Below are 72,089 nucleotides of genomic sequence, written 5' to 3'. Positions count from 1 at the left end.
CAAAGTATGCAATGATGGAAATTTTTTTGAGTTTGGAAATTTTTAAAACCTATTTTATTTATGTTTGTTATTACACAAAGGTTTTATACGCGATATCAAATCCGCTGTTTACACATACATATGTAGGACTTAAACTTTTTTCTCCCAAATAACGTGTTAATTCGCGAGGACAGTGGAAAATAAACGTGCTTATGACAAAAAAAAACCCTGAAAATAGAAGTTATGCAAGAAAACAACTGAGCTAAAGCAATACGTGTAACAAAACCTTAGTGTACTTTCTATTCAAATAAGTTTGACTGAACAATAAACCTTTTCAAAGAATTTTTCGAATGTCCCGCTTTTTTCGGCTGTGTCCCGCTTTTTATCGTGAAATGTCCCGCTTTTTTCTGAAAGTATCTGGCAAGCCTAATATAACATGAAGTCAGTTAAGCTGCAACAATCTACCGCCCCTTCTTTCATAACAGTCCCATATACAAAAATAAGCAAGCGAGACAATCAGCTTTTTCTGTTTTGGAATATATTTTTAAATTATGACCACCACTTTCAGCATAAACGAAAATCGTTTCTAGGTTGTCATAATAAATCGTTAGGCCTGAAATTTTCAAATTGGGTTATTGGTAAGGTCGAGAGCACCATTTTTATTCATTATGGGACTGTTAATCGACCATATTTGAAACCTTTTTCGAATCTACTAGCGTAACAGTCCCATACAAAATATATTTTTCTCACCAAGCTACTTTCTAAGACTTAAATTTGATCATTTTTGAACTTCTAAATGCAATTGTTAGAAAAAGAAACATACTTTTGCAAAAAAATATCATGAGTTCCACATTGTAAGGTGAATCTTTTTACGATTTTTGATTGCATCCGATAGTTTTTCGCTCAGGAAGTCATTCCTAAGAAAGTCAGACCTGCCTTCGAAAACTAGTGTGCATCATTCGACATCAAGTGAGTTAAAAAAAAAAGTTTAAATGATTCAAAGCAATAAATCAAAGACTATTTCGCCGAAAGAAACATTGAAAAGTAACCAAATCCGTGGTATTTCACATATGGGACTGTTATTCAGGTATATTTCATATAGGACAGCCACGAATTGATATTTTTTTTCGAAATTTCTAGAACAAAACCTCTTTTTTAGTCTTTTATGTTGAAGCCTTATGTTGACCTAAAATGACGAAAATTCATATGGGACTGTTATGCGAGTAGGGGCAGTCTGAAAAGGACGAAAAAATAGTGTTTTTTACCAGCTTTGATAAGTTCTTTTGTTTCCATGTTGTTAGAAGTGCTTGCTATCTGCATATGTGAGTGCAGTTGTTCGACCATTGTTTGTATTCGATGCAAAAAAAGAGATTTATTGTCATTATTTCTTTCATAACTCTTCAAGGTGTTAATGGCCCACTTTGGTGTCTTCAGATGAAAGTTGCATCATGAATCGAGCTACACAATGGTATTTTTTGCAAAATATTCGGTGGTGCAGACGGTACTTTTAGACGCCATTTAAAGTTTATTTACAACTTTTCATGTTGAAGGACATTATTAAATTTTTTTCAACTATTCTATTTGGAAAGCTGATAAAATTTCAATGCATTTTGATGTGCTATTTTATAATTTCCGTTGATAAACAACAGAGTTATGTAGCTTTGAAAAATGGTTATTTTTTATTTACAAAAAAATCTAACCGAAGCTAACTCAAAAAATAAAAGTGTTAGAAATCTGAAAAAATACATGTGTTTTTAAGTCGCAAAAATGAACAAAATTTTCAATTTTGGGGAAAATCTGAAGACCCCCGGCGCAAACCCGTCAGATAATAAAAAAAAATCCCCTTCAGTCAAATTGTTCCGTTGACGTAGAATGACGCTCCATTAGGCTTGACCCATTTTCCAGCGACTGAATTGACTGGGATAGTTAGTGGTAGAAATTTATTTTCCAAGGTCCTTTCACAAGAAGTGAGCACAAATGGTTAGAAGGTGGTCTTGCTTTCCAATTGATTTACTCACCGCGCTATAGATGATTTCGATTTTTGGCAGCTCGTTTTCGCATGGCAGCAAAACAATGAGAGATAACCTTGCTGAAATATGCTGACAAGGTAATTTGCAGGAGCATCTTACAAATTTAAAAATTCTGGTCAAAATATGCTGCAGGATGTTTCTTATCATAGACACATACAAGTAGCATTCATTTGTTACATCTTTGGGTGTTTTTTAAATTGCCTAGAATTTTTTAACATTGGTTGTGGGTGATTTTAATAATTTTGTCTGTTATCTCATAACATACATAAGTTAATCAAAATACCCAATATTGATTTATATTTGGATGGTTTGATTGTCGATTGGTTTTGAAAAGGTGATGAAAACTGTGAGTCAGTTGGACTAAGTAGGCATAGCATGCGATATCGTGAATGCTTGCTCTATATAGTGATCTCCATATAAGTGGTGACGATGATTCATTAATGGTTTCAGACCTAAATCTTCCAATTGGGTGGTAATCTTACCAAATAAGTGAAGCGTCGAAAGGGATTAAAATCCCATCGTTCATGATCAAGCGAATGATTGAAGAAACGAAAACGACAAAAAATTATCACCATTAAGGCTACACCCGTTGATGATCGTCTAGCTATAAATATTCTAAGCTAAGCAGAGTAGATTAATGACCCCATCTGCTATAGTTCATCCATTAGCGTTAGATGTCGATCGCTGTGGATTATGACAACGCAAACAGAATAGAATTGAGGGAGGAAGAAATTCGAGAGAAGAAATGTTCCGCCCACGAAAGTTTACTTTCATGAAGTGATTGTAAAGGTTTTGAACGGGAAAACTTGGATAGAGTTTTTGGCTTAAGCTCTATGATTTTCAAAAATTGTGAATAAGTTTGGTAAAAAATGCATTGAAAGTTCATGTTGATAATTTTATATGCCTACAAACTTTCTAGTAATTTAAGAAGGATTTATTCATCGAAATTTTCGTCAACATTCACCATTCGGCTGTGCAAATTGATTTCCCCGAATACCACATGATAATGAATACTTAGGAGCAGGAAAAGACTTGGCAAAGTCACGTTTATCATCGAAAACAGAACGTGACGCAAAGGTATCAACTTGTGCTAGCTATAAAGCGTACATCGTTTAGGCTCAATATATCATTTTCGGACGACTTCACGTATGATGGAATTATTTTCGTTTGCAAATGGCTTTTCTTGGTGAGCTATTATTATTTTATTTTTATTCATGCGGCGACTTCTAACAAAACAAAAGAGCTTTTTGATAATACTATAGTAATGGTTATTTCAAAGAACCTTATATTGGAAAACCTACCGTAATAATTGTAGCAATCCGGTTGGTATAGCCTAGAAATAATATAAAAATCAAAAGGCCACGAACATCAATATATAATTGTGGGGTACTAGGGTACTAAGTTAAAAAGACCCAGTACCCTGAGAAAATAGTAGGTACCGTAAACTGGGGGAACTTTGATCACATTTTTCATTCATTTTTAAATATTTTGAAAGGGGTTGCTTTTTCGTAATACCTAAAAGCTTTAAAACCCTTACTGAGGTGAGGAGTATTAAACATGATCATTGATTGCAATAAATTGAAACGACATTGGTGGTTATAATTAAATGTTTGTTATAAAACCAGGGGTGAAATTATGAATCCTTTTCGATTCGAGTTACCCGTTTCGAGTTGAACTCGAATCGAATTAGAATCAGTATTACGAATCTCGTTCGAGTTCTAAATTTTAAAGTACTAGATTTCGAGTAAATCGGGTAGTAGATCATCGCGAAACGTTCCATTCGAATCGAGATCGGTAATGCCAAAGTTGGTCGAATCGAACGAAACTCGATTGTTTCGAGTTCCATAATCCCGCCCCAGATTTCGTGTTTCGGGGTAACTTTGATCACAATGGTTTTTTCGTATCTCAACATCTTCAAATTTATTGTTTTGATGCCATTAAGCACAGAAGGCTCAAAACATGAATAACAGTATTTTTTGTTTGGACTCAATTGAATTTTCCAATGTTTTCTTTCAAAAACAAATACACTCGAAAGATGGACAATATTGCTGCATACATTTAGGGGCAAAAATTATAGACATTTCTCAATATTGTTTGGCTTCAAAAACAAATAAAATTTTACCTTCATGCAATTCCCTAAGTCTTCGCACTGCTCCCATGTTCATTTGTTCTTCAAACTTAACCATTTGGTGGGGTTTTAACCATTTTTTCTATACGAGCTTTTTCATGGAAAATGACCGTTTTTTCCAATATCCAAGAATTATCATAGAATGACCATAAAAACAACACCTTAACTTAACCTAAACATAGAAAAAAGTTTAACTTTCACATTAAACAACCCATTTGCTTCTAAATGCTTGAATTTGATCAGGAGAGATGTTTGTTTGTGAGCCTTCAAAAAACCAGATATTTTAAGATTTTAAAATTATATTTTAAATTATATATAAAATTTCCTATTAAAAACCAAATTTAGCTTATTTGTAACTCAATTAACAGGCTTTCAAACGTAGTAAACAGTTTTGAGATATTTCAACTTCATACTTAGTTAATGATGATTGCCTGCAAAAATTTCATGTTGATCAAAGTTACCCCGCTGATCAAAGTTCCCCCAGTTTACGGTACTTATTTGACATATTGATTTGATGACCCCATACTTCGAACTAAGAATGGAAAAGGTGAATATATCCAATATTGTAGATTTCAGAGTCCAAGAGAATATTCTATTCTAAAAAAAAAACGGCACACAAAGTTTAATATTCAATGGGAAAAATAAGGTTACTTATTAAAAATTTAAACAATTTATACAACGCTTCTTTAGGAATGGCAGGAACTATTTATCCTCTGGATTATTATGTTATCATTATTTGATGAATCTCGGTACGACTTGCTCGTCTTACTCCCGTGTATGTCCATCACCGTACAATTTTTTATCTGATACTTTTCCAGATCTTCATCACATCCATATGATCCATTTTAGGATTGGTCATTGCTTCATGGTGACTGTTTAACCCTCATCCGCATTAAATTTCGTTACCCTAATCAGAACTAGGAGTGTCAATTTGACACTACAAGCTCGAATCGTTATAACTTTTGGCGTATTCAACCGATCAAAACAAAACTTATATCAACAGAAACCTTGTTATGTCAGTAAAATATGTTTAGAACATGATATATAGCTCAAGTTACTAGTTTTCTTGTTATTCAGCATGAAAGAAAAAAATCCGAAAAACATGCCTCAGAAAACTTCTGTAGTTCATATATTACACGTCCAAAAAAATATTTGCCTCCTGCATATGAAAGCTGAAGTTAATGTCTACATCAGGCATGTCAAACTAGGAGTTTGCGGGCCGCATGCGGCCCGCGTAGCCCCGTCTTAAATTGTCAAAATAAAACACCACTGATTTTTAAGTAAAATATGTAAGGATGTTTTCGACAAACTACATATTACAGTATAATTTACCTTTGGAAAAGTTAGCTAATCTAGCAACGGATAGTGCACCAACTATGTTTGGGGCTAAAAATGATGTTGGTGCAAAACTGCTTGCGAAAATAAGAGAGACCGATAGCGATTTCAAATTTGTAATTTTCAATGTATTATTCACCAAGAGGCATTATGCGCAAAGCAATTGAAGTTCCAACATGTGCTAAAACCAGTTTCAGATACTATAAGGGTATATACGGACGATAGTATTGGCGAAAAATTGGCCTCAGCCATAACCTCAAACTTTGATTTGCTGGCGGCCTCACCAGTGATGCTAGGTGCGTTACTGAAATCAATATTTGTTTGATTTCAACTAATTATAATATTTCTGAATTGATTAAATTTTTTAAATGTCAACAGCTAAACGTTTGAATTCATTATGAGGCGTCCCAAAATGGATGAAGATAAGCCATATTTTTCTAATGAATTTTCAAGGTAAATTTAAAACATCTGAAATATTTTTTCATATACTGCTTGATAGATTCAAAATTTGTTTCTATCTTCTGAACGAATGCCAAATCATTAACTGTTACAAAAAAAAGTAATTTAATGAAAGCCCGTCTATGTTGACTTTGAAAATAATCTCCTGCATGCTCTGATTATTATAAACAAATCCACATAATTCGCTACATCGTTTAAGTGTGCGATATAGGCAGTTGATATTCCGTTCAGATAAATGTTGCAATCAATTTCTACGCATTTAATTGCATTTCATTTTTTTTCTAGAAATCTACGGGAATATTGCAAATTCTTAGTACTCATGAAAAGGTTTTTCAATAACAATGCAATTAAAAAATATAATCATTTTCCAAATATCAATGCACTTGGCAACCCTGAACGCCCAAAAAAATCAACCGTGTATCGTTTTTCCACAGGGCGGATTTGTCGATATGAGTACCGGAAAAACGCGTTTATCGTGCGCCCTTCTCAAAAATCGATTCTGTTCTCCCATGGTTTGAGGTTAGGGCTGAGGCCTCCTGCTAAGGTGGTGTTCGTGTAAAACTGTCAATATATCCTAATAAATTTTATCCGTTCCCGTGGCTTGAATCATCGCAAATTTTCGACATTTTTGGAAGACATTGGACATGAATTCGATTGTGTTCCCTACTACAAAGAAGTACGCTGGCTTTTCTGCAACAAAATATTAAAAAGATTTTTTTGCTACGAGAGGACATAATATTATTTTTGGAAATGAAAGGTGAACCTGTTGAACATTCTCGAGCAGGCGACTGGCTTCAGGATTTTGCATTTGCCGTTGATCTTACTGGCCACCTGCAAGATTTGAACTTAAAACTCCAAAGAAAAGAAAAAAATATCCTAACTGCTTGTGATGATGTAAAAAACTTTCAAGCGAAATTACGGTTATGATTCAACCAAATTTCCAAGAAAAAACCTTGTGCACTTCTCTACGTGTCAAGAACTGAAAAGATCAAATGAGGCTTCATCATTTGATAAGTAACGGGTGATAAATAAAAAATGAGAATTTTTTCAATCACATATAAAAAAATTGTTATTTTTTTCATCGATTTCAGTATTTTTTATTAATAACATAGTGTACTTTCTTCAAAAAAAATGTCAGTGAATGTTTGAGTAAGGGTTGTGGTCTGATGTTCGACGCAACTTTGTCGCGATGCTCTCACAAGAACGTTGTACGGAACTTACGTCCATTTTCCGGATACAGTTCCGGATTCTTGTAGTCAGTTGCTTCGTGTCCTTGGCCCTCCAATTGTTTTTATACACTGAGTGAGCCAAAGAAATCCTCTATTGGGCGGCACTGTAGCAAGTTTGTTGGGTTACGATCTTTCGGCACGAACGGTATCTTTTTCTCCTCAAGGTACGCCAGCGTCTTCTTGGCGTAATGGGAAGACGCCTTGTCCAGCCAGAAGACGTACTTCTAGGGTGGTCTAACCGGTTCTACTGAAACCGTAAAACCGTCCATATTCTCAATACCGGAATACCGACTTTTCAGACGGTAAAAAACCGATATTTCCGGTAAATTTTTCATTATTATTTGGCATTGTTCTAAAATTGACACAGCTAAATGTGTTTTTTTTACCAAATATTTATAAGTACAAACACTCAAATTTCGTTCAGTCAGCTTCAAAATCTAAGCTCAAGAAACCTTATTGCAAGGTTTTTGTGAAATTTGATTATTGCCAAAACTTGTCGATGGAACTTTTTGAATTAAAGCTTTTTTCTTGAATCTGAACACATTTCAGTTCCGCTATCGTAATAACGATTCACAACATTTATAAACTGTACAAGTGAATAATGACTGAACAAAAGATACAGCTACAAGAAATTTAAGATTGCTTCACAATAATCACTGAATTTTTCATTATTAAAGATGCATTTACAGGTCTTTCGAACGTGAAAATGAAAAAACTTATATTCTTCAAAAACTCGACTATGCTGCATTTCATGGCTGCGAAACTAGGTGGAATAGATGCGGAATGGTTGAACGATTATTTTTTAACTGATTTCCTTGTTCAAAGCCATTTAATATTAATTTTATTTCAATTCCCCCGATTTTCACTGCGTAATATTTTTTTCGCGTTCACTGACATTCCGCTCGAAGTGTAAACGCTCTGAGCGAACGTGAAAACGGAAAACGAACAAGAGTGGTGAATATGAATTCCGCGTTTATTTTCACGTCCGAATGGCAATGTGCATTCTGAAAAAAATTTCACCGATGACGGAAAAATTTTTGCTTCATAAAAAATTAGTTTTTTAATTTGTAAGCACATTTGAAGGCAATTAAAGGCTTAAAATACTACGAGTTTGAAATGAAACGCATACTATATTTATTTTTTTTAACCTGCTTGGGCATCATTTAATGGCACCTGTTGGAAGAGCTTCTCAACTAATAAATAAATGTAAATGAAGATCATCGAATGGCCAGATTCCATTGAAATAAAAAAAATAGATTCCGCTTTGTTCAAATGTGTGTTTCAGAAAAGGTATTGAAATAATTATAAAAATTTATGAAATCATTCAAAAATAATGTGTTTTAGGGAGAACTGAAAAGCAGAAAAATTAACATACCAAAGAGTACTGATGCATTTTAATTAAATAAAAGCATTTTCAATTGCTTCACTAATTAAAAGTAATTTTGAAATTTTTGTTTGTCAATTTTTAATCAAGGACAAAAAATGGCTATCTTGTAGAAGTTATATTCATAACGTCCTTTCAATAAGTTTTTCAAAAGAAACGAATCGCTAAAGCTCGTTACTCCTTGATCGATAAATACTTTTTGGGAGTACTTTAAATTCATAAAATTTAATTTAAAATCATTGTATTCAAAGATAAGAACTTTGGGATTGTTTGATTAAATCAATCGTTTTCAAAGCTGAATATGTTTTGAAGAAGAACAATATGTTTTTTTGAGAAATTTGAATTTTAATTTGAGCATTGGTTCGACAAGTATCGATCAAAACATTGATTGAATGATCTGTCATTTTCCGATCGAAACCAATTTCTACCCGCAGGTGAACAAACCTCTTACTAATTTTGAAGATTTGACCGATTTGACATTTCACTGTGGAATATTTTTTCACTGTGGTGAGTTCACGTTCACGTTCAAGTTCGAGTTCACAAGAACTGTAAACCGGGCTTAAACTGGAATTTGGTAAAATTTGCTAAAATGTTTTATCAATAAACAAACCAAATTTATCAAAATCTTTCTAAGCGGGGGCGGATTTTCACAAACTTGAAATTTAAAACCAAAAATATTGAAAACTGATTTTAACTTTCTAGTTTGTTTCATAACATAGAATGTTTCAACAGAGTCAGCATTCAATCACATGTTAGACTGTTTGTATGATTTTTTTTATCAATATTTTCAAGGTAATTGTTGGAACTCTGTTGTTTTTATTGTTGAACTGTTGAAGCATTTTATTTTTCCAGACAAAGCAGTTAATGTTTTTATAAATTTGCATCAGTATTATAGCAACAAAGAGCGTATGGAACAGATCCAAGCAACTATATTTTTGCTAAATATTGACTGGTTTTTAAAAGATGTTTAATTCTATTTGATCGTTTTATTTTTGGTTGGTAAACTCAAAGCGATAACGACCTGATTTGTGGGGAAAACATCCGTATTTTAGATGACAATAATCTGCAATTCTGTGAGTCAACAAAAAACTTTGTGACAGTGTTTTGAGTTTTGTTTTTCAATTATTTAAGTCATTATTTCAACGAAAAATCTTTTTGTATATCCAATTTCAAGACTACATAAGCTTTTACTAAATCTATAAAATCTGTTCTTAATTATGAATACTGTTTTACAGAGTATAGGACAAAAATTCGTTGAAAATAATATGAAACTTCTAGAATTTCCGCAACCTCACAGCGAAATTGTAATAATAAAATGAAGATGATAAATATTATGATTATCATGAGGATGATGATAAATTTATGACAAAAAGGGATAACCTAAAGGCACAATACCATTGAAAATGTTGCTTAATCCATTACGTTATAAATTTAAGGCATTTTATGCCATTACTACTGCAATTAGTCGAAACCCTTTCATGAATTCGATATACTTTGAAAAATACCGGTTTTATCAGTTTTATATATTACAAATACCGAAATACCGGATTTGAAAAAAACCGGTAAATCCGACCACCCTACGTACTTCCCATCCGCGTGATGCTCGTTCAGGAACGGCAGCAGGATTTTATCGAGGCACTCTTCTTGATAGATTTGTTGGTTGATTGCCAGACCGCTTGGCTTAAACCAAGGCTTTGAAATGTCCCGGTCGGAAATGGCGATGTTCAACATAACCTTTTTTTCAAACTTGTGCTTGAACTTGTATTTCATCACAGGCAGTGTGGATGACTTGTCGCTGGAGTAGTAGGATTATCATTTCCTGGAATATACGTTTTGGACAGCGGAAAATAGCTTTCGTCATCCAGAACGAATGACATCCCGCGGTATTTTTGGTCATCCACCGACACTGTGATTTAACCGTCTCAATCTGCTCCTCCGTGTACTCTGGCGACCTCGTCTTCTTCCTGCAGAAGATTCCTTCCAGGGTATGATGGATCAATACGTGGGAGCAGCCATATTTCCGAACGGCGTCGCGCAGGCGTCCTTGTTGTCAAACAGAACGTGTTTGTTTGCTCTCCGAGTAGGTACGGTGGGTGGCAGCCTTGCCAGATCTACGGATTTCTCCGTAGTTCTACGGATTTTAAGCATTTCCACGGAGCTACGGATCGATTCTCGAAATCTACGGGTTTTGAGCATTCCCTACGGATTTTCTACGGATTATTGAAAAAACTCAAGGGGTTCTGAGGATAAATCCAAATTCTACATGACGACCAAAAAAAAAGGTCATCAAGTTTTATTTTACCGAAATCAGTAGGTACATTTTTCGATTTCCGTCAAATCTACGGACTTGACCGGTTTTCAATCTGACAACGCTGGTGCCGAAAAAATTGAAGCGTGTTTGTAGTTTGTATGCTCTAAGAAAAGCTTTATGACGGCCGAATATTCCTTTGACCGAATAGTTTAAAAGGTCAATATTCGGTATTCGGCCGTTCGCCAAATACCACTATTCGGTACATCCCTAATGTTAACATTCCGTTCTACATTTTGTGAATGAAAATCAAACTGTTGTACGCAATCCTCTGCTCAACTGTCAACCATTGCAGAATATCAAGTATAAGAGTTCTTGGAGTATATCGATAACATCGTATCACTAAGGCTATGATCATTTAGTATCCGGGCACTTCATTTTGGTGATAGCTACGTTACTAGAGCTCGCATATGCAAAACTTTAGCAGCGTTGTGTTGACTATGAAAAGGACTACCTATCTTGCTTATTTTTTCAAGTTTTAAGTTAACGTGTGTTTGAGATATTTACAATGCAAAAAGACACGGTAAAAATAATTTTGCACAATCGCTTCGGAAATTTTTCATTGTAGACTTGAAAACTCTGAGCTGTTGATTCTTCGTGATTTTTTTTTTGGCCCAAATGGTTGAGAAATATAAGGAGCCACTCTAGAATGATCACGAAGCTCAAAACAAGCATTGGAGTGGAACCGTTGATATCAATTATGGTTAAAAGTATATGGTTATTGAGAATAACTGAATACAGACCCCTAAACAATGAATTCAATCCGTTTCCGGCAGGTAAAAAGTGTTGCCTGACTAGTAGACATCAAGTTAATAACTAATAGTGAGCAGTTCTATAGATTTCAATCTGTGCAACCGGTTTTTACGCAATGTGACAGATGTGTGCTGATGCACAAGGGAATTTTTGTTAAAACCGATCCTCCTTTTCCGTTCGAGATACTCGTTTCGAGTTTTAACTCGAATCGAATTAGAATCGGAATTACGTATCTCGTTCGAGTTCTTGATTTCAACATACTAGATTTCGAGTAAATCGGTTAGTAGATCATCTCGAAACCGTCCATTCGAATCGAGCTCGTTCAAGATCGGTAATGCCAAAGTCGGTCGAATCGAACGAAACTCGATTGTTTCTAGTTCCATAATCCTGCCCCAGATTTTAATTGTTTTTTTCCTGATGAATTCGTGTAGAAATTTATAATTTTGTAAAGGTTTTGCTTCTATGGTAAAAATAATAGATCAATACATGACTGAAAAATGTGTGCAAAGATATAAAAAAAAGGATTTTATGATAAAGTAAGAGAACTTTGTAATCAACGATAAATTAATTAATTATATTTTCACATTAAATATCATCGTAACACCTTCATTTCCTCCATAGACAGTTTTTCGATCAAATGTATAGTTATTAAAATAAACACGTTTGTAAATGCCCGGATTCTAAATGATTATAGCCTTACTCGCATTATCTTGTTTTGTATTCTCTGCAGCCTTTTCGATTGTGTATCTGATGCATTAAGCAATATGGTAGCGCAATTGTCAGAGTGTGGCGTTATTATGCGTATGCGTTATGCGTATGATTTTACGTAGATAATTTTTGACCAAAAAGATATATATCTAATTATCCTATAAAGTATTCCATATTTCATGGCAATCTTCTTGACAGTGTTAGTCGATATCAGCTACGAAATTCAGCTTTTCATCTCTTTGTACTTCTAAGTATTTAACTTGGCGTACTCTTTCGATTGCACATCCATCGATAAACAAATTAGAACCAGCTTCAGCTTTACGATTTCCAATAATCATCCAGTTTGTTATAGAGGGATGAATGACCCCATAGATGTTAAAATCCCTATGATCAAATAAATAAAAAAAATCCAGTTTATTTTAGTAAAATTCAAACATAATTTTTTGAATTTTATTAAATTTGTAATATTTTATTATAATTTTTTCATGTGCGAAACATTTTATAGTGGTAAAAAAAGATCTTCAAATCACTTTCGGTAAAAGTTCAATAACTCAAAGAATAAAATTTTTTAAATTTCTTGAGATAATAGCATTGTTGTTTTGTTCTGTATTCAGTGACTGTCGCCATCAAGGTGTATATATAGAAGGTGTTACCTTACATCAAATTCCCGATTCAGCCATTTTGGCTATGCAACAGTGGAACTCATGGAGTTTGTTTACCAACAAACCACAGAAAAGCTGTGCAAATAATCTTCTGTTTGTAAAAAAATTCATTGAGAGCCCCGCTCACTCCTCGCATACTTACTTTAAAAGTCGGAGAACCTCGTGTTTCAAAAAACCTTGGTCGCCATTGCTGATGTTGACGTAAACTCTGGTTTGGCGATTCAGCAACAGTATATAATCAAAAGATGTACAAACTCGAATAAAAAAAAATCTAGAAACCTGTTTAAAATTTCAATTGCTGTTATTTAAACAAGCTGTAAGAGCAAGTTCACTTGTGTTGGGAAAAAGTGGTAGAAATTTTGACATTTTGAAAATTTTACCATGCAAAATTGTTTTCAAGATCTTTGGGCGTTGTAATAGCACTGTTTCTATTTCAGCCGTTTATGATAGAAATAAAGCTTTTTGCATCACAGCATGCGAAAATACAACACTTGTTGTAGAAAAACTTGAAGGCCACAGATCATGAAAATGTTTTTGAATGGCAAAATTTTCAAAATGTGCAAAAAGTGACAAAATTTCTACCACTTTTCCCAACACCAGTGAACTTGCTCTTAAAATTGACGAAAAACAGTGCCATCTGTTGCGCCGTTGAAAAACTACGAATCAACTTTTGAATTTCCTCTTTCTCGAAAGGGCGCAATCGTATATTTTCTCAAAAATTAATAAACAAAAATGTTATTAGAATTTGTTCCTTTATAAAATATACAATAACCTGTTACTTATGAACTGATAAACTTGGTGAATTTATCTGGTTCATTTGCCTTCGTTATTTTTACTAAAAAAAAACGAATTAAAATCATTGGACAAGTCCGGGAAACCAATTTTTTTTATCCAGTTGAGCTTAAAATTAACAGTCCCACACAGCAATACCGATTCTAGGCGTCTCTTAGTGGGCATTTTCACGTATCATATCTGTCTCTTTAGAAAACAGTTTTGTTTTTCATACTAGTTTGAAGCAATTTGAAAACAGCTTCAAACTCAAATTTTTTTTAGGCAGTATCACAAACGCATTACCAGTCTTCAATATAAAAATTTGTCAAATAGTTATACGATCTTCATAACTTACCAGATTTTTTATATTTTGTTGTGTTTACATTTTGACAGTTCTCTCAGTTGTCCTTGGAGACATGTGGTGGCTCAACCAAAAAAACATAACATTGATTCAATGCGTTCGTTGGGATTTTACACTTTTCAAGGCTTAGCTGTTCATCTGTGGTACTGGTTCCTAATGACCGAGCACGCACAATTTCTTTGTTTTTGTCGCATGTTATTGGTCAAATGTGTTAGTTATGAGAATAATTTAGTTCAATCTCGTCAGAAAATGATGTTTTGTCGCTAAAAGTAACCGTAATTCGTAAGTTAAGTTGGTGTATGGCGAGCTCAATTGTTCATAATTTTCGTGAAAATGCTAAGGGGAAATCCTTCTTTCCCCGAAAAAGCGCAAAAATATCCTGCAAAAATGATGTTCAATTCTCAAGATTTCGCTTAGTCAGTTGGCGAAAATGCAAGAAATAAGCATTGGGGTGGTCTAAAATTAGATTCGGAAGCATGGAGACGAAAGCTGCATCGTAGAATTTGGGCGGAATACGAGTCCGGTGGACAAAACTTTGGACCGGAAATTCATGCTTGCTTAAGCCATTAAGAAAACTGCCTCGGTTTAGTGCATTTTAAATATCTCAGAAATAAGTTCGTTAAAATTTTTGAAAAAAATAGATCAGGTGGTCGTTTTTACAGGCATCGCAACGCTGTCCGATTAGTAATCCTAACCCTGCTTAGTGATGGAACCTTAGCAACAACATTAAATGAAAAACATCAAGATTGGCCCGAAATTCCTTCTGTTAGTAGCGAATGTCTCCGACGATGCTCGTTTTTATATGAAAACCAAAAAATCCTGAACATGAAATCAACGTAAGTTTAAGATAAACAACCCAGATGCTAATAAAAATGTATTATTTATATGATGTTTTCATTTTGGATGGACTCACTTTCCACAGTGTGATTCAATTTTCACGTTTGGGAGAAGGAACTATTAGACGTTTATTATTACGTTTTTGACAGTCGCCATGGAATAAAGGGACCACCTTGAAAAGTTTTTTGAATTCATTGCTGGGACTTTACTAATTCGAAGCTATATTGGGTTAAAAACACCAGGTAGCTTATGAAAACACATCATTTTTTTTGCAAAAATAGCTCAGATTTAAACCAGATTGAAAACCAATATTGAACATTTGTTTATAATGATGTTTAGGATTGAAAACTCACCACTCTATTAGAGCTGCTTTTGATTCTGATTAAGCTGTGAAAATTTTTATACCAACTAAAGGTATCGACAGCTGAGGAAAACAATTGCTAGGATAATCGTTTTATTCTCTTATTTGCCTATTTAACACCTTCCACAAGTACGAGGGACCGAAGTTGAACGAAACGGAAAGGATATCGCTAACGATTTACGTGTGTTATCTCGTTATCTGGCCCTGTCGGTAACTGGTCTGAAACTAGGATGCATGTGCCAAATTAATACGATTCAACTTAATGTAATCTCACCTAATCCCCTTTCGGTTTTCGGCTAATTATTTATACGCTTCTAAGCAGCCAATCCTCCCCCACATTCAACACGGACAAATGTTCCGAGACCTAGTGGTTGGGGGCCCAGTTGTGTAGTGAGTGAGTGAGTCCGTTTAAGCCAACTTGGCAATTCCTAGGAAGCTACTGTGTGTCTTTCAGCCGGAGGATTGTGGTGGATTTTTGTAGCCCAACTTTGTAAGTAAGTTGGAAGTTGGAACAGGGGCTAGTTATCCCGTGGACAAAGTTTTTGAGTGGATACTCACTCGCTTTGCTTTTCTTGCAACCGACACCCCGGGATAGCTTCAATTATGAAGAGTTGGAAACTGCCTCCAGGCGATCTTGGTTTCGGTTTGTGCTCCATCCCATCAAATGAACGTTTTTCCGTCGAGATGTTCCAGCAGCTTCCAGGATTGTTGGTTTCACACTTGGCAGAAATGTTGCAGCTTGTCCGGACCATGGAAGCAACAACAAAAAATAACAGAAAATATAAAGAAGTTGACAACTCACGTCCGCAGTTTGTTTTATAGTTGTTAGTCGAGTGGAAGCTTCTTTGCACGGCTCCGGGGATAAGCTGATGAAATTATCTCAGGCGATGTTAAATTGCTGCTAAATTTTAATTAGTTTGTTTTGGCGTTGCAACTCTTCAGTTTGGAACACAGCACAAGCTATTCAAATGGGTACAACTTTGGCCGTTGGAGAAACTTTTTTCTTGTTCATATTTTGGGTGATATGCAAACTTAGGTATCTAAATGATGCTCATAGCACATTTGGGAAGTCATTCCTAGGGGGGATGTTTCCCCAACCAAGATCGTTTCGATAACTCTACATTTTTTAAATTAGAAAGAAGCTTGAGACTTTTACAATACTGATATAATTTCATTTTTCTAAATCTCTGGTAAACACATACAGTCAAATTTACATCATATATAATACTATTTGGCAAAAAAAATTACCCCTTAAAGTTCAACCTGATACATCGGTGTACCTCGAACTCCGAGCCCCGTTACACGGAAGGTGGCCCCGGCTGGTTCCGGCAGTGGGATTCCACTGTCCTGTCTGCTGGCAGTGGTGACGTAAAGCTCATCCAGCTGCGGTCCCCCGAAAGCTACAGATGTCACCTGACTGGCCGGGGTTTGGATCTCCATTTCAACCTGGCCACTGAACAAGAAGAGAATTGAAAAGATAATTAAATAATTTGGATTTCAATGCTTCAAAAAAAAAATCAAAAATTAACAGAAAATCTTTTGAAGAAAAACTGCCGTACCTTGGATTGATTTTTAAAACTTTGGCTGCATGAAAAACTGCAACATAAAGATTTCCCTGGTCATCAATGGTCATACCGTCAGGGAACTCAACCGGCCTCTGTCCATTTTGTTTGAAGTCAAACCAAACCTTTCCGTTGCCTGAAATAAAAACAAAATCAGGGATAAACTTTTTTTGAAGTTATTTTTTAAATTGATAGCAAAGCTCTTAATAAGGTTTGTCATGGTGTGTGGTGTGGTTAACAATATTTTGTAAGTTCAAAAATTAATCAATGATTGGAACCACTTTGAAATATAAATATTTATTATAAACTTGTTTTTTATGCAGCAGCTTGTGAGAAACCACAGGCCTCTTTTGAGGCCTAAACTTCTCTCAGAACTTCATAATGCCATATTTTCAAAGCAATGGAAAACTCTCAACTTTTTTTCAGAAAAAGTTTTATAAATGTTGATTATGGGTACAATTGATCCCCTAGAGTTGGGTACAGCTGATCTCCCTTCCAAACGGCATATTCTTCTTCTGAATTGATCGTTATGATTGCTGATTACGAAATAACTAATATTTATCTTAAAACTAATATTTATCAAACAGTTGTCTGAAGAAAAGAGCAAAAATAATTAATTTTCTCTTAATTATAAAAAATAGCGCCTTTAAGTATGCAATGTCATTAGCGTTGAGACAAAGTTAAAGAATTTTCTTCTTATGTCTGCTATACATTGTGAAATAAGAACAAACATGACCAAAATAGTCAATTAACATTCTTTCTTGGGGTTTTGTTTGATTTTTATTCAAGGATTAGGGCTTCCTGAAGAAAAGATCAAGTCTCCTTCAATAGGGGATCAAGTCTCCCCTAACTTCAGAAAAATCGCAATTTTTTTACTCCCACGAAAATGATTCTAATTCATCAACGGGTTCAAGTATCGTTCTATATTTTGGAGCATAGAAACTTGAAGTTACAAGCTATCAGAAAATGTCAAAGACGGCGAGTTGCTGATTTTTTCCAAAAAGATATGGTGAAAATAAGAAAAGGGGATCAAGTATCCCCACTCTCCCCTATATAAAGTGGCAATATGTTTTAATTTGGATGCTACGATGTGAAATGCTGTGTTGTGTATTGCAAGAAACAAGAAATAGCCACTGTGGGCTGAGCTTTGTTGTTATGATGGTATGTTGTGTATTATAAGAAACAAAAAGGGTCACTATGGGCTGAGCTTTGTTGTTACGGTGTTAAATGCTGTGTTGTGTAATGTAACAGACAATTAATAACCATTGTAGGCTGAGCTTTGTTATTACGATTTGTAATGCTGTGTTGTGTATAGGAACAAACCAAAAATAGCCACTGTGGGCTGAACTTTGTTTTTAAGATGTGTAATGCTGTGTAGAGTAATGTAAAAGACAAATAATAGCCACTGTGGGCTGACCTTTGTTGTTATGGTATGTAATGTTACGTTGTGTCATTAAACTATTAAATTTTTCTTCTTCGTTGTTTTCTAAATTTATTCTTCACTGAAGCTACTAGAGAGAGGAATGTTTAAAGGGTGTCCACAATGAAATTGCCACACTATGAAATTGCTCTAATTTTTTTAACTGTTGGGTAGAATTTAATGAAAATTTGATTTGGATTTAGTTCATAGTGCATTGTTTACATCCTGAAACTTTTAAAGTCCTGTGATCAAAACTCGCGGAAATGAAGTCGGAAAAACAGCTCGTGCGTGATAAAATCTTGCGCATTCATCACGAGAACAGGGATCTCTCGCATCGTTCTATCGCTAAAACGTGAATTCCACGATGCCGCGAGTGAGTAAGCGGTTCGAGGAACGATTGATCACCGATCGGAAGCCCAGAAGTGAAGGAAAAAGTATTCCGACAACACCAAAAATCACAACCGCATAGTTGGGGACTTCAATAGAAACCCGAACGCCTCCGTTAGGGATGTGACTAAGAAGCTGCACCTAAGCCAAAGTTTTGTCCAGAAAGCCAAAACTAAGTCTGGGCTTCGAACGTTCAAGGTACAAAAGGCCCCTCATCGCGACGAGAAGCAGAACAAGTCCGCCAAAATCCCTGCCAGTTGTACCTCAACATGCTGACGAGAGATGAATGTTTTTTCACGGACAAGGATAAGTTCAGCGTTCCGGAGCATGTCCGCACTCTGAAGATGTCCAAATTTGCGAATAGATTCCTGGTATGGCAAGCCATCTGCACGTGTGAGAAGCGGAGTGCACCATTCGTGACCCAGGACACGATGAACGAACAGGTGTACATGAAAGAGTGCCTCAAGAAGCGGCTGCTTACTGTCCTGAACAGGCTTCCGAAAAGTACTGGCGAACAAGTATTCTTGCGAATGTCGCACATGCACCTCGATGAAAGCTTCCCGAATATTTCTTCCCCGACAGTTTTAAAAGGAGCGGTCGGGCGATGTACAGCAATGGCTTGTTTTACCTCATGCGAGAGTTTGTTCGTAGGTATGAAAGTTTTTTAAGCTTCGTGACAGTTTTTGGAAAATCTTCGTGACAGTTTTCAATGCGTTGAATTTCGCATGACAGTACTACTTACTCTGTCCGACTGTAGCCGAGATTCGCTCGGCTACTGCGGATAGTGATCACCCCAATCACCCTCCCCACCCCTTTTCGCCTAACCCGCACCGGCACCACACATCGCGTTACGCCACGGTCGTATGCTGCTGCTCGGTGTGAATATATGGCTCGTTCGATCTATTCGATCCGAGCAGCAGCGCATACGATCGGGCATGGGTACGGTATGGGCACGACAGTCACCCGTGACAGTCCTGCAAAAACTGTCACGCCCTGCAGCCGACAGTTAGGATGAAATTATTTTCGAAACAGGAGGCATGAAGGGATGAAAACCGAACTGTCGGTTGGGTTCGCTACAGCTTAAAGCACAACACTTTCGGCAACGCATCACGGAGAAAAAAGACGACAGTTGTTCCAATTATTTCAGCTTGTTATACCAATAATCGAAATGCAGTTGATTTTTTCGCATTCAACTTCTTATATAATAGATTCAACTACAAACTTCTAATTGTCCTTACGCAATCAACTATCAATATAATGCAATCAATAGTATGATTTATTTTATGCATTCAACTATAAACACAATAGATTCAACTACACGCGGAGAAAAAGCCGACTAGTTGATCCAATTATTTTAGCAAATCATTACCAATATAAAAGTGTATTTGAATGTAAATTTTATCTGTTAGGATCAAATATTCATACAGTTGACTTTTTTCAATTTTCTTTATTTGAACCTAAATTTGAGTTCCCGTACGCAAGAGTGCATCCTTCATTGGTAAAAAAGAAAAAAAATGGCCAAATACGCGCGCGGTAAAATCTGAAAATTGACTGATTTGATTGAATATTACAATTATTCTGTTTTCCCTTAGGTTACCAGTAATCTACAACAAATTTCCGGCATCATCTAGAGGAAATCATCATTGGACGTCAGCCCTCCTTTTCATCATCAGCAGCAGCTCCAAGTTTAAAATTAATAGGACCAGGTGGACTTCCAGCAAGCACCGCTAGCGGAATGACCATCGAGCGAAGCACCGGAAAAGATCTCAGCAGCAGTAGGGACAAAGGCGGGATGTGTTTCCAGGTAATAATATTAATGTGAATGATTTTAAGTGGTTTAGATGGTGTTTTTTTCTCCTTTAGTGTCGACCCAGAAAGTGGCTGCATCATCATGATAGTGTTCGAAGTTCCCGGCGGAAAGAAGGAAATTGCTCGGTAGACGTGTTACAAAGACAGCAACCGGCGAGACTCAACTTTCGTGTAGATAAAGTGCGTGCCAACGGGATGCTAACGGGATCATCCGTATTTTTACGGCAACATCCAAAGAGAAACTTCCAGCAGCAACCGGAAAATTCAAAATGTCAATGGCTCCGGACTTCGACTGGATACATGGCTGAAAGCGAGCAATTTTTTTGTGAAATTTATCTATTTTAATAAATAATAAAATGTATTTGAAAAGAAATATAACTTTTAACATTGTAAAATCTATCACACCAATATTGTTGAAAAGATAATATCTATAGTTAAACGTAAAAAAAACAAAAATACTCTTCTACTTGAATCCATTATAGCTATAGTTGAATGCAATCAATCAACTACACAGTAGTAGTGAAATCTATCATTTTCATAATTAAACGCGTACTTTCAATTACACAACTGTAGTGGATTTCATCATGATTATAGTTGAATGCAAATAATTAACAATACATGAGTAGTTGAATCTATAGCATCTAGAATTGACTGAATCAAAACACCCAAACAGCCAACAATATGTATAGTTTAATTTTTAATAATTATAGTTAGCCGAGAATCAATCAGAAATACGATTGAAAGCAAGTGGATTATTGTTGAAAACACTATACTTTGTTCTCCGTGATGCTTTGAGCAGATTGTTCAGATACAGCCTGGGTTCTCGCACGTGTGCGATGTAGCCGAAGCATTACGATTCGTTACCGACGGTACAGCAGCGAACCGAGTGGTAAGGAAAACCGAGACAGTTTGTTTGGCAAGAAAAAAGCTGTCATAGCAAAGCTGTACTTTTCGGAAGCCTGGTCCTGAATGCCCCCAACGTCCCACCTATCTTCTGGCTGCATTTGGTCCATGCCACTACACCGAGGACGTGCTGAAGTGGTATGCGGACAATAAGGTCAATTTCGTGCCGAAAATGTTCAACACTTGGGAACTCCGCCCCAACGAGAAGTACTGGGCGATTATGAAGCAGATCCCTGCAACGTTACACGATTTGTCTATGTATCCGCGATGCCAGGTAAATGTTTGACGTTTTGTAGTTAGGAAAAAAGGTAAACAAAAGGGTGTTAATTTTCGATGAATTTAAAACTCATTTTACTACGGCTTTTTTCTTCAGAGATCTCTTAAAAAGTAAGAAGAATCAACTTTTAGGTCTTCTTCTAGTGTTTAAAATATTTTTTGAAAAAATATTGATAGCTACTAAGCGATAAATTGAGTTTCAAAAACTGGTGTTTTTCTGGCTATTGAAAACACACCTAAGTATTTTAAAAGTTTTTGAATGAAAAAGTGATATTTTTACAAAAACATTCATCCAAAAAAAATATTGGAGATATTTAAGCTAAATTTACGAAAGTTCTGTTTTGGAAAGCATTCTAACAAGGAAAAAATCTATTTGAAAAAACTAGAATTTTATGCTGATTTCTGTTAACTAAAGTAAAAAATTTGATGGTTTTTTTCTGGAATCAACGGAGTGTTTGAGTTGTTTTTAGTACTGGAAGAAGATTTAAAACTATTTAGGTTTTTTATTATGTTATTTAAGAGTTGTATTTTATTTATGAAAAATGCACTTCTGAAATGTCTGCTCTTATGTGAGAGCTGTTTGCACATTTTTCGAAAAATTTTGTAAGAAATCTAATGTATTTCTGTCGGCGTGTCTTGAAAGTACCTTCGCATGACAAAATTTTGCCCAATTATTATTAAAAAATAACATTAGAAGCTAATTTCCTTTTAATTATATGCCTGTTCCTAAAAGCTTCCCAAATTCTCTAAACTGTGGTATGGAGCACTTTGTGGCGCTACTGTTTGGTTAATATCTCGGATCGTGTGACCAACATCTTTTAAACAAGTCTTGGTGAATCTCGTTTTTAAGCTTTTTTTCCTCAGATTTAAGCTTTTTTTGCCTTGAGAGCATAGGAGATGAAAGCTCAAATCTGAAGAAAATAGCTTAAATCTGTCAAAAAAGGGGAAATCTGAGGGGAAATCTTAGAGATGTGCTCCACACGATTTGAATAACATTGCCGGGAAGTGTTTTGAAGCAGCACCTTCTTAAACGAAGACAGTCGAGGAACTGAAGAAAGTATGTGTTTACATTGATTCCAATTCAGAACGCTAAAATATTTCTAAACGAGTTGTTAAAATATAGGCACCAAAAATGATGTTCTCCTGTGTTACCTACCTTGTTGAAATTATACCCTTTCTTTGGAAAACTGCGTTTAAGTAAAACAAAAATATCAGTGGAAAGTTTTTGAAGTGATTTGAAAGTTTTCAAAACTGATAATATGCATATAATACTTATTACAATTTATTACAGTTTTGTCCTTTATTTTATTGGTTTTTTTTACAACCGAAACGAAACGTTTCATAACTTCTTTACACGCTAGCTGATTATGAACTAATATTAAGCGTTCCATTCGTTTTTTAGCTTGAATTCATATAGTTTTTTTTAATCAATGAACACTCAAGTGAAATATGCAGCATTGGTTTTATAAACAGAAATAAATATATTCTTATGAGAAGTAATAGAATAGAAAACAACAAATTTTGAATTGTTTTTATCAGTTGGTAAATGATTTCTTACAAATTATTTTAAATGTCAAAAAGTTTTCAGTTGCTTTTGTGGATTTTTATGAGTTTAAATTTTCATATTGAGAATACATTTCATGTAAAAAGTCAGTTTGTTGGTTTTTTTGGGTCGAATAACCCCTGATACAGTTTATTCCAGTCAAAACCGAGAGACAAATTCAGAATACAAAGTATTCTTTAAGGTCTGTTAACCTGCGGCTTCAAATTTGCTGGGATGCTGGTTTCAAATTTTACTTATTTTTCTCATTTTTTCTCAGGTAGCAAACAAACTTCCAGAGAGAATTTAAAATTAAATTTCAATATTAATTACACATTTCAGCTCATTTGAGCGGTAAATCGCGATTAGTGCGTAAGAAAAATGAATCAGCATTTTTTATTGTTTTTGTAGAAATTAAGAAAGAGATAAGAGGGGAACTAATGATTTTATTTTCAAATCTGATATAAACAGATTTTCGGAAATTGAAACCTTAAATTTGCTTATATGTGTGCAACTCTTTGATAACAAAACTTTGATAGTTTTTGTTTATTAACAAACCATTTAACAGCTGAGATCTAAGTTCGTAGTCTCATTTCGACGGAAGGTTTTTGGCACTGTTAACCGGCAAGCCTTGTTCATTCATTGCACCAAGGTTCCGAAATTCGCTCTAGGATATTGTGGAATATATCTGATTTTGTGTTCTTTCGAGAAAAATCGCAATTCATTGATCACATTAGTTTCAGGGTAACACGCTGGAAACTGCATTCTTCCCTTGGACAGTATTGTTATCGAAGTTCCAAGTTTCGACGGCCGTGGCAGGAATGATAAATGTCAATAAATTTTATCATAAAAATATCTTGTTGAAAAACGTGAGTCGAAGACATAATCATGGAATTTGCGTTGTTTTTGCGATCTTTTTGCCCGAAAATTTGGTGGTCTTGGATCCCATCTCCTCGTTTTGTAAGAATTACATTTCTAATGACCAGCACGGATTCATGCCTAAACGCTCTACGACAAGCAACTTGATGACGTTCACTTCTTTTGTGCATGAAAGCTTTGCTGCAAAATCTCAAACTGATGCCATATACACCGATCTGTCAGCTGCATTCGACAAAGTGAACCATGAAATTGCTATAGGGAAACTTGGACGCTTGGGGTTCGGTGGTACTTTACTTGGCTGGTTTCGCAGTTATTTGACTGGGCGCAAACTGACTGTTCGGACTTGTGATACCTTTTCCAAGCAGTTTTCTGCCTCCTTCGGTGTGCCACAAGGAAGCCATTTAGGACCGATTATTTTCCTAATGTATTTTAACAACGTGCTTTCACTCTGCGAAAAATGTGTACCTATCTTAATAAAATGAATATAAGAAAGCAAAAAGCCATTCAAGATGGCCATGGCTATTCAAATGTTGATGAAACATGACTTATTATGCTACTCCACATTTCAGTATCGATGCATCCCCTTCTATTCGTCAGATTTAGCTGAAGGTAGACATGTGATCTTTGTATGATCTTTTTTAGACGTCTCCAATTTTCACTCTTACAACACAAATTTCTGTCAAATGAAAGCTTATACTGTAAGTGTGTTTTCGATGCTTTCAGTTGAAACTCGGTGTTTCAAATGATGATGACATTAATTATTTTCGAAGTGCACATGGTGGTTTTCAAATGAAAATCAAAACCTCCAATTTCAAACGAGATTCGAGGGATATTTTTGTATGTGACTTTTTTCAGTCTATTTATTGTGATTATTAACTATTTCAAAAAGAATTTAGCCAACCAACTTGAAACTTGTTTAATTTATATTAATTCTTGATTTTAGTAAGAGGAATCGATTTTACAAGCAACAAAAAATTATAATTTTTTTTTATTGTGACAGATTGGTTTTGAAAAAACGTTCTAATAATTTAAATATCTGGACCAATAATCCAATACTTTGGAACTGTGCATTAGTACTATTTTCATTCTCAAATAATTTTATGTTTTGAGGATAGCTCAGAAACCGTTCCAATATTTTTTCTTAAATCCAATCTCGTAAACCAATTTGGTCAATCCGAAATATGAAGCATTTTTAGAATAATTAGTTCTCGTATTGAAATGGCGTACACATGCGAAATTTTAGAAAAATATGTGTGCGAAGTTTAGGTTATGCGAGAAAAAAGTGTAGGTAGGTACTTACTCAAATTTCCCTCTGCATCGAAGTCGAACTCTTTTATCTCAAAGGCGCCAGAATCCGCGTAGTAGAACTTTTTTGTGTTGTAATTCCAAGCCAAACCGTTGGAAATGAAAACGTTACTGATCAGTCGTGTAAACTTGAGCTGGTTGGCTTCAAACCGGTAGAAATTTCCGGTATTGCTTTCGAACGGATTGCCTTGCATTTCCGATATCATAGTTCCACCGAAAAGTCTTCCATGACAATCAGCTTTTCCATCGTTCCAACGATTTGTTTGCTCCAACTCGCCGAAAGTAGCAATCACTTCGATTGATCTAGCAACTTCTGACACTCCATCCCACTGAATAAGGACTATCCGATTTCCGTCACCAATTATGAATTGATCATGCTTGTTTTTCACTGGAATTATGAATGTGGCATGGGTACTGCCATCTATACAAAAATCATTATAAGTTTTAATTTTTTTTCTTTTAAACATTTTCACGTAACTCACCCACTCGAGCCCTAAAAACTTGGTTCGTAGGATAATCGAGCCGCAAAACTTCTGCTTGAAACAGATTCACGTAGTACAAGCTTTGTCGTTCCGCGTCCCAATGAGGCCCTTCGCCCAGATCCAGAATCGGCCCGGGAATCGGTTGCACCTGGTATGAAGACATTTCTGAGATAATGAATCAACCGACTATCAACAAATGGTCTGGCACACGTCGATGACTGACAGTTTTATCCTAAGCTGCAAAATAAAAAACAAACAATGCACCTCGACGAATGCGACTGCTGTACTAGCTACCTTGATCGACAATCTGTTGTTGAGCACTTATGACTAGGTGGAAAATATTGACTCAATGATTGGACCGGACCATTGTGAACTTCGCTCCGTTCCAGTTCAAATCATTAACTGCACCAAACCGACTTTGAACCACTGATAGTGAAGTCGAGTAAATGTATAAAAAAAAATGCACCGAGCGGCCTTTGAAAGGTTTCTCCCTACACACATTTGCCGTAGCCTTACGCGTGTTTTCATCAGCTACGCTTCAGCACTCATCGACTAGGTTCAGAAGCGTGTTAACTGTTATATATTTCTGTTCAATACTGTGATGAATACTTACTAAACAACATTTGTAAACCGTCTCTTGCTGATTGTGATTAATTGTTATTTGTTTTGCGTATATATTTGCAATGGTTAATGAGTGAAGATTAGTTTCCAAACTAATGCGAGCTCATATACTCTCGTACTATTTATCATTTTTTCAAACAAAATATCTGTTTAATAACTAGATATATTTAAACTGAGTTTTTTGACAACTTTAACTGAATCAACTAAATCAAAACACAAATGAAGTATGCACAATTCTATGTTGTGACTGCGGTTACCATGGCACCGAGCTTATAGTTTGGATCAAGGGGGTAAATAGAAGGTGATACGATCTCTCTGCTAGTTTGCTAGGTTATTATAGTAGGTACTAAGTTCTCTGACTTTTACAGTCAAAAGGCGTAGAAAGTGCGGTGAAGTGTTTTCTTTAACGAGCATCACCCTAACTTCACACCCCACTTGTAAAATTATAGCAAAACAATTAATTTCTATTTGCTTTTTGAGAAAGGACACATCAAAAGGAGTGGAAAATAACAGCTTTTTTCAATTATACTTTTTAAAAATAAATCACTTGTGTTTTAGATTCCGTATACTTTTAGAAATTTTTTTGCTGTGTAAAAGACAGAGAACTTAGTACTATAATGACCTTGGTTTGGATGTGTCCATTTTGTTGCGAGAACGGTCAAGGTTTTTAGAAACACGAGATTCTTCGACTTTCACAGTAAGTAGCCGAGGAGTGAGCGGGCCAATATGAGAAAATCGGAACAGAATGGTAAGTGTTTTCTTAGATATCATTAAGTTGTGCTTTGGTTCTCGTCATAATACTTTGCTGTTGTTTCAGATCGGCCCAGCTTCGAGGTGTATTCCACGTCATCCTCCAGATATCATTCCGGAAAAGCCGGACCTGATCGGATTAGTCGAATGGAGAAGGGCATGAATGCGTTAACGCAGTGCAGGAGGATTCAGTGGTCATTATGGCGCGAAGAACACGAAGCCGAATTGCCACTAGCCTGGCGAAAAAAGGACTTACTTCAATAATTTTTTAAACACCGTGATACATTTAAAAAATAACTACCATGAAAAGTTCCTATTTATTTCAAATAAATACAAATTTTTTAATGAATTTTGTTTTCATTTGTATTGGAGAAAAACCGAACCAACTAGCATTTACATTTTAAATCAGTGAATAAAAAACGGTATTATTTACTATTTTGCTAGGTGAATGAAAAAAAGGTAAAATTTACCTCGGTGGAAAAAATAACCTCGCAAAAAGGTAAATTTTACCTTTTTTATGTTTTTCGTGTATATATACTTGAGTAGGGGAGGAGCGGGCTATATGCGCCTATTAAGCAAAACACTGATTTAATCAAATATCACATCGAATATGTGTACAAAAACTATATACACGTGTGCAAGCATCTGTTTTCTTTACATTGGAGTAAATTTTATGTTAAAATTTTCTTCTGTTTCCAAGAAAATGATTTTATTATAAGTGTTGTCTAAAATGCCGAACCTCAAACCGTGCGGGCTAAATGCGCCTATTTATGTTTTGAACAAAATTTCTGGTTTTTGGGCAATATTTCCGTATAATTTCATTAAAACTGCTGGAAAGTAATAATTTCCGTACGACAAAGCTGAAGTTTTCTAAAAATCTATGTATATTATAATTTTATGGAATAAAACAAAAGTTAGGGTTGCCATACTATGGAGGCAGTTCATCCATGAGAAAAACTTTATCAAATCTGTTTTTAGATCTTCAATTCTCTCTTAAGATGTTATTCAGAGCTTAGATTTGAAGGTTCAATGATAAAAATCATTTATTTATTCTATTTAACCTGTTATTTTAGGATGGAGGCATTTTACAAACATGATGGGGGCATACAAAAACACTCAATTATTCCACTATATAATCAATATTAAACCTCCACAAAAGCTGAAATATGTTTAATTTCTTAAGTTCATTTAAGTAAGAAACAAAAACCATCATAGTTTTTGTTTTAAGCTTCTTTAAGTATAATTTTTAAAAGTCGAAATATTACATCAAAATATAGCAAAACCTTGTATGATTTTTTAAAATTTTTTGAGTTTGTAAATTCATAAAATTCTTTCTTGCCTTATGTTCTAAGCGTATCACCCTCAAAATGCATTGGTCAGATAAGCAGTCTAGTCAGCCATTTCATCAAACAGCCGTAGGGTCATTTAACCCGATAGGCCTATTTAGGAAACCTTTCCCCTACAACGTTTTAAGTCAGACTTAAACCAAGGTGCTTGAACTACATGTTTCAATTTTGCTTATCTATAACCTAAAGTTCATAGTTTCCATGACTCTTTCTCTACTATTTGCTTCGCCAGTTGTCTAGTATCGAGCAATAGTGTGTGTGTGTGTGTGTGTGTGTGTGTGTGTGTGTGTGTGTGTGTGTGTGTGTGTGTGTGTGTGTGTGTGTGTATGTGTGTGTGTATGTGTGTGTGTGTGTGTATGTGTGTGTGTATGTGTGTGTGTGTGTGTGTGTGTGTGTGTGTGTGTGTGTGTGTGTGTGTGTGTGTGTGTGTGTGTGTGTGTGTGTGTGTGTGTGTGTGTGTGTGTGTGTGTGTGTGTGTGTGTGTGTGTGTGTGTGTGTGTGTGTGTGTGTGTGTGTGTGTGTGTGTGTGTGTGTGTGTGTGTGTGTGTGTGTGTTCCATCCAACGACCCCCTGAACTGGCAGGTATGTTATGCAAAAGAGTCAATATTAATCAATCTGATTAAGACTGTTCAATTGCGGGTGCTGGAGGTGTTAGCTCTATAGTCCTATTTGCCGCTGGTAGTGTTCGTGAAATTATGCTGCTTGTTTCACCAACACTTTTCAGCTTTGGGACAATTAACCTCAAAAACGACCATGTGCGTCGACTGGCTGCCCGATTTTTGTACCAAAAGTTTTTGAGGTTAATTGTCCCGTCTCATCTGTACACGCTCAGCAAGTGTGCGTAAGAAATGTCAAAAACAACTCTATTGAAATTCCAGCAACCCATTTCAGAATGACAGAGACCTAGCTGCACATTCCGAGGTTACCTTCCTTGCCAATAAGCCCCGCCCAATCATAGTTGCATGACCAAAAGGATCATGTAATTATGAATAGACTTTCCTTCTTTTATTGTTGTTGATATATCCAGGTACTAAAAAAATATAATTAATGAATTATATTATTTAAGCACCCTAATATGCCCAAAAAAGGAGGACGTGTATTTAGATTACATTCATTCAAATTGTTATCATGGTATGGAAATGGAAATCATATTTTAATATTGGTTGGGAAAAGCTGAAAAAAACATAGTTATAAGATACATAGTTCGTCAGAGATTTTATTTTTATTGATCAACATTTAGGAACCATAGTTTGAAGCTGTAAAAATGGTAATGAAAATCTTATTAGCTAGAATTAATATCGTTTTATGAAGCTGATAAGCTGAAATAAAACTATAAATTAGTCAAAACCTAGATGCATAATTCAACCTTGAATTGAAACTTGGAAAGAAAACAAAATGCGGTAAAACAATTGAGACTTATATACATCAATACTTCAGATTATCAATATATAGGTTTCCAGATATCGAAGCTGAAAAATAATTAGAATAAATGGCACATATTTGATCAATCATTGAATTAAGATACATATAGTAATAATTGAATACATAAGTTATTTAGAGACAATCTGTATTTGGGATGTTAATCGACGAAATCTGCAAATTATAGTAGATGAATATTGAAACAGACATCAATTCAATTTCTGACTTTGATTGATCGCTGTAAGCCAGATCGAGGATACTGAAAAGTTTTAAGATGAAAAGGGCATTTTTGATATCAAAATAGGGTTAAGACAAATTAGTAAATTCGTACTAAAACTATTGACAAATAGACGTAGCAAAACCAGTCGATCCCTTTTCATCTGCTTCCAATAACCTGAAACTTTATAGCTGGGAATACAGTTAATTTTATCTATCACATACACGGACAATATTCATTATTTTTAATCAATTTTCTTTTGAAAGTTTTTAGTACTCCTAAGCACCACAAACTACTTTTATGAAGGTTATCTAAATGATATATAAAGTGGGCATCATTTTTTAATATAATACATTCCTATTGTTCAACGTGGTGATTTAATTCGGTTCAAATTCATTTCCTGTGGATTCAATTTAAATCACATTATTTATTTTATTGATAACTTGCTTCACTTACTCTTGTACCTTTTTTTCACATTAACTTGTACCGAAATAAATACGTTCTATTTTGTACCAAACACGGTTACAACACCCTGATAGTCGACAGTTAGTACGCAATTTTTATTTATTAAGTCAGCTTTGAATAAGGCACGAATTAAAAAAAATAAAAAAATTAACAATTATAACATTCAAATGTATGATTGATTTTGTAAAAAAAAGTTAGTTTTTTTCTGAGTGTCGAAAGCTTGTATCTTTTCAAACTTGGTTAAAAGTTTGTTTCGAGGTTTTTCCTGGACCTCAACTTGTATACAAGTTTTCGTCAAATAAGTACCAGTCATGAAATATTTCACTTTTTTTTCATGGGGATTCCTGTCAACAAATCGGAAAATAAGATCGAAAAATAATTTCTTAAATAAACTTTGTTTGTTTACGAAATTTTTAAAATAACAAAAAATAAAATAAAATTCACTTAGCTTTGAATTCCTGCGTCTGCCTAATTTGATACTCGCTTTTTAAAACAAAATCCTCAGACTCGGTTGGTAGGGCATAGCGCCAGCCCACTCATTTTGGTCCATCACTAAAAGTTACTTTTTGTACATTTTACACATTTTCTGAGTATTCCTTCACTTTACTCTGGTCACAAACTCCACTCCACTTCGCTACAACATCACATCAGAAATTCTACAACCTATTTTCGGATAAATTTTCGAATTATTTTCCACCAACACAATTTTTCTAAACTTCACGCTGACAGTGTTGTCAGTCACCTCCAGAAAACGCATTTTAAAGTTGTCCAGTTGTCTAGTATCGAGCAATAGTTGGTGAAAAATTAATGAGACGTAAAGCTGAACGTCCCATCTATTACAAATGAAATAACGTATTCCATTCTTCTAGTTTTATGCATAGATTGTACTAAAGAGGCTGTAAATAAGAGGCGCCATCTTTTATTAATTTTACTTTTAAGTTGCCCGCCACACTCCCTCCCACCAAAAAACTCATTTGAGTTCCTTAGAAATGGACACTTATGTTCCTAGCATGTCGACAACACAAAAACAATAACAAACGAGAACAAAACCCTACTCGTGCTGGGAACCAATGATTTTTTTTGTTTAGCCTAGTTGCAAAAGATTTAAAGAGAATAAATAGGATAATAACGTTTACATGTGAATCTCAGAGGATAAAATATCCTTTTAAGAGATTCACAACAAAACAAAACGCTGCTAGATCTATGCATATCCGATCTCTAGTAACGTAGCTATCACCGAAATTAAGTGTCCGGATACCAAATGATCATAACTTTATTTAGTAGGTCCATTGAAAGATATACTACCTACATTGACCTAGAGTTGTTGCCGAAATACTGCGTTGAAGGCAGTGATTGAAATCCTCACCAATTTTCTCATCAGAGGCATTCAAAATACACACTTTGAGGCCTCGCATAGCTATACAGGAGACGATACATATACATTCATTCAAACCTCCCCCCATGAGGAGGATCTGCTCTGAGAGACACTATCCGTTTGCTGCCCCGAACGAACTCTCTCAACGTTCGGTTGCTACATGATGCATGAAGAAGACGAGGCACACATACTCATTTACGTTGTTGAATTTGAATAACTCGAGCCGACCGCAAAGGTTGAGGCAACAACAAAAACAACCGAACTTATTGCGTTGCACGGCCCGCAACGTATGGTGAAAGAGGGGGGAAGAAAAAGAAATGAAAAAACTAGCTGCCTGCGTGCGGTTGCTGTGCAATAATAGCAATAGCAGAAAAACCTCACGCATTCGATCCAGGCACAAACGAGGAGACTCGGGTTTGCTCTGCCTTTTGAATTCGGTTCCCTCAAGGTTGTGACAGGAGATGAGTGAGAGCCATTCGTTTGGTTTTTTGGATTCGCTGCCTCGAATGTATATTGCTTCATGAAGGCGGCCATGTTGAGAGCGTATACATCATCGGTTTTGTCGTTTACGCTGCCTCAAAGCAACCTTTGCTTCCGAGTAAAGCGTTGAGCGAGAGATGGTTGATCAACTCATGCTCAGCAAAATTCAATCACTGGTTGAAGGTGATGTGATTGACGAGTATTGTGGAATCGTTCTCCCATGGTGAAGCTGAAATTTCTGTTTGTTGCTGAATGCAAATTATTAAAAACAAATAACATGGTAATCAGGTCACACATTTTATTTAGTGCTAGAATATTATGCGATAAATCAGAATAAATTCTTTTTGTTTAAAATAAAAAGAGAAGACCAAGAATGATTTTCAAGCAACTATTTTGCAATGTTAGAAGGCGTGCAAGTAGAGATGTCGATGCTCGGCCCCATAATAATGAAATAAAATAATTAAATCTGATCCTTTGGTGAGATAGGCGATAATAATTGATAAAAGAGTTCTTGGCTTCTCATATAAAGGATGTTCAGAGCAAAAAGTGGTCAATTTAAATTCGCTGTATTTTTTCTAATCATTCATATAAAAACCTGAACACCCCTCATTTTGTAGGTGTATGTGTGTAGAATGATGCTTCTATTTAGCTTTCCACATTAAGTCTTTAGTTTTCAAAATGGCGTCCAAGCAAAAGGAGCTATGAATCAGAATTTTGTTCGTGCGTCGTGAAAATCCAAACTACATGCACGCAGAAATAGCAAAATCGCTGAATGTGGCAAAATCAATCGTCACCAAAGTAATAAAGGGAGCATTCATATATTACGTAAGGCTCCTAGGGGGGAGGGAGTCAGCTCTAGCTTTACGAATTGTGACATAAATAGGGGAGGGGGGAGGAATGTTCAACGTTACGTAACAATTTCTTTTATTCAGCGATTCTTATTCTGCTCGGAGCTTTTTTGCAGTACAGTTGTTTTTAGATTTTAGCACGGTCGAAAAAAATTTTACCTAACCAAATCTAACAAGCATAGATCAATTCGTAACATGGCTATCAATAAGTATGAACATAAAGTTATAATTATTGAGTACTAAGACGCAAGGCAGAATAGATGTGGACTCCGACAGTAGACTGAGTCGATTTGGGGTCATTTTTGAATGTCTCAAACCCTGGGGTTTAAAAAGCTTCGTCTTGGTCCAATACTCATCCATGATTTTTTGCAGAATTTTCAAGTAACGTTTACATGAGTAAACTTGTACTTTTAGGTTTGTATGGGAAAATTGAATATTTTGTACTGAAAAATCAACATCGTTTCTGTTTCTTTGGTGGAGCCGAGCCAGCTGAAAAATCAACATCGTTTCTGTTTCTTTTGTGGAACCGAGCCAGCTGATGGTTTTTGTGCCAATTTATAAAATTCCTAAGGGAAATTTTTCGCTGAACAACTTTGTCGAAGACCGTAACTTTGTATTTCATCAGGCAAAAAAGTTATAAGCTATTTAACAGGGCAATGTCTTTTAGCATTGATGAACCATAAATTCAATTGACATCACTGCTGGAGCCTTGCGAAGTATAGCATGAAAAGTAGTCATGCAATACCTCGATAGGCACTCTGCACTGATGTCAATTGAATTCCATGTTTATCAATGCGAAAAGACATACCCCTTTTTAACTGCTAATAACTGTTTTGCCTAATAAGATACGAAGTTAAGATCTTCGACAAAATTGTTAAGCGGAAAATTTCCCTTAGGAATTTTATAAATTGGCACAAAAACCATCAGCTGGCTCGGTTCCACAAAAGAAACAGAAACGATGTTGATTTTTCAGTACAAAATATTCAATTTTCCCATACAAACCTAAAAGTTCAAATTTACTCATGTAAACGTTACTTAAAAATTCTGCAAAAAATCATGGATGAGTTTTGGACTAAAACGAAGCTCTTAAGACCCCAGGGTTTGAGAAACTCAAAAATGACCCCAAATCGACTCAGTCAACTCCGACAGAGAAGATCTGGAAACATGTGGTTGTATAATCGGACCTTCAATAACTTGTTTAGTTTGGGAATATTTTTTAATATCTCTTATTGACAAAATCCGCAAAAAGCTTTTGTTGTTTAAATTCAAAATAACGTTTGAATATAATAATGTAATTTTTTTTGCTAGCCTTCGAAAATAAAAGTTTTTAAAATAAGATAGGGAGGGGGGAGGGGGTTATTATTCAACGTTACGCGATTTTCATAGAGGGTACGTTCCAGCGTGACGATTTGAGACATACGGGGGGGAGGGGGCAAGAAAGTACAATTTTTGCGTTACGTAATTCATGAATGCCGCCAAAAGTGTTCGGGGAACAAATTTTAACAATTGAGAAGCCAGGATCTGGGGGAAAATCAAAATCCGGGAGCCGCAGTGACGAACAGAAGAGTGGCTAGCACTTTCGAGCGGTTCCAGTTTCTCCGTTTGAGATGTCGCCAACAAGTTGAGAGTACCACTTTGTTTTCGTTGCAGCCGGGATTGTCGATCAGGAAATTCTTGTTTGTTGTTGGCCATTGAGTGTTATGCCGCTAACAACATTCAAGTTGTGCCCAAGGATATAAGGTGATCGTTACAAAAAATGGCCAACTTAAATTCACCGTAATGTTTCTAATCATTCTTATAAAAACCCTGATAAGGATAAGAAACTAACCCCCCCCCCCCCTCCCCCTCCCTTCAACACAGCAGTTTACAAAAAACTGACGTTCTGCGGCGAAAAAAAGGAATAAGGTGACTGTACATCTGGATGTGAAGAACAACTTTTGTATGGGGTCGACTAAAAAAAAATCATGTTTAGAGATTCCGCAAGCGCGATCTTTGAAAATAGTCCACTTTCAAAAGATTTGATTTTAAATCAATCCTTTGTCAAATTTTTTTTTACAAAATTAATATATTTAATATTTTTTTAAATTTTGTTTGGATTAAATTCTACACGTAAAAATGAAAAATGAACCAAATTTGTATCAAAGTTTAAAACAAACGAGCTATTTTCAAGAAAAAAAAATATGTGGTCCAAAATTTTGGTATTCAACTGACCAAAATGTGCACCTAGCGCAAAATGTTTTTGATATCAATGCCATCAAAAGATGCGGATTTTTGTGTACTCAAACTTTGCTGAACAAAGCATGTTGTTTGTATTATCGTGTCACGGTTTAATCTTATAATTATCATTTTTATAATGGAGGCGTTTTCTTTGTAACACCATAACGTATGAATGGTTTGTCGGAATTAAGTGAAATTTGGTATCCGAGGATTTTTCGGGTCAGAGATGGTTTGTATAAAAGTTACATGAATCTCACTTTCTATGAAAGGCAGGCTCCTATACAAAATCAACTAGAAAAGGGACAAAACTGGAACAGCTTGAAGACAATTTTCACGAAAACTGATTCCCGAACACGAAGAAGGTAAAGAACTGTAAACATTTTCCAACAATTTTTTAAGGAACGGGTAAAATGAAGTTTACCGGGTCAGCTTGTCTTTAATAAAAATCACAATTTTGGATATTTTTTATTTGATTTATCAAATTCGTTTTATCAAATACCAACTTGAAAATCGAAACACTTGCAAAAAAACTTGAATGGTTTAAGGGAACCATCAGGAGGCCATATGTTAAATTTGAGCTGAATCTGACAACGGGAAGGGGTTGCACTAAATCTCAAGTGTGAAAGAGATTATGAGACATTGTGTTCTGAAGAAGCATAAAAAACTGGTTTTTCATCAAATATATTTTCTTTACCAATCGATTACTTAACTATGTTGATATTATTGAAATTTGAGTTAAGACTAACATTTCACCTTAAGACTGCAACTCGATTGGACTTGAAACAAAAAAGTTATAGCGGTTCAAAGATTGTATTGAAAACATGATTTTTTTAGTCGGTCCCTTACAGAAGTTTGTTCTCCAAATCCTAATCTACTATTTGGAGGGTGAGCTTTCAGATTCCCAAACATTATGCAATTTTGGGACACCCTACTGTAGGCGCATTTAATCCGATAGGTGCATATAGGAACGCTTTCCCCTACAGATAACAGATCATTACACAGTGGTGCAGAACATCAATCTAGCTGCAATTAATAGCGCCCAGGGATGAAGAGAAAGACATTTGATGTCTTTGGCATCATTGTTCAGTTTTACATGGAGCATATTTTGGCAATAAAAGTTTTGCCGAGGGGACCACCGATAGCGAGATAAAAATGTCAACTTTTTATTAATCAAATTAGTACTTAAATGTCTAGGACAAAGTTGTTTATTTGATCAAAATACATAAATTTGTCGAATACGTCAAAGTCCTATTGAATCACTTTCAGAAGTTACATTAAAAGTAGAAAATACCTTGAAAAACAGTTTTGTTTAATTTGACACGTTGTAGATTGGATAAAATTGTTTGCTATCTTCGAAACAAAGTTGTAACAAACCAAGATCTACAAGTGTCTCGTACATTATGATGGTTTTAGAAGTTGCTGAAGCTCTATAGATAGCATTTAATGTATTTTATTGGTATTTTGGCAAGGCTCGTCCATCAAATGTTCGCACATTTTCGCAACACCACCTTTTTGTGATTATTCTTGATGATAAGCGAAACCATTTCTATTTAGAATAAGAGGGGAAATCGGATGAACTAGTAGAGTTTTGAATGATCGAAAATATTCTTTTTTCTAGAAACATACCTATTTTACTTATAGAAAAAACGTTTATAGCAGAATATGTTCCATGTTAAGCTGAACAATGTTGCAGAAGACTTCAAATGTATATCTCTTCATCCCTGGGCGTTATTAATTTTGTGCAGCTAGATTGATGTTCTGCACCACTGTTCATTGTAGTTATCAAAGTCGACTTCAGTTTTTTTTTTCGCGATTTTCGAATCCATCCAGTTTATGCTAGGAACAATAAAGTATGATTAAAAGACAAGAACTAAATGATACGTACTTCTTATGTTATGTTCATCGAGTTATGTCGTTAGACGGAATACTATGTAAATACAAATAAAGATACGTACTTCTTAGAACAAATAACAAAAGATTTAGCTTTCATTTGAAAAAATTACTATAAATATAATCTTTCATTCAGGATGAATCTGTAAGTCTAAAACATACAGCACCCTTTATCCAAACAGTCAAGCGGCGCGGCAGCAGTGCGAAATAAGCCGATGGGCAATAAATTATGATAATTTCTTAATCACGCCGAAATTTATCCAGACGGACGCAATATTTATCGTCATTCGTCTATATTGCTGATTACTGCTGTCTAGCTAGTTGGCAAGTGCTCTGCCATTATCCAAACCAAAAGACCAACCCGAAAGCGGGGGTGCGTACAGATTCGTCGGGCCTTCCACAGATGCTCGAAGATCAGCAATCAAAATCAACAGAACGCGATTAGACCAAAGCGTCGGAATTGCATGTCATATGTGTAGCTATCTCATGGTCGTCACTGGCTGTCAGTAGCAAAAGGCGACATTAGATGTGTCTTGTACAGTGGGCTTGGAGGTTTTTTTTTCTCCTAGCACTAGATGAGCGATGATGATAATTGACCTTGTGTGTACTGAGCAAACACACCAGAGAGCAGAGAAGCAATCCTGTACCCTATGCTCTATGCTTTCTGGGACGCTTATCAACAGCAGCATAGGCTTGGCTTGCGAGAACTAGACATTAAATGCTTCTGGAAAATATATTCTATCTGCATTTATAACACATAAATAACTGGTCCTAGAGAGATGGGAAGCTGGCCGGATGAGCAGATATGAAGATGTGAACGAGAGTGCCAGGCTTTGGAGGACGGAAAAAATCGCAACTATTTCCAAGTACGAATGAGTGAGCGAAATTCAACAGAAGCGGCAAAGTTCTGCGAAGGCAAAGGACGATGCTGGGGCTCCAGGAGGTTCGGTACGAGTGAGCGAGTATTAGTATTAGATATTAGGCGAGTGTCGAGTGGAAATACTTTGTGTATGGAGACTACCCGGCTACGGAGCAACCAAAAAAAAAGAGATAGAAAGGAAAACTTAACGAAAAAAAAACTGTCAAAGATGGCTCCACATTGTCTGGCTCCGAAAATAATGCACATTTCGAATCGAGGGGGGAAAATAGGATCTATCTTTTTCGTCTCGTCGGCTTTTCTAGGACGAGCCTTCCAAGAATTTTCACTCATTTTTCTTTTTTCTCGCTTCTCTTCTCTGTTTCCATAACTAACTAGTATTAGCACGAGGCTAGGCTATACTATCATCAAATGGATTTGCTAAGCCGATGACTTTAGTCGGGGGCCATGTGTTTCAATTTAGTGTTGGCACTAGAACGTTATTAACACTTGACTTGTTCTAGGTTCATTGGTTGGATGCTGCAATACTTGGATACAGGCTAGAGGGAGGCCGGATCAATTGATATTCAAATATGTCTATGATTGCTATTGAGATTTTGGTTTTGAAGAATTTCGAAATACATAAGAGAAGAAATTAAATAATCTTTCACCCATTTTATAAATAAATTTATTTGGATATCCTTTATTACAGCTTCAATCTGTGAATCTTTAGATTTCCATCCGGTGAAATGTTGATAAAAAAAATCCGTTTACTTTTATACAAGAGAGTTAGTTATAAGACTAATGGGTTTATTAAGAAATATCTTGTTATAAATGTCAATTCATTACAAAAAATAACACAATTGTTGTTGAATAGAAGAAAATTTTAAGAAAAATATCACAGTGTTCAATTTTTACTGAACCTCATCATATTCGCGCATAATTAAAACAAAAAATTTAGATGTTTCACATTTTGCAGCTATATGGTAGAAAAGGTAAATATTTGAGATAGTTGTTAATACTAATTGCTATGAATTTAAAACCGAGGATCAAAGCAACTCATAGGACTGTCAAGACGTGAAAAATTTTGCTCTTCCACCAATAATTGTTGCAGTTTTCAAACAAATTGAAAGTTTTTGAAGTGTCGGTTAAACATGAAATATACCATTAAGCATTCAAATCAGGCTTATTGGATTTCCGGACCTTGGTCGTAGGAACGGAGAAGGGAAGAGGGGGTTGGTGGTTAAACCCTCCAAAGAGGATCCAGGAAAAGCAAGATCAGATAATCAAATCATCAGATTTTTAAAATGTTTCCATCGTGTCTAAAATTGACAGTAAAAAATTGTTCCTAAAAAAACACTTTTAACCTATTTTTCACGCAAGTTCAGGTGATCGACTGCATATTAATTCACCTTCAATATGCAAAAATAATGATTTCAAATAAATGTAATTCAGTCCAAGAAACTCGAATCTAAGAACAAGTCTTTTTTATTTTTCCAAAATTTACTGAGGTTATTTTTATACATCATTAAAATGTCAAAAATAAGTCAAGAATCCTGACTTCCAGGAGAAGTTCTACGATTCTGGATCGCATCATGAAAAATTTATCACCCCAATGGAAAATTAAAATTCCAACCATTACATCAATTTTAGAAACTCTTTCATTCTCACGGAGTGGAAAATTTTGAAAATTCAAGTGTAAACGGACTAGGGAAAATTCTTAATTTTTATATAAGTTCGAGCATTTCGTGTATTTTGTAACGGTTTCTTCCAGCTTGGGGGAGGGGGAAGCTTATTCACCCCGATCACCTCCCTCTCATAGAACCGCACATGTCCCCATCCTTTCTCCCCTGTAAAATTTTCCGAACAAACTTAAAATTATAAAACAAATAAACGTGATAGAAACCATGTTTTGTTGTTTTCAGCTTGATATAAAAACTATCAGTTTCTGGAAAATTTGATATAGTTTTTTGGTGTTCCCCTGGCCACAAATGTTAACCTGTTTTGATGATATTAGGTTCACTGTGTAGGTAGTTTAAAGCATGGATCACTACAAATCTGGAAGCGTTGAAACGGGTCTATCTCGGAGCTATGTAAACGAAAAAAAAAAGTTTTATAATCATAATGTAGGGTTTTTATTGCACTTCAAAGGAAAAATAAGAAAAAAAATATATCGATGTTTTTTTTTTTTTTGATAAAATTTCGAACTTTCCGTCTAGAACCACTCATCAAAATTTGGACACCCTATTCACTGACCTCAGCGGCCATTTTGTTCCACAATCTCTTCATCTCTGTTGCTTCCCTAGTCGTCCTACTATTCTTCTTCATCTTCTGCTTGACAATTGCCCAAAATTTTTCGATAGGGCGGAATTGAGGGCAGTTGAGTGGGTTGATGTCCTTTTCAACAAAATCCACCCGTTGGCCGAATACCACTGTATACCTCCTAGCTGTAGTGGCAGCATGCCAAATCTGGCGAAAACTTTAATGGTCTTTTGTGAGATCTATTGTTCGAATAAAAAAAATATTTTTTAAGGCACTCCTCCTTGTACATTTCGGAGTACATGGTCTTGTTTTTCACAAAAACCGGGGTTTTTCGTCTGCAGCTGCAAATACCTTGCCAGATCAAACACTTTCTTGCCAACTTATCGGCAAAAACGAATTTGAACTTGGCGGGGACATCACCCCGACCAGTGCAGTGCACCACTGCAATGGCTTTATAAAATTTTTGGCCAGGAAGCTGCCCAAAATCCATCTTCGCGTACGTATCGTCATCCATGAGGATGCATCCGTCGTACTTCGTTGGAATCTTGTTGTATAACTTCCGGGCACGTCCTTTGGCTACTAAATTCTGCTTCAATGTCCGGTTTGGTTGATTACTGGCCCGATAGGATCGTATTCCTTCGCGGAGACTAATCCTTCTGACGGTGTACCGGTCGACGTTGAATTTCTTGGCGATGTCGTAGTCCGACTACCCTGTGTCTGCCTTGATCGTTCTCAACACCTTCAAATGCAGTTTCTGATTCTTAGGTCTACTATAGCGCTTGGTATGAACCTGCCGATCAATAGTATGCATCTCACGGAAACGTTTGAGAACGCTACACACGGTTGATTTGAGCATTTTTAACGATTTCGCGATTTTTTTAATCCGACCACGTCGGTTTTTAACGTGAGTGTCCAAAATTTATTTTCGTCTCGTGGCTTCCATCACGTGTAACTTTTTTGAAACAAAACGAATCGTTATGAAATTTTCAGCACTGATAGAGGAAACATTTCCAAACAAAGCACTGTCAAAACATTTCAGATCCAACAACTAGGAGCGCAATGGTATAATAAACAGTGCGTCCAGATTCATGGTGATCCATGCTTTATTCAAGTTTCTTAATTACATATGTTTTGGCAGTTTATCTATAGTTGGCTCCCAATGGAAAAAGTCCCAAAAAACAATTTTGTATTTAAATTATTTAATAGTTTTTACCACTTTTTTTAAGCTGTAGCTGTATTTATTTAAGTATTTCATTCATTGGTCTTTGGAATTGTCAAAAATAAATACATCCGACGACAAATTCTCAGAGCCAAAGATTTGATATAAATACGTATGTACGTTTGAAAGAAAAGTACAAATTTTCAAAAAGTATATGGATCATGGCCGAACACATCAACTTAAAATCAGTTTTCATCAAAATTAGCTTTCATGCGCTCAAACTCCTTCGGCTCCGAGGGCTTCAGCTCCAATTTAAATTTTCAATTTCCAGTATATGACACGATATACAGACCCCGTTCGTTTTTGGCAACATTCGATTTTGGCAACATCCGATTTTGGCACATGTGCCACAATCGAACGGTTTTTAGAAACAACATTACCTTTTAGTTTTCGTTATAACAGGACCAATTTAATTTAGACAAACACCATAAATACGTTTTTATGTTCTGAAATGGAGTTAAAATGCAAAAATAAAAACCAAAGATTTTTAAAACAAAATCAAAGCACTCAAAAATGACAAAAAGAAGAAAAATTCAAAAAGTTAAAAAACAAATTCAAACAAAAGACTGAATATGAAAAAAAACAACTAAAAAACGATAAAGAATGACAAAAACAGCAAATATGAAAAAAAGAAAACAAACATTATAAACAAAACAAGAAAAGTGCAAAATGCACCAAAAACATCATGAAAAAATTCAAAAATGACTACAAATGGTCGGAAATTGACTAAAAACAACGTTTTTGATAATAATAATAGTAATCTGTAAAAATAATTTAAAAAAAAGATGAGAAAAAAACCGTTCGATTTTGGCAACATTCGATTTTGGCAACACAAAATGTACGGGCGTGTTGCCAAAATCGAACGGGGTCTGTATGTACATTGTACATTCAATCACATAATTTCCAATATTTTCCGAATAGTTTTTGGTGACTACATGAAGATCATTCAAACGGACTCTAATTTAAATCTAAAGGTGTTTGGATAGCCTCAGAAAGGTAGTAAGATCATATCGAAAACATCTAAAAATCGTTGAGAAAAACCACCAAATCATATCCACATCATAATAAATTATATTTTATTAAAATTTCAACTATTCCAAATTTGATTTCTTTATCGACAATTTCGTTCATCCATCAAAATTATACAACTTTTGCAAATTATGCAAATATCTAAACTTTGCTTTGTTAGTGTTTCCTATTTTATATTTTTTGCTAAGATTCAACAAAACAGGGAAAATTTATGAAAATTAAACCAAATTCAAGTAACTTTTATTTGGAAACGTGCTCTATATAAATGTTCATAAATAATGAAAAACTAAACAGGATTTACCGTTAGGCAGTAGATTTCAACTAGAACCGGTTTGGTATTGACAAATCTCTCAGAAGGACAGCAAAATTTTTGCTTCAAAAGATGCAATAAATGTAATACAATCAAATTCGTATTCATCTTGTTTAGGCTTTCCCAATGCACTTGCCAAATCGAGATATTTACTGGAAAATTTTAGAAGAATTTCTACTAAAATTTAAATCTTTTTGAGTATGTAGATTCGAATTTAAAAGGTTAAACTTTGAGATTCAGCTTAAAAAAGATGGGTTGAGTGAGGCTGAAGTCCGTATGAAAAAATCAATATTATTTATAAGATACTAACTGATCCCGTACGAACTCCGTATCGCATTAACTTTTAATGTGTGATGAGAAATTTGTGTTTAGATTATCTATGCCTTTTCACGACGAATTTGCATGAAATATTATAGAGTATTTATGAACGACCCTTTTGGTTGTCTCGAAAAGAACACCCGTGTACGAATTTTCTTATTGTTAGGACTCATAATAACGAATATATTGCAAAAACAATGAAGAGTAAATTAGAACGACTTCTTTCTCTGTCGACAGATCCCGTTTTTCTGACGTCTTTTACAAAATTTGAAATCATAAATCGATTTTTCGTCCTGCAAAGCATGAATATGAATTTTATGTATGAACTAGCTGACCCGGTGTTCTTTGCTACACCTTTCAATATCAAATCATACTTTCAAAAATTTTTCAAATTTTTATTGTTTTATTGGCATTATTTAAAATCAAATTATAACATAATTCATAAGCAACCGCTACAAAATGAGCGTTGCAGCTGGAGTTTTGAATTGCAACATTTTCAATTGCAAGATAACTTTAACTAATATTCTGAATCTTGCTCTATAAATATGTGTTAAAGATCTGATAATTTTAATCTGTCTGGAGGGTCTCAAATTAATCTTACGCAAACAATCTAACTAATAAAATATGGTTGTTTTTGCTTGATATGATTTATGCTAAAAAACTGATAAGAGAGCCCCCCCCCCCTGTCATTCCCTTCCCCCTGCTGAATTGAGTTCGTGTTCTTTTATAATCATACCTATTTTTTTCGTTCCCAAAAATCCTCTTATAGCAAATATAGTTCCATTGGTTGATAAGTTTTAAAGCTTTACAACAAAATGTATATGGAGCCTCCTCCTTTCTTCCCCTCTCTACACTGTGAAACGTAAGGATCTATAACAATAGTAGAAACATATCTCGTAACCATGTACCTTTCTATGCCATATTTATTTCCATTTGTTGGCTTCGTTAGCATTAATTGAGAACTTATGCTAACAAAATTGTATTGCGCTCACCTCCCTATTCCTATATACCTACTCCTTCAAAGGAGGATGGTGTGTCAGATAATCATGGAATCATACCAAAATCAAGAAAAGAATCGTTTCACATAGAAAAAGTATTTTTCGTACTCAAATACTTTTTGATGCCAAATTTGGTTTGATTTGCTCGATTGATTCTCGAGTTATGCTAAAAAATGTATGGGAGACCTCTCCTACCCCTTTTCATCCACCTCTTTGAAGGAGTGAGGGATACCAAATATTCAAAGAAGCATTACTTGTACTCAAATATCGTTCCATGCCAAATTTGGTTTCATTTGCTGTTATTATTCTAGAGTTATGCAGTTAAAATTGTATGAAACTCCCCTCCCCTCCTTTCTCCCCGCTGGAAGAAGGAAGGGGTCTCAAACAATCATTAGAACATGTCACGTTCCCAAATACCCGCCCATGCCAAATTTGGATCCATTTGCTTTATTAGTTTTTGAGCTATAAAAAATAATAAAAGAGGCTCCCTGCCTCCTTATTATTCCTCTACTGGAAAGAGGGAGGGGTCTCAAATAATCATTGAAATATTTTTCGTATCCAAATACCTTCCCATTCCATATTTGGTTCCAATATCTTCATAAGTTTCCGAGTTTTATGAAAAATAGTAAGTAGTCCCCCTCCCCTCTTCCTATCACCCCACTGAGGGGTGGGAGGGGTACCTAATATACATAAAAATATTCCTCTTTCCCAAATACCACCCCATGTAAACTTTAATACCATTTGCTTGTTGGGTTCTCGAGTTATGCAAAAAATTGTCTTTTGTTTGGGAGTTCCCCCTCCCCTTGCTGAGAGAGGGAGGGGTCTCAAACCATAATAGGAACCTTCCCCTGCCTCCAATACCCCCACCTGCCATGTTTCACGCAAATCGGTTCTGCAGTTTCCGAGTCTATAGAGAACAGACAGACAGACAGACAGAAATTCATTTATATATATGTATAGATATTTGTCTTAATCCGATTCATGATAACGTAATTATTGCAAAAACATAGAATAATCAATATGAATTACCCCTTGTGCCGGTTCTTTGTCCAACATTTTACACATGGAATAAATGGCCTGTGCCGTAGAACTCTTATGTTCAAATTTTCATTGAAATGCTATGTATTAAAACGACAATATTGCGAAAACAGTGAACAAGCAGTATGGACTATTTCTTTTTCCTACCTCCGTTCCAAAGTAAGACATCTGAAATCGATTGTCTGTCCCTCAAAAATCTGGTGAACAATATTTCATCTAAATCTGATGAATAATCACTACAATATAGAAAAAGCAGTGAACATTTACTATGGACGACCCCTTTGCCCGACTCTCTATCCAAAATTTTAAACCTGACATCAATTTCCCATCCCTTAAAACCCAAATGTACAAATTTTCATCTCATTCCCTGTATAATAACGTCATTATCGCAAAACCAGAGAACTGTTAAAATGGACGCCCCCTTTTGCCGGCCCCTTACACAAAATTTGAAATCGATTGTTTACTCCTGAAAACTTCCATGTGCCAATTTCTATCTCATTCCGATGTATAATTATATCAATATAGCTAAAACAGTATTTGTATAGTATGGACGACCCCTTTTGCCGGACTCTAACACAAAATTTGATACCTGACATCTCACACAGGAGTACGTAGAAGAAAAAGTTGGCCAAAAGTATTTTTTAGTTTTGAAATTATTAAAATAGTTTATTTTGTCTAATAACACGTTTTTAAGATCATTTACTATATTTTTACCGTTTTCGTAATTTTTCATAGCTTTCTATTAGAAATTTTCTAACATTTATATGACATGGATAGATAATCCAGTTTAAAAAAGTTGTAAAATTCAAAAAAATCTAGATTTTTTTATTTGTTTTTGAAAGTTTGATAACATTTGAAAATATTTGAAAAAGAACATTAATTTTACTGAGCTTTAATTTAAAATAAAAAAAGCTCTAGATGACTTTTTTGTGGAAAAAATTTATCAATATTATTAAACTTCAAACTCAAAAATATCTAAAAAGCCCGAGTTTGCGCGAGTTTTTTCTTTTGCACATGATTATTGAAGTTATCAATATTCTAATGATATCAAACATTTTGCCGGGACTTGCTGGGAACATAAACAAAACACAAATTTGTGAAAACATCAACGTTTAAAACAAAAAATAAATAGAAGAATTTTCAAAGCACTGCGTACTGTCTCTTTAGTCATCGAATTTTGTCTATAATACTTAAAATTATTCAACATCCCTCTATTGAAGTTTCCCCTTAAGTAAAATTGTCAATGAAAGGATGCGTTGCTTTACTTTGGGCGTAGTGAAATTAATATGTTTCATGAAAAAACTAATATGTGTTATGATAAAGATTGGTATGCATTAGGAGCTTTATTTGAATAGTATAATTACTCCGCATTATGTATGACATTATTTAACAATTTAAAATCTACATTTCCGACAAACGGCGGTCAATTTGACTGCGTTCTGTGATGCTCTGGAAATATTTTTTAAGTTACAAAATGCTGAAGAGCCCCAAAATTTGTTTGTTTACTCACGGGTTTGATAATTAAATTTATCTTGTTTGTCTAAATTTTGTTTTCGATTCCAGATACGCCTGCAAGTTTCGCCCAATTGATCGGCCGTTTGTGTTTGGTTTTTGAAGTTGCGCCCTTTGGTCCTACACGAAAAATTCTAATTTGGCCGTTTCGACACATGCGGTCAACTCAGTTGAGCCTGTTCGCCCTACACGAGTAGAAAAATTAACCCCATTTTGAAAAGGCGTTACTTCACGTACCAACGAAGATGCATCAACTGGAAGCTCCGCTCAATTAAATTTTATCAATTTTTTTAAAGTTTTAAGTGATTTTTAGATGAAACCTCGTTTATTAAGTTAAGTGCAACCAAGTACATCCAGATTGACCGTTAACTCAATTTGTTTACATTTAGCAGTTTCGCCCTTATGAAATGCTACGCTTGATTTATATTTTTTAACGGAAAATAAATTGCATAAATGCAATCATTTTTTTTTATTTGAGAAAACACAAGAAATTTTTTTCTACAAAATCGCCTAATTTTTTTAAGCAAAAGGTTCTCTTGCTCTGGTAGATATTTTAAATCTGCATTTCGGTTGGTTTCAATTTTCTGAACTGTAGAGTCAATGTAGAAGTATTATGACAGGATGAAAAATGTGCTAAGTTGAAGGAGAGCAAGTTTCGATCGCTACACCTTCTTTTTAAAATAGCTTTTCGCATATTTTAAGCGAATCCAAGGGTTTGATTAGATGTAATGCTCGCCATAACCAATCTCATCCATGTGATTTTTCCCACAATGATGACAGGTTTGCTTTTTTAGGATCAGCTCGAGAAAAAGCGCAGACCCCAAAGGAAAATCTCATCTCAATGCTATGATTTGCCATTTTTGGTTCAACCCTTGTGAATGGAATCCTGCCATCTTTTATTTCCTGCTCCTGCTCTTTTCCATTTAACATTTGCGCCCTTTCACTCACCATGCCACTGTTGACGGTTAATTACGCAGCAGTCTCATCGGCTTTGTTATTCCAACCCAGACCGGACCAGGCGATGGCTAACTAAACCAATATGGCTTGAAGGAGCTTTTCAAATCTGCACACGACCGGAACCAAACCACTCTCAAAGTGGTTACTGGAAGGGTGCTTCTGGGTAAACAACATTGGTTCGCTGTGCTGCTGTCCTGTGAACTTTCAGCTTCCAGCAGCCGAGAAGCGCATGAATATCTCCATCAGACTGTTTTATAATTCTGGCGGGCGTCTCACGGAGTTGGAGGAGCCTCGAAGACTCGTAGGGGTCGAAACGAAAATTTGCCTACAGTAATCCTGCCGGAGTTGTTCTTCTCAGGAATTTGGTTCATTGGAAAACTTCCTTGGCAAAACACAATAAGGGGTTCAGTTTTCTTTTTTCGTTGCATTATCATTGTTGGGGGAAAATTCCGAAAATGTCGTATGAGTGTATCAGTTTGAGAACTGAAAAACCAATGCTTTTTTTACTACAGTTTATTAAAGAAACTTCTAAAAATATGGAGAACAAACCTGTTTTTTCAAATTTTTACAGCTTATAAATTTAGTGTTTTAAAAAAAATCTGGATTGTTTATTTAAATTTTTGATCAAAATTATAACTAACGATACTTACGTTTTTCAGAAATTTTAGCAAATTTATTGTAAAAGTTTATATAACGACTTCATTTTGAAAAGCTAAACAAGATTGCCTCCAGTTCACAAAAATTTGGTTATACTTCTCGAGAAAACAGATGAGAAAGGCAATTTTCTACGCCGTCATCACGATTCATTTGCTTACATTAAAATCGTATCCTAAGAAGGGTATCTGGAGGGTGGTAGAGTTTTCCATTTTTTCCTCCAGCCCATTTTTGCCATCAACAATAACTTGGGCCTTTGATGGAGCATTTTTCCTACTTTAAGATACTACGATGAGCTCAATCTTTCATAAGATTTTTTCCCTCCTATCATCATCCTCGAAGAAAAAGAATGGCTTAGAAATGACAGAATTGTTTTGTCGATGTTCTGCAAATGTCTGTCATGTCAAGTGAAGACCATATTGGCTGTGGCAACTCGTCAACTTTGGAATGCGAGTCACGATTTCACTGAGCTGATCATCTTTACATAAACTCAACAGAGAAGCACGAATAACTCACAAATAAAATCCGGTATCGAGTTTTGATCGACACATTCAATCACATGTTCAATCTTTATTTTTAGCTTATCTGATATAACATACAAGTTTTGTTATCATTTGTTATTTTAAATATGTACTCTCTGAAACCACTAAGCAAGTTTTCAAGGCCACAATGAGAATCAGTCAGGAAACCTCCCTGAAATGAATGTTGAAAAACAAACAGTACAGTATTTTTTCACAGTAGGGGAGATGAGAGCATAACGAGCACCCAGGGCATAATGAGCACTCCTTTTTTCTACATAAGTACGTATTTTTTTTAAACAAATTTTCATAAGGACTTATTTCGTACTACCCATAGTATTAATTTTTCACCAAATAAGAAATATCCTTTTCATCTTTACAGAAATATTAAATAATAACCAGCTAGGTTCTCAAGTGACGAAAATATTATAATTTTTGAGCACCACCAAATAAGCTTTTATGACCTTTAAATCATCTTGATCTGAAATGTACGCACTGCAACATGATCTACACATTGTTTCTCAATTTTCAACATCATATAATTTTTGATTTTTCACTTTAATCAATTTTAAAACGCTTTTTTACTTTAATTTGTTCACTAGAGGCGAACAGAGCACTATCAATGAAGGCATAATGAGCATTTTCTGCCGAGGAATCTAGCAGCGAATTAAACTCGATGAAGTCAACTGAATAATAGAGCTACAGCTTGGCTTGTTTCGTCTGTCGATTTGGCCTATTGGTAAGGTGTCGGAGAGGTAATCAGTAGACTCGAATACGATTCCTGTTCGAGGGGATTTTTTTTTTGCACATACCATTCATGATTGATTTTTTTTATTGTTACATTATACGGCTAATAGCATCAAAGCATCATCCGTCAAACAAAACACCAGAAACATAATGTATGAGCATGTGTTAATTCTTTGAATTCTTCAAACAGAACTAGATTATTTTGTTATTGCTTTGTTTGATGAATCTACGCCTCACCGTTTAGTGCAATCATGATCATGAATGATAAATGAAAAAAAAATCACCTCGACCAGGAATCGAACTCGAGCCTACTGATTACCTCTCCGACATCTTACCAATAGGCCAAATCGTCAGACGATACAGGTCAAGCTGTAGCTCTATTACTCAGTTGACTTCATCGAGTCGAATTTGCTGCTAGAATCCCCGGCAGAAAACGCTCATTATGCCTTCATTAATGGTGCTCATACTGCCTCGGGGGGTTTCTCATTATGCCTCTACTGTGACTGGTTTTCAGCTTTCGGCAAAAATTTTTAAAATGCATTTTCAAATGTTTTTATCTACTTTTTCAAGTTTCATCCAATTAGGCAATAGACTATTTGAGTGTCTGAACACGAAACAATGATGTAATTCAGATATTACAGCTGTTCTCTATGGTTAAATAAGCATTTTCCTTAAGGTGGCCATTATGCCCCCATCTCCCCTATTTCTGCTCCAATGGTTTTCACAGTTTTGGCATTGAAAATTGTGCCAGATATCAAATCAAACCTTGAATATCAGTTTGAAATTTGTTTCTATTAGAATTATGGGTTTAGTTTAGCTTATAATTTTTCAATTGGGTTCCATACTTCCAAAAAAATCTTTTTTTCTTTTTTCCTCTTCAGCAATTTTTTAAGCTTAATAAAGATATTTGTAAGTTTAAAAATCTTTATTCTGTGTTTTCAATCACATTACAATTGTTACTTATCTGAGAATATCCTATCTGTTAAAATATTTTTATTTGTTAAAAGACTTAACTTAGTAAAAAATTCAAAATTTGAATATCAAATTAAGAGGTGATGTTTCAGAAGGATAGATTAAATCATTTTTGTATAACAATTTGATACTTTGGCAGTAGTTTTCATTTCAAAGGAATTGGAACTGCATTATGTAAATATTCAATCAATGTAATGCGCACAAAAAAAATTAAATTCAAATACTTTTTTACAAATTAAATTTATTCTTGGAAGTGAAGCACACCGGGATATCTAGTACAAAAATAAAAGCCGACGGGCTTATGATCCATCTTTACAGTTAAGTATTCTAAACGGAAATGGAAAAATTGACAATATAGAGTCCTTCTATTCATCGACAATGAAAATCCTTAAATCGGTTTTTGAAAAAGTAAAATTCAAATTCGCAATCAACAACACGAGGTCGACCTCCACTTTTGATGTTCAACTTTAACCTTTCCTCAATTAACTGGTAGCTCGTTAGGTAAAATTTTAACCCTGTTCCAATTTATGGATCGCAAACTTTGTTTTGTCACTTCTGATTCTGGGCTCGTGGTCGAGATTTCACCTGAACTTTGACCCAGCAAATGCCAGTAAATATCCCCAAGCTAAGCCAATGTTGAAATTCAACCGCCAGACTGTAGTTAGTAGCTCTGCGAGAAGTTAACTTTTCCACTCGTTTGCAATAAATCACTGTGCCAGTTTCTTGCTACGGATGGCACCAAATTCCAGTAACTTATTCACTGACTGGAGACACTCGATGACTTGTTGGTTGACCACTGAGCTGATGGCCGTCGTCGTAGTTGTCGTCGTCATTCTGTTTTGTTGGCTCACAGACTCGGGAAATTGGCGAGCAAATGGGATGATGGCGGTATTTTGGAGCTTTCAACGCCCCAAAGTCAGCAAACTAACATCCAAAATGCATTCTTAGAAATCAGTACTGTTACTCCTCCCAGTCAGTTTCAAAGCATTCGGGCAGCCTTTATATAAGCTAGTATGAAGCATCGTTAAGCACCCGACAGAATGGCGTTACTGTGGCAAATATTTACTTTTAAAGAGTAATTTTTCACTCTCTTTTGAATGTTGGTAGGTAGGTACTTAGACAAAGTAGCAAACGCTCGAAGAGACACTAAAAGGTCGAGTAAGTAATCTAAGTAAGTAATCGAGTAAGATTAAACCTGGTTTAAGAACCGGCTTTATAATGAGGAATTGCAGGAAAAATTTCAATTCTTTCATTATTTGAAAATAAAAATGTTGAGGGGGTAGTAATTTAGCTACGACCGCTAAACGTAGAATTACAGTGAGGGGCAAAATAAAGTCTCCAAATTAATTTTTTTATCATTTATTTTATTTTTCTGGTTAAAATTCACCAAAAACACATCGTAATCATTTTTAAAATATTGTTAATTATGTTCTTTTCAATTTTTGTTAATGTTGCGCTGGTAAAAAAAAGAAAGTTTTTCTGATAGAAAAAAAAAAATTTATATTCCAAAAAAAATGGGCAAAATAAAGTGTCCAACTCAAAAATCAATGTAATTTCGATAGGTTTTCATCGCAAGGCCCCTCGAATTTGTTTGTTTTGTGTATTTTGACGTTTCATAAACAACTGCCTTGGCTCTGGAGTATTCAAACAGGTGTCTACATTCGAATAAGTTGTAAAATATGGAGAACGCATAAATTTCTGGTTCCATTCCGTTGTCCATCCGGAAACTGATTGTTCGTAATGTGAATAACGGTCAAACGCACCGGGAAGTGGCCAAGCACTACGAAATCAGCAAGACAGCGGTATCACAAATCATGAAGAAGATGAAAACGTTCGGATCGGAGATGGATCGCCCAGGAAGAGGACTGAAGCCCAAGACAGATGCCAGAACGGACAAGAAAATCATTCTTGAAGTGAAGAAAAACGCAATAATAACGATCCGGCAGATACAGGAAGAGCTCCAATTTTCGGTATTGCGTTGTACTGTCCGTCGCCGCATCCATGCAAAGGAGTACCATAGAAAGATCGCAGTGAGAAGGCCTTTCATCAGCCAGGTGAACAAGGCTAAGCGGCTCAAGTTCTTCAAGGAACACGTCGATATACGGCTCGAGTACTGGAAAACATTGTTGTGGGCTGACGATTCCAAATTCGAGCTATTCAACCGGAAGAAGCGGGATCATATGTGGCGCAAGTCGGGTGAGGAGCTCCAAGATCGCCATATCCAAGGAACAGTCAAGCACGAAGGAGGTAACGTGATGGTGTGGGGGTGCTTTTCTTGGGGTGGGGTGGGCAATTTTGTAAAAATTGACGTAATCATGACAGCTGAGTCATATTCCAATATCCTGCGGGAAAACCTCGAGGTATCCCTCATCAAGACGGGCCTCGAAGAGCGCTTCGTTTTACAGCAGAATAACGATCCGAAGCATACGGCCAATCTGATGAAGTCATTTTCCCGTTCCTGCCGCATTAAAGCCCTTGAATGGCCCCCAAAAAGTCCTAATCTGAACCCTATCAAAAACCTGTGGGCCATCCTCGATGCCCTGATTGATAAGACTGGTGTGACAAATTAAAAATACTTATTTTGATGCCATGGAGCATGCGTGGGAGGAACTCGACCCACAACACTTGCACAGCCTTGCTGAAAGTATACCGAAGTACTTGTAGGAGGTGTTGAAGGCCGAAGGAGGCCATACCCATTATTAAATCGTTCTTGTTTGCCTTCAGTTTGAATCAATTTGAAGCTGTACCGATCTAGACACTTTATTTTGCCCCTGTTTTTTTTTTTTTGGAATATTTACTGTTTTTTTTCTATCAAAAAACTTTTTTTTTAACAGCGCAACATTAACAAAAATTGAAAAGAACATAATAAACAATATTTAAAAAATGATTACGATGCGTTTTCGTTGAATTTTAACCAGAAAAATAAAAGAAATTTAAAAAAAATAATTTGGACACTTTATTTTGCCCCTCACTGTATACGCACCCCTTATTCGAAAGCGTCAATGGTGGTTAGGTAGGTGCGTTCAGGGAAACACTGTTCATCAACAGCTTTTTCCCATGGACTGGATTTCAACAGAGTTTATAAACTACCAGAGTTCGATGAGATCATGCGTTATCAAGGAGAGATCAAGCCCATTGTTATTATTACCGTTGACGGGGGCCCAGATGAGAACCCCCGTTACTTTTACTTTTAATTTCTAAATTGAGGGGGGGGAGGGGGGTATTTAGCGTTACGTAACTATAGAAGGGGGGTCCTATCAAACGTTACTTATTGTTTCTTAGGGGGGGGGGGGGGGAGGAGGTCTAAATTCTAGATTTTTTGCGTTACGTAATATGTGTACGACGCCTAATTGGACCATGCAACATAATCGATCATGTGACCAAATTTAACCATGCAACATAATCGACAATGTAACACAATCTGGCTATCTAAAATAATCGACCATGTGACATAATCCGACCATGCAACAAAATTGGACCATGTGACATACTCCGATCATGCAACATAACTGACCATGCAATATAATCGACCATGTGACTGAATCAGACCATTCAACATAATCGAAAAAAAAAAAAAAATATAATCGACCATGTGACATAATCATATCATTCAACATAATCGACCATGTGACATAATCTGACCATGCGACATAATCCGGCCATGCAACATAATCTGATCGTGCAACATAATCGACCATGTAACATAATCTGACCATGCAAAATAATCGACGATATAACAGAATCCGATCAAGCAACATAATCCGATCATGCAACATTATCGACAATGTGACATAATCCGACCATGTCAAGAGAAAGTAAATAACAGTACGACGATCGCTGTATGTAAGGAGCGAAACGTCCAAAGTAGCTTGAAAAGTTTAGACCAACTGGCAAGTAATTTCGTTTTAATTTTCGGTAAAAAAAAAAGTCGATGAAAACAACAAAGAATTCCTTGCAGCCAATAACCAGTTAATCAATCCGACAATGCAACATAATCAGACCATGTTACATAATCCGATCGTGCAACATAATCGACCATGTGATATAATCCGACCATGCAACATAATTTATTTATTTATTTATTATTATTATATTTATTTATTATTATAAATTCATCGAACAAATGTGTTTAAATGAATAAGTACACGATCACAAAGAATTAAACAATCTTGATTGGTGTAAACGACGAACAAAACGGCTTGATGGTTCTCCGAACTGATGTAAGTGCTCAGCATCCTGGAATATGCGCATCATTGCGCTGATTGGTTCATTGTAGCCGTAAGATGTCCTATGAGTTCGATTCGACAACAGCGAATGAGATCGTGACGTTCTCGACGGAGCTCTAAAGCTGATCATCCTTAGCAGGTTCGGCGATTGCACTTCTCCGTTCAACATTTTTGCGACGAACGTGGCCTGTTGAGTTTTTCGGCGACGTTCAAGAGTATCTAGGCCCAAGAGCTGGCATCGATGAGAATAAGGGGGCAGATCTTCGGGATGACTCCAAGGCAAATGGCGTAAAGCGAATCTAATAAACCGTTTTTGTACACGTTCGATTCGTAAAATCCAGCTGAGCTGATACGGAGCCCAAACGATTGCAGCGTGCTCAATAATTGATCGGATGAGTGCACAGTAAAGTGACTTCAAGCAATACGGGTCTTTAAATTCTCGCGATATTTTAGAGATGAAGCCGAGTTGTCGATTGGCCTTATTAATTACCGAAGAACGTTGATTGTTGAAGGTAAGCTGATCATCAAGGATAACACCAAGATCATTAACTTCGAAGACTCTTTTTATATGCTCATTGCCGATGTAGTAGTCAAATAGAATAGGCGATTTTTTCCGGTGAAAGGTTATCACAGAACACTTTGAGACACTAACAGATAATTTGTTACGTCTACACCATCCATCAAAGTGGTCTAACAACGATTGAAGGTATTCACAGTCCGCAGCGTATTCTATTGAAGCGAATATTTTCAGATCATCAGCATATCCAATTTTCGTTCCATCGTCTAAACTGGTTATCAAATCGTTGAAAAATAATGCAAATAATAAAGGCCCCAAGTTACTACCCTGAGGGACGCCAGATCGGTTTATAAAAGGCAAGGAGATGCTATCGTCAATTTTAATTCTTATGCACCTTTCAGTTAAAAATGACTTGAGCCAATCAATCATATTATTATGAATGCCAAGCTTAGCAAGCTTAGCAAGAAGAATTTGATGATCAATGGCATCGAATGCAGCCTTGATGTCGGTGTATATGGCATCAACTTGCTTCTTATTTTCAAGCTGATTCAAACATAACGAAGTGTATTCTACAAGATTCGTACATACCGATCTTCCAGGCATAAACCCATGTTGTTCCAAAGCAATATATGACAATGAAGCCTGTAGTAAGGCTTGACTAACTATTATCTCGAACAGCTTGGAACCTGCGGACAAGCTAGTGATTCCTCGGTATTGTTTAACGTTCCGACGTTCGCCAGTTTTGAAAATCGGGAACATAAACGAAGTTTTCCACATCTCTGGAAATTTCCGTTGCTGGAAAGACCGGTTAAAAATTCGAGCCAGAGGTGATGATACTGCTTCGATGCATCGACAATAAATAGCTGATGGAATTCCGTCAGGTCCTGGCGCAAACGAGCTTTTCAGTTTTTTTGCAGCAGCTTCGACAATTTCTTGATTGACTTCAAAGGTGTTAAAGTCTATTGCATCGATAGGAACACTGCTAATGGCTTCGATACACTCACGTGCAGTAGAAGCATTGTCCGAAAAAACTGACCGGAAATGCTCAGCAAAAAGATCGCAACACGTTTGTGGAGAGTTAGCTACAGTCTCATGGAAGAACACTGACGAAGGGATTGCGTTTGATTACCGTTTTGAGTTTACAAACTTCCAGAAACTTCGAGGGTTACTGCGCAGACCGGATTGTAAACGCATCACATGAAGCTTGTAGAGTGAGGCATTGAGTCGACGGTATGCTGTGCTAGCTATCCCAAATTTTGCTTGACAGTCTTCTGTCCGATTCTTACGAAGTCTACGCAAACAAACATTTTTTTCACGTCGTAGTTGTCGAAGTGTAGGTGTGCTCCAAGCAGGTGATACAGGTGGCTTGAATCTAGGAACATGCTCATTCAACCAGTTGCTGATTAAAATGCAAAACGTTTCAGTCATGCTGTCAACCGATGAGTTACTTAAAACTGCATCCCAATCAATGCTAATTAGATACTGCGAAAGAAGCGCAAAATTTGTCTTCCGGAAATTTAGAGGTCTTATGCTACCGATCGAATAATTTGATGGAGCCTCTTTGGCGGTTGAAGCAACTGGTAAGTCAAAGACAATCGGATGATGATACAAGTCAACCGGTACTAATACTTCAGGAGCTGTACTGACATCAATCTTTTCCTCACTCGGACCAAAAACTCGGCAATCGGACATGTGCCATAATCCAATTATGCTAGATAATCGACCATGTGACATAATCTGACTATACAACATAATAAACAAGGTTTTAACCGTTTGTAGGAAAACAAATCTAGGCTTTGAGGACAGTCTATTAGCGATTCACCGTCCAATGTTAAGAAGATGGTGATTTAGCTCCAGAAGATTTTTAAATGGAAGTGATTACAAAAATTATCATCGGTTTTAACAAGAATGTTGTAAGAACGAATGTTCGCCAAGAAGTACTATCAAAATATTGAATTTAAAAATGACAAAGATTTAGTTATGTACCTATTAAACATCGGGTAATTAAAAAATGGTGTTGAATTTCTGTTTTTAAACACTTCAATTCATTTTATTATCCCTTTTTCAGATTGGTTTTTGTAGATTTGTAGTTATAAAAAATGACGTGAAGCTCTGCTAATTATTAAAAAAAATTATTTTAAGTGCGGCCCGCCGACAAGATTCCAAATTAAAATTGGTCCGTCGTTTCACAAGATTGCTCATTCCTTTTGTAGAACGTTAGTTAGATAGTTGAACCGAATTGTGTGAAAATTTCATGAAAAATATCAACCGAGCGAGAAAGCTTCACGCAATTTCATTCTTTTCTCAACGCAATTGTATATACAACCTGAAAAACCTGGGGAGGAAGACTGAAATTCGCTGTATCGTTTTTTTTTTTACTGTTTGGAAAAAAGCCAGCAATTGTTGAAAAGATTTGTAATCGTTCAAATTTAAACTTTAGATGATCAGATTCGTGTAGCGTGTCATGTAACTCAGTTGTTTAGATGCTAAATTTAAGTTTTCTGAGTTAGGGGAAAGGCGGGCTATATGCGCATATTAAGGAAAGCACTCATTTTCTCTCATATTTCAATAGATAGGAGTCTGAAAACTATATACACATGGGCGGACATCTGTTTTATACACGTTGGAGCAATTTTTCTGTTAAAAGATCTTACTGTTTTTGTGAAAATAATTTTATAATTAAAGAAGTCAAAATAGCCGATTTCCGAAACTGGCGGGCTAAATGCGCATATTTATGTTTTAAGCTATATTTCATTAACACTTGCAATATTTTGATATTATTTAATTGAAAATGGTAGAAATGGATGTTAAGCATACGTCAAGGCTGAAATTTTGGTGAAAATTTTTACATCACTAGTTCTTTTGCATGAAACATAGTTAGGTATGCCATATGACCATATTTTATGGTAATATTTTGTTCATATCGTATTTTTATCGGATAAGTATGAAATTCTTCTTTTTTCGCTGTAAGATGGTGATTTTAGCGTAGATTTGATGTTTCAATGATAAAAAGTAAAAAATTTATAAGACTAATCTATTTTTCTTGATATAGGCATTTAACCTGCCTCGATATGGGCATTCAGAACCTGTCTCTAATTCCAATATCTTATCATTTACAACTTTGCCAAAAGCTTCAATTTGTTGAATTTCCGATTTCCAGATGAATAAGAAAGAAAAACCGTTAAAATTTTTGTTCACAGAATCTGTACGTACGATAATTAAAGTTCAATATATTATAACAAAACTGACAAAAATCTTGTTTGAATTTTTAAATTTTTTTGACTTAATACAACAATTAATTTTTTTCATGCCACGTGTTAAAAGCGTATTATCCTCAAACTGCACTGATTAGATATGACGAATCTCCAGTCATATCGTCAATCGACTGTATGCGCATATTACCCAATATGCGCATTTAGGAACACTTCCCACTAACTGCTGCAGATTCAAAAGTAAACATCGAAATCGATTTCAACAGCTAGATTATTCAATACCACTCTGTCAACTATGTCGTATATATAAACTTTGAACTATATAAAAATGTTGTTCGGTCCATGGGGACTACCCAAAAGCTAAATCTGTTATTTAAGTTGTTTTTAGAACAACCATTAATCAAACCATTTTTGTTTATCAGCTTCAAAAACTTAACGAAATTTGAGCGACTCAATACGTCTGTTCATGCAAGAATTTGTCAGAGCTAAACAAAACTGTAGAGAATATTGTGGGTTTATGAATTTATGGAATTGATTTGGATTTAACATGGAAAATATAAGTGCTATACTATTCAGAAATCTGCTACTTCAAACATTATGACACACCCTGTAATCTGCCGAGAGCATTTACACGATAAATAAAATATTGAGCGTGTCTGTAAGCACTGTCTGTAAGTGAGAGAGCTTCGGTAGATTATAAGAGAGTGGTACAGCTTCGGCAAGAAAGAGCGAGTTTAAGAAATTCAGTCGACAAAGAGAGCTAAAGAAAGACGTACGAGGAAACTTAAAAGTTACTTGATAGTTTAAAAAAAAATATAGTTAAAAAATGAATAGGAAGAAATAAAAAGTTAAAAGAAATTGTTAGTGAATTATCCGGCTAAAATGTACACGGTCAGACGGACCAGTCACGACAAAAACCTAATAAAATCATTGTATTATGCAAAATAAGTGCTTTTCAGCATCATAATTTTTTTTATTGAAATTCACTTAATGAGAAAGTAAAATTTTGAACCTTCGCACTGGTCGGTAGATTGATGAGAGAAATTTGACGTTTAAAAGATTTTTTCTTTTTTTATTCAGTCTTCCTCCCCCAGCTGAAAACCATGCTTTCGCCTTGCTACTGTTTAAATTTAAATTTTTGCTCTGCTTTGCGGAGAAAAATAGAACTAGTCCAACTTAATCAACAGAAAGCGCCAATTTATTCGAATAACTTTGTCCAAGACACCGATGAGCTTTAATCAACCTTCTGGCCTGTAGACAATTTGACCACAAATGTGTGAGTCCTAGCCTACTGTGCGTCGGACAGCCAAATTCGACTTCTACTCGTTGAGCCCGTTCACCCAATAAAGCATGGATCATCTTAAATCAGGACGTACTGTTTATTATACCATAGCGCTCCTAGTTGTCGAATCTGGAATGTTTTTACAGTACTTTGTTTTGGAATGTTTCCTCTATCGGTGCTAAAAATTTCATTACGATTTGTTTTGTTTCAAAAAAAGTACACGTCATGGAAGCCGCTAGACGAAAATTAATGTTGGACACCCACGTCAAAAATGCCGACCGATGCACCGTCAGAAGGAATCGTCTGCGTGAAGGAATACGATCTTATCGGGCCAATAAATAAGCAACCAAACAAGACATTGAAGCAGAATTTAGTAGCCAAAGGACGTGCCCGGAAGTTATACAACAAGGTTCTAATGAAGAACAATGAATCGTCATGTGTGACGAAACGTACGTGAAGATGGATTTTGGGCAGCTTCCAGGCCAAAAATTTTAAATAGCCACTGGTCGGGGTGATGTCCCCGGCAAGTTCAAATTCGTTTTTGCCGATTAATTTGCAAGAATGTGTTTGATCTGGAAAGGTTTTTGTAGTTGCGGACGAAAAACCCGGGTTTTTGTGACAAACAAGACCATAGACTCCAAGATGTACAGGGAGGAGTGCCTGAGAAAACGTTTTTTTTTTTTCCATGCATTAGATCTCACAAAGAACCAGCAAAGTTTTGGCCAGATTTGACAAGCTGCAACTATAGCAAAGAGGTACTACAGTGGTATTGGGACAACGAGTGGATTTTGTCGAAAAGGACATCAACTCACCCAACTGCCCTCAATTCCGCCCTATCGAAAAATATTAAGTAACTGTCAAGCAGATGATGAAGAAGAATGGTAGGATGACTTGGGATGCAACAGAGATGAAGAGATGTTGTAACAAAATGGCCGCTGAGGTCAGCGAACAGGGTGTCCAAACTATGATGAGTGGTATTCACAGAGAAGTTCAAGATTTCCTCAAAACCATATCGGAATATTTTTTTTTCGTTTGAAGTGCAATAAAAGACCAACATTTTGAGTACATAAGATTTATATTTCGTTTGCAAAACTCCGAGATGGACCCGTTTTTACGCGTCCAAATTTAAGATGAACTATGCTTTAAATAGTCAACAATTGATGTTATATTGTAGATGATGTCACCTACAGTTTTCCAATGTGCAAGTACGAGATGAAGGTTATCATTGAATTGTCAACAATATACAGATCATTCATATAACAATACCATACATCACTGGTAGCTCTATGCGTGTTTCATCTCAACGATAGTAACAAGAGTGACCTAGTCAGCAGCATGTCTTCTGCTGAATCATTGGTTCTAATCTTTTGTACTTTAAGTCAGATAGTGCATCCGCTAGTAGTGAAGCAAAATGATCCTGGCTATCGATGTGGTCAAAGGCCTATCAACCATCTGAATACCATCATTTCCGGTCAGAACAGTTGGCCCGGACAGTTTCCTTGGCACCTGGGGCTTTTCGAACTACAACAACTTGGCAGCAGCTATCTTTGTGGGGGATTTTTGGTAAGTGATAGATTGGCACTTACAGCAGCCCATTGCGTTACTGCCCCGAACGGATTCCAAATTGCTCCCGAAGTGCTGTTTATAAGATTGGGTCTCGTTGAGTTGATGACCGTTAATCGGAACACCCAGGAGCATCGAGTGCAGGCAGTTCATCGACATGAGTCTTTTAGCGCCACATCCTACAAACATGATGTTGCGATTCTAATGCTGCAGACGATAGTCGAGTTTGATGATTTCGTTCAGCCGGTTTGTTTATGGAGCAATTTTGAACATGGAAAAGCGACGGAAATGTCCGGATACGTTTCTGGATGGGGGTTAACTGAATATCGTCGGCTGGCTAATAAACTTAAAACGGCAAGCTTTCCAATGGTCAGCACTCTGGAATGTCTTGAAAGTGACCGACCATTATTTGGTCAACTACTTTACCCGGGAATGTTTTGTGCCGGATCGAGAAACGGTAATGCACTATGGCTTATTTATGGTGTAGCAATAGCAATTTCACTCCCCATTTTCATTCGAAGGAACAACGGTTTGCAACGGAGATAGTGGAGGAGCTTTCGTTGTTAATTTGAATGGAACATGGATTGCTCGTGGAATAATCTCGTTCACTGGTTTGCAAGATAATGATGTGACGCTTTGCAATCCGAAAGGTTTGGTGGGATTCGTCAAAATACATCACTATCTTAGCTGGATTGAAGCCACTGCTCGATTGAAAGATGTAGAAAAAGATTCAGATGATATATTTGACAGCAGTGAAACCAACTACCACACAACCTTTCAATCATCCAATCCAATAAGCAATCCAAGTATAAGTGAAAAAAGTAAGTAAAATATAGATAAGAGTACCCAAAATGACCTGGTTTTTGAAAATGTTATGCGCTGCAGGCTGAAATTGATCCTAGACCTACACACTACCAAAAAAATCTGTAAAATTACATCATATATGATGTAAATAAAAAGAAGCATCATATATGACGGAATATTCAGTGCTAGTTGGAAATTACACGCCAGTATATTTGGAACGTGTAAAATAAAAAATGATGTAAAATTTAGCAACGTGTAAAATAAAAATGATGTAAATTATAAAATCCCTGAATGTTGGAAGAAAAACTTTCCAATTGGAATTTGTTTTGTTTTATTTATTGTTAATATGATTCAATACTGGAATTTTTACGTCTCTTAATGAAAATAAAACTCATCTATAATTAATATGATTCATTTTATTAAGCGGCAAAATTTTTTTTAACACACATGCATTATATTTTATTTCTTTTATTTTTTTCCGCGAAGTACCGGAGCCAATGTTGAACACCGTGGATCCGCTTCCAGAACCGCATCCCTGCTTTTCGGATATCTCCGGGAACCATCAACACCGATTAACTTACTCGCGCGCGGGGAAAATACTTTGGCGCACGACTTAACAGTTTTTGTCACATTTGTCTGGTCTTGTTCTTCACAGTTTATAATTTTACATGACATTATCACGTTCAGTGTATTGTAATATTTCATGTCGTGTAATTTTGAGAAAGTTCCAATTCAGTGTTGTTGAGAATTTCGTGTAACCAAAAAAAAATTGTAGAATTACATCACATATGATGTAACGAAAAAGAAGCATCACATATGATGGAATTTTCAGTGCGATTTGAATATTACACGTCTGCAATCTCAACAGACGTGTAAAATTTGAAAGACATGTAAAATATTAAGACGTGTAATATTTAATTCGCTCTGAAAATTCCGTCGTATGTGATGCTTCTTTTTATTTACATCATATGTGATGTAAATTTGCATCAAATAATCGCGTTCCGTGTCAAGTAATATTTGTGTCATTAGAATTCAGTGCTGTCAAGGATTCAACAGTTTTTATTTTGTAAATTTACATCAATAAATCGCGTTCCATGTCATGTAATAATAAAGGTTTTCAATTTCAGTGTCGTTAAGGATTCAGATTTTTTTCTGTGTATTATAAGTTTCCATGCCACATTTGGGCTTGATTGGACCACGGGAAGGGGTCGCTCAACAAGCCTGAAAAGACATTCTGTTCGGAAGGAACATGAAAAACCAGTTTTTTATCAATAACTTTGCTCTTCTTCGACCGATTACTTTTGAATATGGTTTTCCATTCACCTTAAGTTATGACGAATATTTTATCCCAAGACCACATTTCGATGAGGGGAAATAAGAGCAGAAGGACGCTTATTTAACCATAGAAAACAGCTAAAATATGTAAGTTACTTCATTGGATCGTGTTAAGGTTAAGACACTAAAAAGCCTATTTCCTTACTGGCTAAAACTTGAAAAAGTAGATTGAAACATTGAAAAATGCGTTTAAATGTTTTTGCCAAATGCTGAAAATCACTCACCGCAGGGGCGTAATGAGACTGGGGCAGTATAAGCAACATTAATCGGGGCAATATGAGCATTTTCTGCCGTAGAATCTAGCAGCGAGCTCAACTCAATGATGTCAACTGAATTATAGAGCTACAGCTTGACTTCTATCATCTGTCGATTTGGCCTATTGGTTAGGTGTCGGAGAGGTAATCGGAAGACTTGAGTTCGATCCTGGATGAGGTGATTTTTTTTCATTTACCATTTATGATCGATGCATTTGGTACTAAACGGTGAGTCGTAGATCCATCAAACAAAACTTCAGACTCATTCGTTTTTGGCAACATGCTCAAACATTTTGTGTTGCCAAAATCGAATGTTGCCAAAATGTTGCCTATAGACTCGGAAACTACTGAACCGATTTACGTAAAACTTGGCAGGTGGGGATATTGAAGGTCGGGGAAGGTTCCTATTGTGATTGGTGACCCCTAACAGGAAGAAGGGAGGGGTTTCTTCAAATCAAAAGACTAAAGTTTGTATAACTGGAGAACCGATAAAGCAAATGGTATCAAACTTGACATGGGAGAGTGTTTGGATGCAAAAAATATTTCTATGATTATTTGATACCAATTTTTCCTTTTCAGTAGGGAGATATTAAGGGGAAGGGGGACTCTTTAATTATTTTTACATAACAAAAACAAACAAATAACTCAAAAGCTTATCAAGCAAATGTAACCAAATTTGGCATGGGAGGGTATTTGGATATGAAAAATATTTCTATGATTATTTGAGATTCTTCCCTCTTTTCAGTAGGGAAATAAAAATGGGGGGAGATGGCCTCTTTCATAAGTTTTTACATAACTCAAAAACTAATAAAGCCACCAAACTTGGCATGGAAGGGTATTTGGGAACGAGACATGTTCTAATGATTGTTTGAGACCCCTTCCATCTTCCAGCGGGGAAAAGGAAAGAGAGAGGAGAGTTTCATATAATTTTTACTGCATAACTCGAGAACTAAAACAGCAAATGGAAACAAATTTGGCATTGAACGATATTTGGGTACGAGAAATGCTTCTATGAATATCTGTTATCCCTCACTCCTTCAAAGAGATAGATGAAAAGAAAAAGAAAGAGTCTCCCTTACAATTTTCAGTATAACTGGAGAGCTGATCGAGCATATGGAACCATATTTGGAATTTGAAGATATTCGGACACGAGAATTTTTTTATGATAAATTGAATCCCCACCTTTTTCAGCGGAAAGATATGAAGGGAGAAAGGGGGGCTTCCATACAAATTGTTTGCATAACTCGAGAATTAATCTAGCAAATGAAATCAAATTTGGTATCAAAAAGTATATGAGTATGGTTTAAATCTAAAATTTTGCTCAAGAATCGGGTAGGTTTAGCTCATTTCACTCAAGCATTGAATACGGATTCTTTTTTTTTTAAAAAGCCTCCAATTCAAATACGCTTCATTTGGTAAACTCTTTAGTAGATTCAAAAATTTTAACCATCGATTGAAATAAGTGAAATTTGTAAAAGTAAAAGTAATGTAAGCAAGAGATCAACATTTTGCTGTTCAAATTTGATTCATGCAAACTCGATGTTAATCTAAGATTTAAGTTTCAAATTTGAATTTTACCAAACTAATGTTAAAAACACCGAGAAAAATTTAATTTCCTGAAAATTTTTAGGTATAAATTCTTTATCAGAAAATATTTTTCAAAATCGATTCAATGATCAAAATCCTAAAAATCTATAAAATTCAGTTTAATCATAAAAAAAAACTTTCAAAATTAACTCAGTTTCATATATGTGATTTCCAGCTGAATTTGTAACTAATCTGACTTTGATTTAAAAAAAAAAAATAATTTTGAAACTGAATTTAAAATCAAAATTCTAAATCGCGATTTCTTGTCAACTTGATAATATTTTCCTAAATATAAAGCTTCATTGGTTTTTTATATCAGAGAATTTCATAGATAATAATTCTGGTTTTGAATTCTGAAACTGAATTATAAGAATAGATAAAGTTCCGTACGTATTTTATGTTTGTTACTTAATTTATCAGCCTTATCGTTGAAAGTTCTATAAAATTTCATATTCTTAAGATGTTCCTACTAAAAAGGACATAAGTTTTACCCGAAGGCCGAAAAATCAATTAACGAACGTGAATTTAAAATTTAATTTTGAATCTGTATCTACATTCCATATGAGAATATTGAATTTGATACAAAAAAGTGAAATTAGTTTCAAACCCTTCATTCATGAATCTGTTGTTTGAATTTAGAAATAATGGGTTTCAGTCTTATTTGAATTATCAGACTTGTGAATCTGAATTTAAATATAATTAATTTCGAATGATGATTATGAGTTTTAAATTCTGATTAGCCATTTGGAAGCTTTGTAACGTTTGAATTCAGCATAAGAATTATGTTTAAAAACTTCGATACTGAATATGGATCAAAATCTTAGAATGGTCTCTGGTTTATTTGATACTAGCTGATCCCGTACGAACTTCGTTTCGCTTTAAGTCATTGGTACGTAGAAATGAGTTTAGAAAATGAATTCGAAACATTCTTTCGACAATTTTGGGGAAAAAATTCAACAGTGTTTAAATTTGCTACTTTTACTATAACTTGAAATTAGAATTAAAAGATTGATTGGCTATTCTTTAAAATTTATGTGAGAGTGTTTTCTTCTCGATCGGTTGCAAAATCTAGACATTATGGCAGAAACATGTACTATTTCTTTATGTGCACGACTCTTTTGCTTGACCTTCACACTTAAATTGGTATCAATTAACTGCCTCCAACAAAATTATTGCACAAAACACTGAACTTTCAATGAAACCCTCTTTTTCTGTCCCATGGCCCGAAATTCGATAATTGAAACCAATTTTACGTTCCTCAAAACTCCCTTGTGCCATTTTTTCTTTTCAAATTATATGTAAAATAACGTCAGGAACTTGAAAACAGTGAACAGTGAATATAGACGCCCCTTTCGTCGACCCTTGACACGGAACATGCTACCTGGAGTCAATTGCTCATAGTTTATATCCCTCATCTGAACATTTTCATCTCAATCCGATGCATGATCACGACAATATCGCGAAAACAGTGAGCAACTGACATGGACGACCTTTTTTTTGACCACGATTCAAAACTTGACACCTGAAATCAATTATCTTTTCTGTTAAACTCCCATGTGTCAACTTTCATTACAATTCTATGCTCAATCAAGAGAATATCGTAAAAACAGTGAACAGATTGCCTTTTGCCGACCCCTGAGTCAAGATTTGAAACCTGAAAGCAAAAGACAGTCCCTCAAAACTCCTATGCGGAAATTTTCATCTCAATCCAATGTAGAATAACGTCAAAATCGTAAAAACATTAATCAGTGAATATGGACGACCCCTTTGGCCGACCCCTGACCCTAAATTTGATAACTGTAATCGATCGTTCGTCCCTCAAAACACTCATGTGCTAATTTTCATCACAATACGAACTATAATAACGCCAATATCGCAAAAACATTAATCAGTGGATATGGACGACCCCTTTGGCCGACCCCTGACCCTAAATTTGATAACTGTAATCGATTGTTCGTCTCTCAAAACACTCATGTGCAAATTTTCATCACAATCCAATGTAAAATAAAGCCAATATCGCAAAAACATTAATCAGTGAATATGGACGACCCCTTTTGCCGACCCTTGACTCTAAATTTGATAACTGTAATCGATTGTTCGTCTCTCAAAACACTCATGTGCAAATTTTCATCACAATCCGACGGAAAATAACGTCAATAAAGCGAAAACAATATTTGTCTTGTATGGACGACCCCCTTCGGAAGGGGTCATCCAAAAATCTATAACATTTTTCATCATTCCTGGTCCTAATGAGCATCCATGCCAAATTTCAGATCTCTCGCTCTTAAGACGGCTGAGTCTATAGAGGACAAACAAACAAACAAACAAACAAACAAACATACAGATAATTGCTTTTTATATATATAGACTAGCTGATCCCATACGAACTCCGTTTCGCTTTCAACTTGGAATATGTCATGAACAGTTTGCATGAAAGTCAATTGCCAAGCATTTTCCAGATGCACTTTTGAATTAATTGTTAAGTAATAATTGCAAAAATATTGGACGATCATTTTGTCTGTCGTCTGCTACTAAATTTGAAATCAGGAATCAATTGATCTTTCAGAAAAAACCCGTGTATAAATTTCGACTCAATCGTTGCATAACAACGCAATTATTGTCCTTCCCTCAAAACTCCCGTGTGGCAATTTTCAAAGCAATCCATTGCATAATAACGTCAATATTGCTTAAAACAGTGAACAATTAATCTATATGGACGACCCCTTTCGTCGACCCCTGGCAAAATATTTGACATCTGAAATCGATTGCCTGTCCCTGAAAACTATCGTGTGCAAATTTTCATCCCAATCCGATGTATAATAACGACGATATAGCAAAAATATTGAAATGTCAATATGGACGACCCCCTTTGCCGGCCCTGTACCTGTACTACAAATCTAAAAACAATTTTCATCTTTCCTGGTCCTAATGAGCATCCATGCCAAATTTCAGACCTCTAGCGCTTAAGACGGCTGAGTCTATAGAGGACAAACAAACAAACAAACAAACAAACAAACAAACAAACAAACAAACAAACAAACAAACAAACAAACAAACAAACAAACAAACAAACAAACAAACAAACATACAGAAATTGCTTTTTATATATATAGATTTGGAAAATTAAAATCGAAATATTTAAAATGCCAATGAGTTTCGTAAATAATGAACGAAAGTTTGTATGAAATGCAAAACCAAATTTAATTTTTTTTTTTAACCAGAAATTTAAAACGGCATTTCATTTCTACAAAGTTTGACTTGAAAAATAAATAACTAAATAAGTAAATTTCCAATTTTTAATGATGATTCTAATTCTCAATTAAGAATCCAAAATTTGATGCAGAATTCTAGAACAGAAATACAATTTTAATCCTATTAATATTGAACAAGAACCTGAGTAATATCTTTTTTTTTTAATTTTATTTCCAGATCTGAATTTCTATCATCAAGTGAGCAAATTTTGAAAAAATTAAGCAAAATTCTGGACCTGCGATTAGTTTTCGAGGTTTTATAAAAAGTTTTTAGTAAAGATTGTTACTCTTAAATAACCTTATTGATGAAAATGTGCTTTTAATTGAACATTTTGAGTTTAGAGTAAAAAACCTCGTTGCTTTTTCTGAATCTTCATGGGGGGGGGGGGGGGGGGGTTGGTTTTAATCCCCAAAACCCCCCGTTTCTACGGCCATGGTTGTGGATAAAATTCACAAGATAGTTTGGAGTGTAGTTCAGGTAAAACTGTAGAGGAGATTTGAATAACTTAATCACCGTTCCCTGCTTTCATCATATCTTGAAGGAAAATTAACCATCTTAAACCCCATTTTTTTCACTAAAAAACTTACAGGAGGTTAGTTTGAATATTTTAAATAACTTTTGTCCAACGAAAACTTTACTGGTTGGGAAAAATTTGTTGTCATTTCTTTTTAAATTGCATAACCACGGGGGCTATGGAATATTACTTTCAGTACTTTTGTGGTTGTAATTTTTACACACATCAACTATTTTTTCATAAATTCGGCAATATTTAAGGACACAACCATATATTTGAAAATTCTGAATGTTTTGAAATCTAACGAATCAAAAATGGTTAAAACGGTCAATATTTGACAAAATGGCATGCAAACATACAAACTTTAGGCTCGTTGAGCGACCCCTTCCCTTGTGGTCCGATGAGGCCCGAATTTAACATGGGACCTTGTATTAGGCCTAGAAACGATTTCAACCTGCAGCGCATAACATTCCACAGGTTTTTAATTTCCCATACAAATTTGAGGCACTCTAATATATATAAATGGTTTTTCTAAGGGTCAGTCAATAGATCGTATAAATTGGTCGCCGTTTATTTTTGCTTATAGAAAAAAAACACATACGCAATTCTCTCCAACTTTGATATATAATTGTGAGCTTTTAAGCTTTTAACCGAACCTTTCTTTCTTTTTTTTGAAGAATGTAACGAGTATCAGAATGGTTCAAAAAACCAGCAGCGGGATTTGACCCATTTGGCGTACCTTTCCAGGATGCTTCCATCTTCCCCGATGCGAGTGATTGATTGTTTCGTCGTATTGATAAGTGAACGATTCTTTATATCCCGAGCAGACTGTCTCCGTCCAGGTAAGTTTTGTCAATGTGATTTATAGTTCTATGATTTGAATAAACATTCGTCCTGTCACCGGAATGATTTACGTGGACAGAGAACAATAAATCAACTTCCCAGGACCATTAGTTGGAACCCGAGAATAACAAATTTATCTCGTTTTAAATGTGCTCCTTGCAGGGGACAATCAATTCATTACCGTCGAGATGGAGGGTCAGGAAATGCAGTTCCAGATAGAAAACTTTCACCGACATCCACTGTATCTGAAAAATCCTGTTGAAAACAACTTCGGCTTAATTGAGCTCAAATGGAACATATCGTATGGCATCATTACGTTCTATGAACTAACCTAATTCTTGGGGCAATTTATCGGCATTTCGAATTCCAACCACCCAAACCAACAATACAATACAATACAAGCAATACGTATATTGATTTATATACATTTTACTAAGAGATATTTTATTTGTAGGCTTCAGACCAGCCAGTTTATGTGTCTGTGGACCAGGAAGGAGCTGGATTTGGGGAACCTGTTTCTCTACTCGGCCATGAATGAATCGAAACAGCCCCCAATCGGACACCATCATGGGAGAAAATGTTTCAATCAACTGCTTGCACCATCAATAATGATCGAACGGCCGGAAGACGGAGTGTACCATTTGGTAGGACTGGTGGCGAACAGTACATGTGGCAAGATTCGCTTTGTAAGAGTACAGAATGTGATCCCTTGGATAGAAGCCATTGTTTGGGGGAAATAAATGTAGTAAATGGTGTTTGATGGCCCGAGAATGAATGGAGAGAATGTTTGGGGAAATAAAATCTATAATTTATCAGCCGGCGTGCAAATTGTTCGCCAAACAGAATGTTTGAGGAAACTTTTGGAATCTTCACTTCATACTTTATCGATATGTTTACCACATAACTGTGACCTTACTTCGCGCATCCCAAGAAAAAAACTAATAATTTGAATAAATTTAAAAAAAATGTTGTTTTTGAATAAAGTTTAAACGGGTAGTATCACTGTCCGACAGCTTTGCAGGATTACGGAGGTATGGGTGGTACCAAGAAAGACATCGAAACCCGGATCAGAAAAGCCCGATTCATGTTTGCAAGTCTCCGAAACATCTAGCGCTCACGTCAGTTCTCTCTACGAACGAAAATCCGAATCTTCAACTCAAACGACAAATCCGTATTGTTTTACGGGTGCAAAACTTGGTGCACATATGCGGTGACGACACGAAAACTGCAAGTATTTGTGAATCGCTGCCTGTGAAACATCATCCGCGCTTGATGGCCTGGCAACTTGATCTCAAACGCGGAACTACATCGCCGGTGTCAACAAAAGGCGCTAGAAATCGAGATTAGGGAACGTTAACAATATCGTCTGCCAGGTCAAGATCGTTCAGTTGCTCCATTGTCGAAGAATTCCACGGTTCGGTGCACAGTCGATCGATCCAGTCAAAATCTCATCCATTACGATAAGAAAAAGCAGCACACGACATCTTCGAAACAGCAGCTGGAATACCTTGGAGTAATGGTCGACAATCGCTAAAGTTTTGGTGCACATGTCAAATACTGTTGTGAAAGTGCATCGAAAATCATAGATTCATTGGCCTGGAGCGGCCTGGAGCGGCCTGGAGCTCCGCGATAGAGGTAGAGCGCTATAGACCCCAAAAAACGGAGCATCGGCTGATAGCCATGCGAGTTTCCTGTGCATACAGGACCATATCAGCAGATGCAGCTTTTGTCATCGCGGGCATTGACATAACTCTGGCGGAGGATATGGAGTGTTACAAAGCAAGAGCTGTTAGAGGAGTGCGTAAAATTCAACG

The 72,089-nt window shown here is 35.7% G+C and overlaps 2 protein-coding genes and 1 long non-coding RNA gene across 3 annotated transcripts; 2 read left to right on the top strand and 1 right to left on the bottom strand.

Moving 5' to 3' along the window:
- Nucleotides 1-16,483: 16,483 nt before the first annotated feature.
- On the bottom strand, nt 16,484-26,337 carry LOC129748487 (regucalcin-like). The gene is made up of 5 exons (XM_055743127.1): nt 26,163-26,337; nt 25,869-26,105; nt 25,382-25,807; nt 16,865-17,003; nt 16,484-16,758 (listed from the first exon to the last, which is right to left on the bottom strand). The coding sequence occupies exons 2-5, from the start codon at nt 26,029-26,031 to the stop codon at nt 16,557-16,559; spliced, it is 930 nt and encodes a 309-aa protein (XP_055599102.1). The 5' UTR covers nt 26,032-26,105; nt 26,163-26,337; the 3' UTR covers nt 16,484-16,556.
- Nucleotides 20,182-20,848, top strand: LOC129748488 (uncharacterized). Its single transcript, XR_008737744.1, has 3 exons — nt 20,182-20,207; nt 20,267-20,478; nt 20,538-20,848. It is a non-coding gene; the product is annotated as an uncharacterized LOC129748488 (long non-coding RNA).
- Nucleotides 26,338-61,300: 34,963 nt separating the features above from the next.
- Nucleotides 61,301-71,198, top strand: LOC129742361 (serine protease 55-like). Its single transcript, XM_055734253.1, has 6 exons — nt 61,301-61,328; nt 61,406-62,143; nt 62,208-62,507; nt 70,110-70,274; nt 70,438-70,576; nt 70,730-71,198. The coding sequence occupies exons 1-6, from the start codon at nt 61,301-61,303 to the stop codon at nt 71,013-71,015; spliced, it is 1,656 nt and encodes a 551-aa protein (XP_055590228.1). The 3' UTR covers nt 71,016-71,198.
- Nucleotides 71,199-72,089: the final 891 nt, after the last annotated feature.

Source organism: Uranotaenia lowii, chromosome 2, assembly GCF_029784155.1.
Source record: "Uranotaenia lowii strain MFRU-FL chromosome 2, ASM2978415v1, whole genome shotgun sequence".
NCBI classification, from domain to species: Eukaryota; Metazoa; Arthropoda; class Insecta; order Diptera; family Culicidae; genus Uranotaenia; species Uranotaenia lowii.
The sequence above is the reverse complement of the archived record's forward strand: the minus strand, read 5'-3'. Positions and strand labels throughout refer to the sequence as shown.

What these genes read in the sequence shown, in the direction of transcription:
- LOC129748487 (XM_055743127.1), bottom strand. Translation starts at nt 26,031, where the DNA reads ATGTCTTCATACCAGGTGCAACCGATTCCCGGGCCGATTCTGGATCTG. An exon ending in CGATGCAGAGGGAAATTTGA is followed by an intron (nt 17,004 to 25,381) that starts GTAAGTACCTAC and finishes TTTTTATTTCAG; the next exon opens with GCAACGGAAAGGTTTGGTTT. An exon ending in GTTTTAAAAATCAATCCAAG is followed by an intron (nt 16,759 to 16,864) that starts GTACGGCAGTTT and finishes CTTCTTGTTCAG; the next exon opens with TGGCCAGGTTGAAATGGAGA.
- LOC129742361 (XM_055734253.1), top strand. Translation starts at nt 61,301, where the DNA reads ATGTCACCTACAGTTTTCCAATGTGCAA. An exon ending in TCCAAGTATAAGTGAAAAAA is followed by an intron (nt 62,508 to 70,109) that starts GTAAGTAAAATA and finishes TTTTTTTTGAAG; the next exon opens with AATGTAACGAGTATCAGAAT. An exon ending in GAGCTCAAATGGAACATATC is followed by an intron (nt 70,577 to 70,729) that starts GTATGGCATCAT and finishes TTTTATTTGTAG; the next exon opens with GCTTCAGACCAGCCAGTTTA.